Source organism: Folsomia candida, unplaced genomic scaffold (assembly GCF_002217175.1).
Source record: "Folsomia candida strain VU population unplaced genomic scaffold, ASM221717v1 Fcan01_Sc016, whole genome shotgun sequence".
NCBI lineage: Eukaryota > Metazoa > Arthropoda > Collembola > Entomobryomorpha > Isotomidae > Folsomia > Folsomia candida.
The window spans coordinates 1,182,458-1,254,546 of NW_019091208.1; the positions used below are offsets into that span (position 1 = coordinate 1,182,458).

Here is a 72,089-nt window from a genome sequence, read left to right on the forward strand (position 1 = left end):
AAAATATGTAATATGTAAATAATTTAGATACAAAGATTAATTGATTTATTACCAAATTCAATAATTTTGAATCCGACGAAAAGCAAGGCCCAGAAGTACGTAGAATAATTGGCGTTTTCCCTGGAATAAGGTAAAAATTAATGCCAAAGGTTAGTTTATCCTCTAAAATGAATGTTACTCCACCTTTTCTAAATTAAATTTACTCACAATTTACAAAATCATTTCAAAACTCCACTCGTTCCAATGGCATTTATAATTTCGGGCAGAACTCTAAAAAACGAAATTCCCGAGAATAGCGCAAGGCCAAAATTCCACCCGATCAGAGCCCCCTTCAACTTGAATGGGGCCCTATTTTCCATGAAACGCGCCCCCACCACGAGCACCACCATGTAGACGAAAGCCGTGTAAATTCCCAACTGCCAATTACACCAGCCCCAGATTCTCCACGAGTTCGGAAACTTTTCAAAATTGTATACTTCCATGTAAGAAGGATTTGAATTTAGCGTGACGTTTGACATTCGCGTCGTGTCACAAGTTATGGACATTTCAGAAATTTTTTGGAAAAATACAGTTTTTTATATTTAACAAAAATCACATTAACCGAAATTAAGGGTCAAATTAAGTATCCAAATATACAGTTTAGGTCCGTTAATTATATGCAAATTAACAAGACAAAACTTTAATGAACTAATATTTAAATCTGACCAAACGGTACTGTGAAACCTCACCCGATCCTAGTTATTTAAATACTTTTATAACATCAGGAAAATATATTCACGTCGAATGTATTTAACTCGTAAATACGTGACTTGGAGATAGATTCTTGTGTTTAAAGGGACCATTACAATTTCCTACAGTAATTTGATGCATACATACAAAAATATTTAGGTTCCACTTCCCGACTAAAATGTTGAAATGATTTCCTGCAGATAAGTATTTGGTCCAATTTTCTACAGAAAAATTGCATGCCAGAAAACTCGTCAAAAAGCGTTTTCGCGTCATCCCACTGACGGACAGACGGTGACAGTCTTTGGGTGACAGCCTCTCGGTGACATTGAGAATTTCGCATGTGTCATTTAGGGGCCGTAAACGAAGGTTATATGTATCAGAGGTCGATGCCGCCGACCATACGCCGCCGACGCCGGTACTATTTTACGCGCCGCCGCCGCCGAAAAATTTGATTTCCTATATCTTCAACATTGCGACGCCGCGCCGCCGACGGCGCCGAAAAATCACCAAAAACTGGCGCCGCCGCCGCCGAAAATTTGTCGGCGTCGACCTCTGATATGTATATTTTCCACTGGATGAGGTCCAAATTTAGGCAAACTAGATGCGTTTGTAATAACGATTTAGCGGATTTCACCCAACAACGAATTAAGATGTTTGGTTTGAACGTTTACAGAAATTAAGAATTCTTAGAAAATACGCCTCTGCCAGTCTCAGTTTCTCTCAAACTATGGTGTCGGGAGAAGCGGAGACTGGAAGTGGCCTAGTTTGTCAGAATTATCAATTATCAATCCAAAAATTCGAAAACATGTCTCTTCAGAATGACTTACCTGACTTATGAAAAATCAAATTGTCTCGAAATTTGATTTTCAAAATTGTTTGCCAGTTTTTGAAATTCATTAAAATTGTAAACTCTTTCAAATTTTTAATTTTTCAAAAAATAATGCATGTGGATTTTACATAAGTCAGGTAAGTCATTCTGAAGAGACATGTTTTCGAATTTTTGGATTCGGGATAAAATTCGAAAATTTACAGAATTTTTAAAAACCTAGGTTTTGTCTGAAAAATGTTTTAAAATACGCGCCCCGGGCTCAAATCAGCGCATTATTAAAAATGAGAAAATACGGGTATGCTTATTTTTTGTGGGGAACAAAATAAAATTGGTCCCAACCAGATCTGAGTTGTACACGTAAAAGACTTGGATTGTAGGTGCATATTTTAACCTTCAAGAAATTCTAGGCGCGAGAAACTAATTAAGTCTGACTTATGCAAGAAACTATTTAGTTTAGCAGTTTTTTTATTTAAATTTTGTAACTATTTGGGACACGGAGCAGTATTTAACTATTTATAAACCAGGGGAAATTATCACAAGAACTTATCACAATTATTATAAAATAGTTTTGATGGGAATTAAGCTCATGCAAATGTGGACGACCCCCATCACTAATCTCCATTAAAAATAAACCGTTGCAATCGAAATGTAGCGAAGGGGTGAAAACACACGGAATTGCCTTCTTGGCACCCCCACAAAGTCGTTCAGGACCTTCCTGTCCTTATGTTACCTCACCCCAGTTCTGCTTTTGCTCCCTTTTGACACCCTACCCGCGTACGTCGAAATTACACTTCCATATCTTTCAATAGATACCACACATGATAAAAGTCATTTATAGACATTCGACACCACCCACACGGTCATGGGGTCATCGCACGTCGAAATGAGGGCGATTTTTGAAATTCCCATCCAAAAATACGTTTAAAACGATCGAAACAAAAAAAAATCGACAATTTTCGACTTTGGCGTCGTCTACACGGTCGTGGGGTCATGGCACGTCAAAATGAGGGCGATTTCTGAAATCCCCGTCCAAAAATACGTCTAAAACGGTGGAAACAAAAAATTCGACACGTTTGACCGTTGGCGTCATCACCGTGGCGCCGTGACCTTACGACCTACAACGCCCATCTTCGAACTCATCCCGTCCCCAAAAATTAGAAACACGTTGGTGAAAACCGCATGCCGAAATACGAAACCATTCTAAAGTTATCGTGGATACAGACGGCCAGACGGACGGACCGGACGGACAGACGGACGGACGGGACGGACAGACGGACGGACGGACGGACGGACGGACAAGACATTTCCATAAAGTGGTTTTCACCCCTTAATAACGACCAAATATCGAAAATCCTAGAGTTTAAAAACTTCTGAAAACTGAAAACTTGCATGAAAACTTGCATCGCAAAATGGAAATGAGCTTAATGCTTCTGAGCCAATGCTCGACTTTTCGAACACTCCAAACAACTGACGCAAGTAAATTTTGACATTCAGGACAACTTTTGTTGATGTGCAAACGAGAGAAGGATGTGAAAAATAAAATTGGGGAACCTCAAACTGAGCTACATTTCACCGTACTTTTTGTAAATCTACCCTTTCTAATATTCAATACAGCAAAAAAACAACAAATTATAACACTGTAGTAAATTACTGATTGGATTTGAATTATCTGGACTAAAATAACATAAAATAGATGTTTTCATATATTGCAAAAAGGTTAACTCCACCAAGGATTGAACTCGAAATCCACCAAATGTAAGAAGCGGCCCCACCAGCTACTCCATAAACCCGATTGGATTTGGCCTCCCGAAATCTTTCACTTGTCTTCATCACTGCACTGGTGAAATTTTTAAACTTTCTCCTTTACTTTCCTCATGGGTGTGGCCACGGAGTATTTAATTACGTTCGTATTTACTCACGGCGATAGACAAATGCTATTCCATTAGTTTTATGATAGTAAATACAAAAAACAGGAAAAAAATTTAGTTCGGCAGATGATGAGCAAAAAAACATTCACATGATTTTTCACAAATTCACCAGGTTCTTGTAAATACGAGGCTGAAATAAATGAACTTCAATATCTGAATTTACTAAGTAGCTTTAATCATTTAATGCCAATATTTTGTCCGTCCATCTGCCAGCATGATGACGTGAGATCGGATAAGTATTTTTAAAATCTGTTTTCGGAAACGGGCATCGAAGTTTTTGGGAGGGTAGACGAGTTCGATGATGGACCACCCATCTACTTCGCGTTGACGGGGGGTTTGGTCAAGTTTTTTTTTGTAAATTAACACAAGGTCGGGGAAAAACGAGATTTTATCCATGAAATTGAGTGTATGGAAGAATTAAAGTAAAATTAATTAATTAACTGCTTCCGTGTCATTATGAGCGTGGTGGGGGTATAATGAGACGAAGGCTACTTCAGTATGTGCGCTTGTTAATGACATCATTTAGCTTAATGTAATAAAATTAGTAAATGTATCATGATTTTCAATCGGTTTTGAGGACTAGAGTTGGAAATAAATAAATAATTAGTAAATCTACTATATTTTAATGTGCATCTTTTTACAAATCGAGAAATTATGCCTGGAAGAAAACGAGACACGTGATGAGACATCGGTCTCATTTCTTTCAGCCGTCTCATCCTCGTGGAGAGCAGACGACTTTTTTCCAATGCAGATCAACAGGTGACGGAGGTTGCGTCATACTTTTTACCACTTCCCCGGCAACGAGTGTAAAATTCGGTTCAGTTTTCCGCCGCCATTTGAACCCAGTTTTTTGTACTTTTCCACCTCACACATCACTTCCAAATTTGTTTTTTTGAGTGATAACGTCTGGACTGGTTAACAGCTTATCTTTAGGGAGAGGTGTACGTCTACAAACAAGTGCTCAAGGCATCTCGGTAAGCAGGTAAAAGACTTTGGTAAGCTTGTGTCTCCAAATTAATTATCACTGGATTGTGAAACACTGAAATTCTTTTTTGTATTGCTAATTTTCATTCGGTTATAAATTTCCTGGCTATTTCCAAAATTTTACATTATTTTTGACAGACTTTTTGGGTGCACATTACAAAATAAGTGAAATGACTGATGGGAAGATTTTTTATTGAGTTATGTTTATTGGCCGATTTTGTGTAGTTAATTACTGTACTGATTTAATTATTGGTTAATTAAATGAACAAAATTGAATGAGAAGATAATAATTATTCGTTAAAAATCTATCTTTCGTCTGTCAATGAAAATTAGCTTTTTGAAAATTTGTATTTCGAGAAATTACTTTTGCACTCAAATTTATGACAAGATTTGTTGTTATTTTTGCAGTGTTATCGCTGAAATATCATCAATCGGTGTTCTGCTCCTACGGCTTAGAGGTTGACAACATGTTCGACGGTAACTGTTTAGTTGTAGTAATTTGGTATTGATTTCTTAGCCCAATATTCCATTTGCGTGACTTAATTACTACTTGTGCCAAGGTGTGACATAAATTCCCAACTCTGAGATAACAAAGTGGACCAAAATTTTTTAACACTAAATAAATTTATTTTATTCATGGGTACATACCCTACGCTTAAATTAGAACGCAAAACGTAAGATTATTGATCTGAAATACAATTAAATGTGATTATGCATAACTTTATTTACGTCATACAAATGTTCAAAATTTATTCGAAATTTACACATATTTTACTCAAGTTAAGAATAAAACTCTTAAGAGCAATTGGAGACTCATTGGTATCCACTACGCTTGAACCATTGATATGGACACACCCCGTAGAGTTATGATGGAACGTTTTTCGTGGTCGCACCCTTTAGAATCGTGACGTGACGAAGTGTATTATTACACATAGTCCCATTCAACGTGACAATTAAGTCCACGCTCCTTTGCTCTGTGTAAATGTAAATAATGTAACAATTATTCAGCAGACATGTGTGTCACTAAACTAAATAAAATCGTTTTGCTTTGAGCGGGCTTAAGAGACTAGTACATCTGAGATGAAGTAAAAAAAACGTTTCACTCTGATGCCAACTGGCAGTGTACGCGAAGGATTTAGTAATTTAGTTTAGTACATTAGTGCATCTATTTATTCCGTCCTCAAAAAAGGTGAGTATAACGTACCCCAATTTGAATCAATGCCAAAACTTTATCTCAAATATGGTTATACTTTATTTTCAATTTCGGTAACACTTTAGCAGAATGTTTTACGGCACCGGTAGCCATACCGACCGTAGCCATAATCCCCATAGTATCCTCCGTATTGCGGTGGATATCCGTAATGACGACGGGTTCTGGGATGTGCCGGCAAGAGGAGGTCTTCGCCATCAACCGCAGCCCCTAAAAAAATTATTCAAATTACGTTATCAACTTGACCAATTTTGGATGGGGCACGCTAATTAAATACTGAATCAATTTGAAATAATTATTAATGTTCTATTTGTCACATGCAAGCTGGAAATGCCAACGGAAGTGAAAGCAAAGAAAGTCAAGTTTATAATGGTGCTAATTTTCAAATTAAATTTTTTTAGTCAGATTTTACAGTGGTTATCTACTCCCAGATAAACACAATAAAATAAGAGATAAATGTTCAAAATATTTAGAATATTCAGAATCTGTTAAATATTAAAACATATTTTTCCATACTTTTACTTCCGTCGCGGAATATTTTCCCTTGTTAACAGAAATTTCCAGCCTATAATTTACCCCTGGAGGGTGACGGGCTTATACGCTAGTATTAAATATATACTCACCATACTGCATCACGTCCAGAGCTGAACCATCAAGCTCGACCAGTGGTGAGAAAACTGCGAGGATTTGCAGCGTCAAGATGAGCATCGCGGTCACAGCCTTGTTCATTTTTAAGTGACCTGCATAAAAAAATGAAAAAAAATTACTCGTGGTTTTGGCAGAAATTTGGACATTTTAATAAAATGTTATCTACGTTTCTAGTCCGTTTTGAAAAGATCCGACCTGTTGAACGGATAGGGGAGAAGTGTGAAATTGACGGCTGGCCGATCCAGCTTTTAAGCTCGTCTCTCAAAGTCAAGTACACTCAAAATAAGGTAGTAATGAATCATTACCACGCGGAATGAGTATGTGGCTCTACCACGTCGGTTACGATTTGTAGTAGAAATGGTAATAATAATTCCAGGGAAATTCAAATTCATTACCAAATATTAAGGAAGTGAATACCATTATGTATTAAATTTAAATTTCCCTGAACTTATTATTACCATTTCTACTACAAATCGTAACCGACGTGGTAGAGCCACATAGTCATTCCGCGTGGTAATGATTCATTACTACCTTATTTGGAGTGTAAAGTTTGACCATATTATCGGGCTATTCATACTCATTGAAATTTTTTCACGTAGCAAAAATTTTATTACTTTATCCACACTGATTTGCTAGTCCCTCCCTCACAACAATGCATAATCAATTGTTTTCGGGGTCGATTTTCCCTCTGACGTGAAAATGAATTGTTTAGAATTGCATTGGCAGAGTCAATATGCACGTAATTTTCCACATAACAGGCATAAGTTACATATAAATATGTAGCAATAATTTGTCCACGATAAGTTTATGGACTTTGTTCATACATATGACATAACTTTAATTGAATATCCTTCGTCTGATTACAATTTGTATGCTTTGTTAAATTAACAATGTTAATTAACAATCATTCATTGTTCATTACACGATTTGTCGTATTTAAAATATTAACTTTGATTAAGTACAAAATCTTGAAATATAATTTTGTAATCGTTCGTCTTACCCAAATTAATTAGGTATATTTCATAGATATGCAGTTATCTACTGATGAATGAGTACTTAAATATTTGATGAAGTCCAGCTGAGAAAGAGGAAATTCTCGCTTATCGAAGAGGGTCAAATATATACGTATTACATAATTGGATTATTTGGCACCTTGTTATAGCCTCCTTGTCTGAATGTAGATATGTGTCATCTAAGTAAAATTATTTGATGGATGAAACATGTTTTTATTTGATAACGTTCAACTTTATTAAACTTTCTAGACGAATATTTTTTTTAATTTTTCTCTTCAATAATGTCTTGTGCATCATTTCTTGAGAGACAATAGGCTAATTAGTATAATATCCTTTTTTCGTGTGACCAACTTCACAATCTGTGAGTCATCGTTGTTTGTCTGGAATTTATCTGCGATATTAATGTGTTGAGGCCTCCCAACGCATGCTCATAGATTTGGACCAAACTAGCGTCAATCGATCACAAATATGATTCGTATGGAATTTGCAAATGGAACTAAATATCTCCCAATGTGCAGGTGTGGGGGAGATATTTGCATAAAAAGAGGAGAAAATGCAACCCCAAGGCTGTCTAATTTTTTATTTTCCAAATTTGCTACGCATTTTTCCAGCTTTGGCTGCAAATATCTCCGCCAAACCTGCGTATTGGGAGATAGTTCCATTTGCAAATTTCATACCAATTATATTGGTGATCGATTGACGCTAGTTTGGTCCAAATCTGTGAGCATACGTTGGGAGACCTCCATTGTAAGTTAACCTATGTACATGAGGCCGTGGAATAACTTCATAGCGATTTAACGAAATTATTATGTAAGATACGAAATTTAAACAACTTAAACCGTAAGATACCGTATCTTAGATACGATACTGCACGCTCGTGGAAGCATGGTTGGATTCTTGTAATAAATAATAAAAATTGCAACACATACATACTGAATAAAAGTACGGCCAGTACACAATAAAGATTTGAGTATCCAACATCAGTACGATATCATAATTATACATGCAGGTAGAAAACACAGATAATATGCACAGGACTTGTTTGATTGTTTGAGTATTATCTTCACTTATATAAATAATTACTGCTATATACATAAATGCAGGTACATACATATGTACTTATGCAATATGTATAAATGTAGATAACATTCCGATCACCCACTCAACAAAAATACTTATGGCTTTTCACAAAAATCTGCCCATAACCAAACTGTTTGTAATGTAGAGTGGAGGAATCAATTTTAACCGTTAATTCTTTCCACCTTCTGTTATCTAAATATTCAAATAATTTACCTGTAGTTCTACATCAGAATATATAATTCGTCAAGAATGGGCGAACCTGTCCTAATAGCGGCTACCCATGATGGCTCCCTTGCTCCAAAAATTGAGGCTATAAAATTCGTTAAAGAGAAAATAGCGTCATCTCTGACTTTTCAGGATGATTCTATTTCGTCCAAGCTTTCTGTGATTGGTGTTATCGAAAGTTCAAATTGTAATGGGAAATTTCCCCTGGCAAACTTTTTTCTGCGCTATTTGGAAAACCCAGACGATCCTGGTTGGATTGATCAAAGCAGCGAGGAGCTAAGTGGTTTTCCCTGCGATAATAATGACGGAATTATGATGTGGAACAGGGCGTTCTTCATAGATTCCGAAAATGAAGGAGAAAAAAACCCTGTTATGTTATTGGCCGCCCGCATACGTCAGGACGTTGGCTACGATCTAAGCCTACAGTTTGCTAAATTCGTGTTTGGCATTTCTTCCACAGTATTGTATATTATGGATGAAGATGATGACGTAAGTTGCCAACTTTAATAAATATCATGATGGTTAGGGCTTGTGCTGTAAACCAAATTGTACCAGAGTTGCTAGTTTCGGTTACCTGTAAACGAACAATGTAGGGTTCGGTTCGGTACTGATTGAACCTCAAAAATTTCGGCGAACCAGAACTCTGAACTTTACAAGGTAGAGAGAACACACTCTTAGAAATGGGGTTAGGATTATAAGCAAAAAGTAAACGTAAATATGGGACTCTACCGCCGTGGTTGTAAATTTGTCACCGACTAATTATGAAGTTTCACCTATTTGGTATTAAATTGTCACCACAGGTAATAGATTTATAACCAGTTGGTGACAAATTTATAACCACGGTGGTAGAGTCATGTACGTTTACTTTTTGGTTATAATCGTAACGATATTTCTAAGAGTGTATAGAATGGGTGGGAAACGGGGGATTCATTCGTATAAGATCACTTTTCCCCTATCTTACAAGGGAAGGTCCCCGACTGCTTACCGTGTCCAGGGTACCCACTATGCTTTTTTGAATCTACTAGGGCCCCAGATGAAGGATTCATTCATATTTCCGTGTAAAACTCATATTTGGCGCCATGGCGTGGCGCCAAATTTGCCAAATTTCAATGTTTTTATTTTTGAAACCGCCATAACTTTTGAAATCCTAGACGGATTTTAAAAATGTTTGGCAAAAATCATGACAAGGAGTTGAACTTTCGTATTCCATGAAATTTTTTCCAAAATTATCGCTTTTAACTTTTCGCAAAATTTCGTAATTTTGTTAGAAATGGGGGTTCGTCGGAAAAATGCTAAAAATATCTCAAAAATTAGGAATTTCGTATTTTTATTTTTTCTCAAAAATTTCGACTTTTGTGATCATTTTAAGCATAAAATTTTGAAAATCCGACATAAACTGCAAAAGTTATGAGGGTTTGAAATTGGTCGAAAATGCAAATTTTTAAGTTTGGGGCTATACCATGACGCCAAATAGGAGTTTTACACGGAAATATGAATGAATCCTTCATCTGGTGTCCTAGTAGATTCTAACTGGACACGACAAGCAGTCGGGGACCTTCCCTTGTTAGTTCTATAACGGCGGCATTCCTTAAACTGATACTTCCCCCCGTCTAGGATTACGAATAGACAGCTACATCCAAAAGTCACATTTTTTTACTCAGAGAGTTATGAAAATTTGAGCAATATAGAATTTTTGGTGGTGGTTTTCGTGCAGCTGTTTTCGCGATTTCCTAGCCATTAACTGGGTGTAAATTAGCTCACGGATTTCATCACTTTTCCATTTATTTGTCACTTTATGCTATAAGGTTAATGGTGTCCGAGCTGAAAATACTGGATTAAAGACACTCATATCTATGACTTTAGCATGCAATACTAATTTGTCCGTTACACTTATCCACATTAATAATTCTAATCCAAATTAATGATTTCAATCTTTCAGCTCCAACGAACAGATGATTTCATCCATCAAATGGTACAAAGTTGCGACAGCGGTACGTTAAACGAAGTCCGGCAAGTTTACCTCTTGGTAAATTCCAAGCGTTCACCATACGGAAAACCTGGAGGCAAGAAATATATCGTAAAGTTTGAGAAGTCTACAAGCACATCGATAATATCGTGCTGTTGGGCGTTTCCTAAAGTCACAGACTGTAGCTTGGAACAAATGCGCAACGACAAAAACTTTATCCGCGCGTTGAACAACCTTATGAATGACGTCTTCGAGCCTGGCGCACTTCTGACCTATGATTTAGAGGAGTTTTGGAAATGTATCGAACAAGCGTGCAACAACGCTTCAGTAGACTCTGCAACAGGTGGCGTTTTAAATTTTGTTGAATTATCGAAAAGGGGAATGCTAATTATTCCTTCCTTTGAAATTACAGAAATCACAGAAAACTTTGAATACGTAGTTACATCGAGCCAAACCGAATCCCAAATTCGTAGGATGTTAGAAATTAAAACAGAATGCTACGAAATATACGTAGAACTTTTTAAAACTAATCTTCCTAAAGGGGAAACAATAGGAGACGACGATATCACGAAATGGCATGTAGTTGCCAGGGACGCTATGGTCAATAAATTTGTAGGAGAGTGTAAACGAGCAGGGTTGTCTGGACCCGATACTGAAATGCAGATGCACCTGTTAAGCATCGAAATTGAAAATTTTAAGCCCGGAGCTATCGGAACCTTAATGTGTGAAGAATCGCTTATCCATTCTCTCCTCGGTTCAAGAAAAACTCGACAAGGCGAAGGAAGAGGGAAGACTCTTCTTGTTTAATCGTCAGATTACAAGGCCCATAAAAGTGGATTCTGATCGGGACAAATTCTTACAATATGTTAAGAAGAAAGGTATGGATGCTCATAAAATAATGCCAATTTAAATTATATTAACACCTAGGTTTGATAGGTTACTCACAGGCGGTGCTTAATAAGCATCTTGCCTATGCAAGTGCTTTATATTCTCATGAGAGAAGCATGTCAATGAATACAGGGTACATTTACCTACTTGGTGCCAGTGGGCAGGGAAAATCGTCCACTATAAATTTTCTATTTGACAAGGAAATCCTTAAGACAGGTATGTTACATATTTAGCATAAGTGGTTGGATTTGGTATCTTTAATTTAAAATAACTATTAATTCGTGTATATCGTCGTACTAATTCGAAAAAGAGCTAAAGGGCAGTCAATGCTTAATTTTAAAAAGACGTAAGTGCACTCGATGCCTAATTTTAAATATACGCAAGTGCAATCGATTTTTAATTTTGAAAACTAGCAACTACTCCAAAAAAATTCTAAAAAGACGCACTGTTAACTGAAATACTAATATTTTGGTCCGATTAGGAAAGTACTGATAGAGCGTTCGAATTTAAAACCACGCCCGGCGTGGCACTAGCTCTCGGCGGATATTTTCATCTACATAAATTAAACATGGCATGAAATATAGCGGTTTTATCAGGGAAATGACCCAAGTCCAATATAATACTCGCAATTTGTAAACCTAATTTTCAAGGGGTGTGGCACAAGGCATGTCCTTTAATTGCATGGATCTTTCAGATGCCTTTAATCTGTTGGGATTGGCCAAGTACATAGCCTAACAAAAAAAATATAGATGTAGCATTGAATTGGACTTAGGTCTTTGCAGATTTTTTTTTGACTAGTTTCGTCTTTTTAAAATTAATCGAGTGCACTTAGTCTTTTTAGAATTACACTCCGACCGGTAAAACAAGGACACCTAACAATTTGTCTAATTTCTCAAAGGCCCTTCAAGATATTTCGCTGATTTTTTCACCATGATGTACTACAGTGTGTAGTAGTCTTGTCGGAAATTTTCGTTAAAATTAGTGGAGGGGCGGAGAAATTATCAAATAATATGTTAAAATCAGGTGGCCAGTAAAACAAGGACACCTTTGGAATTATTGCTTTTTGAACCGTTTATTTTGAAGTTTGTCAATTGTCTTTCACATAAATGCTCAGAATAGCTATCCCCTTCATTGATGGCAGCCAAAATTTAATTTTTCATCGACCCAGCGTGCTTATTAGTGACATTGATTGGCACTGAATCACATGCATCAATGATTCCTTGTTTTAGTTCTAAAACTGTTGAACATCGTCGCCTATTAGCATAAACTTCACGCGATAGGTATCCCTGAATATTTTTAATCTGATTTCGACCCGAACCCTTCAATGGCCCAGGCAGAAAGTCGATACCGTTATCTTAGAACCATTTATTTGATTACCGAAATGCATAATATGGTGTATTTTCTGGTTGAAATAGCCATTTTTTTCTTGCGAAGTTGTGTTTCGGATGAAACCAATTACTCTTGAGATGTTTTTATGACCGTGTAAGTTAAAATTTGTACGAACAAATACGATTTCGGACCTCATTCCGCGACCAACGAAAACCTAAATCATGACACAATTTCCACCGTTCTATTTATGGCAAAAATTAAGGTTTTCCTTTCGAAGGTCATGAAAATAATAGTTGTAGCTATCAGGTCCGCCGCAGGTGACTCGTTTCTCGTCGTTAAATACCGTGTAATTCCCCTTAGAAGTCCACGTCATTCGTTGTTTCGCCCGTTGGAATCCGCCATCTTTTTGCTTGTGGGGATGTACCTGGTTTCATTTTAATTTTCCTCTTGCCGAGGTTGGAGCAAACAGACATGACTTGAATAGTTTCAGATGTTGAACTAGGAAGCTAAAACTACGCTCAAAGCTGGCTAATTGTTACACAGTTGTTGCTAGAGCGACGGCGAGTGGTGAATTTTTATATTTGTGTCGTTTAAGGCTTGCGTCCTCTCTTACCTGCTCTACCGGAAGTGCTTCTCTCGACCTTAAACCTTGTTACGGAGGATCGGCGGACACTTAGGTGATTGTGCGTTTTGGAAATACTCCGCCGTACAGCACATTAAGCTTCTGCTCTGCCCCTCTGCAACAACTTCGGGAATTTACCCCTCACTATGTGAAATCTACAGAAGAAAAGAGTAAATTTAAGTCGTAAATTGGCCAAAATATCCCAAATGTACTGAAATTTTAATTTCCTAACACAATTCGTCATTTTTTAATTACCTTCGCCGAAAACAATCAATTTAATTTGGGGTGTCCTTGTTTCACTGGCCACCTGATTTTGACATGTTCTTAAATAATTTCAACGCCTCTGCACCACTTTTAACGAAATTTTGCGACAAGACTACTAGGAACTGTAGTACTTAATGGCGAAAGAAACAGCTATGCATTCCGAAGGGCTTTTGAGAACTTGGAAAAAATGTTAGGTGTCCTTGTTTTACCGGTCGCAGTGTAGTACAACGACATGAAAATTGTTACACGAGTGAATAAAGTTAATCCACTCCTTCCTTGTTTAGCCAATATATACAGACCGAGTGATCAAAATAATTCCAAAATTGTACACATTTATCAAAGAGAAATTGTCATAATTTATAAATGCTACTTTCAATTTTGGAGTCCATTTTAACACAATTTCTGTAAGAAAAGCCGTTACTATGGCTTGGTAGCATTTCTACGTTTTGCTACCACTTTGCTTAGAGTGTGGTTTCTGGGCAGATTTTTCAGTTGATGTAATGAAAAACTGTTATTTCAAAAAGTTGATGAAAAGATTGATGTCGGATATGTTAGAACAACTATTTGGGATGAACAACATGCCAATTTTTTTTAATCCACACTTTTTGTAACGCTTTGTATCTTTGCATACACAATAAATTATTTCTTATTGAAATCATTAAAATTTGCACTGTTATCAGATCGGGTTATTGATATATATCTATCCAATCTGACGGATCTCGTCGAATCAGAGCTGATAAACTGCTCCGATGGTCCGGCCTAGGTCTCAGAAGGACCACCCTTCACCGACAGAATCACAGATTTTGATGCCCTTTGGATACGTTGTGGTACTAAGTGAGTCTAGCAAAAGTGAAGTAGGGTTTCATTCCATGACCCTATTTGCGCCCGCCACACACACCCAGAAGTGCAAAAATAAGTTATTTTGGTTCATTAAAAAAATCACCAAAAACCCAATTTAATTTATATAATTTAAGGGTTTTTGTGATCTTAGATAGTTGCTTCATCATATCCAATAGCACACTCAACTTTTTTGAAATTATGATTTTTTCGAAGGCATACCCCATGGTAAGGAAATTTTCGAAAATGCTCAAAAAATTTTAAAAAAAAATTGATATCAGACTCGATGAAACAACTATCTTAGATCACAAAAATGCTTAAATTCTGAAAATTTAATTGGGTTTTTGGTGATTTTTTTAATGAACGAAAACGGTATTTTTCGTGTTTTTCGCACCCTTGAGTGGGTGTGGCGGGCGCAAATGGGGCCATGGAATGAAATCCTTCTTCACTTTTGCTAGACTTACCCAGTACTTCAACATATCCAAAAGCTTCCACTCGGTGATTCTGCCAGGTGAAGGGTTGTCTTCTTCAGTCCTTCTCTCGATTTCCATAGGTAGAGGGACGTCAGTTACGATGGACACCTTGGAACATGTCGCACCGGTTCATGGTAGCCGGCTGTTCATCAAAAATATGTAAATCAGTATCATCGATGGACCTGGAGTTGAGGACACCAAGAACAGGGACGCACTGCATTTAGCCTGTCATAGAAAATTTCTGGACACTCATCCAGAATTTAGTGGCAATCACGTGTTTCCTAATATCATCATGATCGTCCATTCGATAACCGATTACCGACTTGGGGGTAAAGATGACGAAAACACCCCATTTATAAAGACACTCAAAAGAATTAGGTCAACATTAAGTTTCAAGTTGATTGATCCGAAATGTCTAGCGGTAATATTTGTGCTCACCAGTTTGGAAAGTATTCCTGATACAGAAGTCCGCGAGGTTCTGGAGGACCAAACTCGCTGCGTGAAAGAATTGTCAGAGAAGCACCTTCAAATTTCTGATCCTCCGGTGGTCGCTGTTGAAAATTGTCCAACGAAGTGTCGTCTGGTAAAGGACCGGTATGGTTGGTTCGTACTCAAGAATGGAGATAAGCATCCACTCACCCTGTTCAGCAAATTGACTGACCTATGTGAGAAGAATGGAGATGTAATAGGTAAGCATACAGAGGTTATAGTAAAAGATATTTAAATTATGCAGTGAAGATATAGTCGAATAAATGGGTTACGGTTAAACCGTCGTTGGGTAACCTGTGGGAGCACTTGTAGACTGGTTGGACCAGTCGCAGTAGGGTAACACGTGGGAGCGAAAAATCTCGTACGAGGGCATTTTCGTCGAATCCAGTTTTTTAGCCTAGCTTACGCTACGATGGTTTAGTAAGGCTGGAAATCCAAATTTACAGTCCCTACAGTGATTCACTGTTTAAAAGTGTGAAAATTAGTTATGTGAAAGTTCTCGTATTTCCATTTATCGACTAATTAGGCATTTGCAAAGTGAGCAACACTCAACTGTGGTAATGCTGGCTTCCAGAATTTGAGACAAGGCTCCCGCGGCCAAATGGTACAGACAAGTTCAACTAAATCGGCAAGTTTTGAACCTTGTTGATAATTAAGCGACGCTTGAATGGGAAGACTTTGTGAAGGGTGTTGCATTTAACATGCTAAGTGGGTTAGATAGAGCTAGGCGTGGCGATAAAAGCAATGCTATTGATAATTCAAGTCTTGTGGGTGAATGGGTTTTCTCTTTGAGCGGAAACTTTTTTCCCATTCACCCACAAGTCACCATGTGAAGCAATCCTCCTCGTCGTCCTGAAGAAAACCTGTTGAGGTTAAAACGTTAGACAAAATGGCCTAATCTGGACCCTTCGACGTACTACAAAAGTGAGCCCCTCTCCTCCTAATTTATCCAAGGGTGTAGTAAAAGATTTAGTTATGGATGTGATATCATGATATTGTATCACATTGTAATTGGCTCATTGATATGTCCTAAATATTCGATTTATGAGATATTTAAAATCTGCGATAAGTTTGACAAATTCAAATTGTGATAAATATCCAATTTGTTTGACATTTACATCGGTATTGGCGAAAATGGATATTTTTGACAATTTGAATTTGTCACATCGACATTTACCATGGTATCGGACATTTATCGAAAAAATGCTAAAATTACAATTCGTTGTTGCGTTACAAAAATATGGGTAAAACTAAGGAGGGGAGGTTGTGTACTATCAACTCACAGATCTAAATTCCCAATGGAAATTTTGTATTTTGTAGTTTTGCATTATTTTTGTGTCCCACGAGCTATCTAGGAAGAACCCTGAAGTGGTTTGATGACAGGGCCACATTTGCGCCCGCCACACCCACTCAAAAGTGCCAATTTAGTGCGGGATCATGGTCAGGCCACCGTCTTTCCCTCTTAGTTAAGGAAAATGAAACCGGATGACGCACTCTTTTGATTTAAAGCACGCGCATTTTTGCGAACAGTTGCTGAACTGACATTGATTGTGTTATAGCTCATAAACTCAACTATAAAATCTAGGATTTAAATAGTCTCGATTCTCAAGTTTCCAACTATCTGTCCGTGACAAAATTATTTTTGCAGGAAAGGAAGTCATATCTCGTTACTTTTCTCAGCGTGCTAATGCAAATGAGATTAAGAAAGGACACTCAATTAAGGGTGCCATGGTTCAAGTTAACCATCCCCCTATCACGGATATTGAGGGACTCCAGGTCCCCTCCAACGACACTTACAACTTACTAGACGTTAAGGTAAGACCACGTAAGCACCATTCGGACATAGCTCCCGAGTTTTGGGATTGATGGCCAAAGGGCATCGAGATCTGTCATTATGATGAACGGAAGTTCCTGAGTTGAGACTGAGGACAAGAGATACTACCTCAGTTTGCCTCCAATACCCGGACTAGCCCGAAAACCCCGACTAAACTCACAATCTATCCCTTGGCTTTCAGTAGCAAAAACAACGAGTTTCTTCTTAACCGTGCCTGGGACAGTGAATTTCTAAAAAATGATGTTTAGGGCCCGTTTTTGGAACGAATGGAAAACGGACCGTTTTCTATTCTGTCCAAAAATGAGCCATAAAAATCATTCTTAAGAAATTATGTTTGTGCCCGTGTCCCTGGCAGCCTTAATGAGCTCCATTATTCGAAAAAGGGTACATTTATTTACTTCTCCAAATAGGTTGGGCGTGGCTATGACGTTTTCAGAGACACCTGCAAAGCCCCAATAGTACAACTAGGGCGCCCTACAAGCAAGGGACCCAAAAATGTACACGTTCCTGAGCGTGTAGTCGTCAGCGAGCAAAATAAGACGTTTTCTCGCTGCCTGGAATTTTCGTCAGTGAAGGATTACGTCAAGAAGCGCTGGGCGGATTTGAAGGTTAATGTCGACATACCCCTGAACCAAATAAATCTTGGCAAGATTTCTGTTCGCGCGGGATATTCTATAAAGAATGAGTGCACCAATTCAAATAAATCCTCAGAGAGGACAATTCTAATTGAAAGATACGTGTATAAACTGCATGTCGACCAAATCGAAGCTACGGACGACTTCAAGAGGGATGTTGAACAACTGCCTTCATGCTTTGATCAAAGCGATGACGTAAATTTAGCCAAGTGGGACGCATTTCTGGACAGATACGGGACTCACTTAATCCTCGAAGCATTGGCTGGTGGATCCTGCACTGCAACGGTATCCTGCAAATCATCTGAGGATTCCAAAGAAAAAATGCATCAGATTTTGGGAGAAATTCAGGTTTGTGTAAAAAAAAACAAATTTTGGAAATAGTGGTGGTAGAGAATTGTTGGAAATCATATCAGGCAAGATATACATACATACATACATATATATAATAGGATATTCTATACAGTCCACAATTATCAGGATAGTGTTCATATGTTTAGATCATGTTGACTAGGTCAAAAGCTTTTTGACCAGACAGTTATATAACTAAAGCAAATTCTAAAGTAGGGCAGCCGCCTTACCGGTGAAAGATATTCAATATAAAAACTGAGTGGCAGTTCCATGGAACATTTAATTAAACTAAATGCAAGGAAACGATGACTTTCGGACACTTAAGCACCTTTAATTATTTATTTCTCACTTAATTAACTTCAGATAGAGAAAAAATCACACCTTGCAATAATGTGTGTGTGTGCTTAAGAGGAAAACTAAAAGAGAACTCTAAGCAGACTAAAAGACTACAGGTCATACACGTTTCCTCGAGCACGTACGCAAAAAAAACATAATTTACAAAAAATGAACTAAATGACTGCTCCAACACATTAATTTTCGATCAAAACGGGGCAGCAAAATATTCTCATCAATTCTAAGACAAATTATTTTCTCCGTGTTTTCATTTTATCAAGTTGACCAATCTCATCCTCATCAGTTTAATAGTTGGAAAACTGATTTTTTATGCTCACTGGAGCTTTTTGAAAAATGAAGTTGTGTACAGTTGATAAATTTGTTCCACGATCATAGGGATGTAACTTTTCACGACTGCACTTTTCAAGAATTTCATATGACAGTAAAATTCATTTAATTCATTTTTCGAACATTAAAATTTTGTAAATTTTGATCAACAGTGCCGATTAAGCAATATAAGTAGCGAAGCAGGTGCCGAGGGTGGGTGGCAGTCAAGTTCAGAAAACAAGACCAGTTACAATACAGCCACAACTGAAATGGACGGTGGAGACGTAAAATTTCATTGCACAAATATACAACAAATGGACCCAACAAGGACGAAGAAATGGCTCGAATCCATCCACGAACATCCAACCGTGCTAACAAGTCAGTTAGGCTTGCAAGGCATTGGTTATACAGGGTGGTTAAAATGTCACGCCACAATGGAAAATTTTTCAATGGGAAAAGTCCCTAAATCTCCATTAGTTACAAGATTTGGGATTGAGATTTTTATAAATTATTATCAAAACTGATGACAAAATTCTTAAAATGTTGCATTTTAGAGACAAAATTTCGGTAACTAATGGAAATTTATGGATTTTTCCCATCGAAAAATTTTCCATTGTGGCGTGACATTTTAACCACCCTGTATAATAAACACAATCAACCCTGAACTTGTCGAACCATTCAACAAGGCTTGCAAATATATTTATGGTGGAAGCTTAACAACAGATTTGATATCGCCGTCTGAAATTTACGCGAGCTATAGAAATGTACTTGAATCAACGTCAAGGGCTGATGCGACGGCTAGAACGGCTCCTAGACGGAGTATTCTGAAACTATTGAAAGAAAAATGTGTTATTGTTTGAGACATTGAATTTATTAATTTGCATCTCCCTCTTAGGTATGCCATGCGTATCTTATTTTAAACGTATGTAAGAGAGTTTGACCAATGTCTACATTAAATTGGGTATTTATAACATAATTTGTTTACAGCTTGTAAGTAAAAGGATTAAGTAACAAGCTTATCGATGGGATAAAATGAAGTATATTTATTTGGTTCATTCCGACAATCAAATTATATCTTTGTAAAACTTGGGGTTAAAAATTCTGGATAATAAAAAATCGGTGTGTAAATACATCAGTGTTTTACTTTGCAACCAAAATCATCTTGGACTTGATGGTGGTTAAAAACGTCCATAGTGGTCGAAGGTGCTCAAAAGTAATCTAATGGCTAATAATTTCCACTTAGATTACGAGTCGGTAAAAGGTGGAAAACAGATTCTCGGGCGTTATTGTTATTGTTTCCCCAAACAGTAATTTAGTTCGGAAAAAATAATTGCAATATCTAGCCTTTAATAATTACCAAAACCAATAAATGCACTTGATATAAAAATTAATAAAAAGTTGAGCATGGTTGTCACTGAAGAATTTTGAACAAATAAATTTCTAAATTAAATTTCTAATTAGTTAAATTTCTCTGGGCTGCTGTAGATACCTACAGTATTCCACTTAATTGTTGATGCAGTGCATGCATGCATTATACAAATCAGAAATACTCCAAGACGGGTTAATATTTCAAACTGATTCTTACACCAATTATCAACAATATTTCGTACTACAATCGTGCAAAATTTCAAATGAATTCGTCTAAAAATTATAAAGTTATAGATATTTAAATGTCAAAAAATTGCAAATTGCACGCCACAAAATTGTAGATGCAGGCGAGCTTAATTGTGATAACGGCCCAGTCTGTCACTCTAAAGGCAAACTTCATTCGGGATTGCTTATTATGGGTAAGAACAGTTATTTGAGTTGTCAATAAAAAATATTTTGTGAAAATTGTATATCAAATAGTAAATAAGAACGAGGTCAATCTAGAAATTCTGGCAGAAAATGTTAAAGTTAAAATGTGCAAAGTTATGGAAAAATTGGCCAAAAACTTTAAATTTCAAGACAACCTGTACCATATATTGTGCAAAAAATGGGATTAGATTGCAACTCATTTTTGCCATTACGACCAGCGTCCAAAAAGCCGTACATCTCCGCGTCATGACACGAGACATATGAGAATTGTTAGGATGGTCCTCGTCTGTTCACACCAAACCTTGCGAGGTATCCAAAGGGACCCTTTTACAGATGTTCACTTATAAAAGATTAGAAACAGGCCGCTATTCGCTGAATTATCGAGAGATTTGGCAAAATAAACACCTAAGATCTCAGTGGGATACCACAAGAAATTATTAGCGTTAAGAAGGCAAAATACAGAAGTTCCGCTTGTGACAGGAAATTTTTTTTCTTCTTGGATGAGATCAAAATTAAACTTCCTGGTTCAGACAGAGTTACCAGAATGTGGCAGAGGCCAAACAAAAGTGCGAACAATTGATTTCTGAGGCAATTGTTAAAAATACACGTGTCAAGGAAAATCTTTGCTGCCTGTACATTTAGTATGTGGTGTGAAACTTTCGAATTCTTGCCGGAATGTAATGGTTTGAGGCAGTTTCCGATAGGACGGGGTAGGAACATTGAAATGAGTCGCTGACATCATGACAAACGAGGCTTTTCTTGATTTGCTAAAAATAAATCCTTGTCGATTTGCAGCGAAAGAGGACTTTTGTCAGAGATTTATCTTCCAATATTGCGAGAATTTTATAAATATTACAAAAATTATCTGAAAATGTCTCAAGGAAAATAAAATGAAGATTTTGGACTGGAATTCCTAATTTCCTGACCTCATCCCGATCGAGCATTCATAGGTACGGTGAACATGTTTGGCGGCATGATGGAAACCTATAAATCCAGCTAATCTGAAAACCATAAGCACAGAAGAGTGGGGGAATATCGACCTGAGTGTCACTAAAAGATTGGTCGAGTCGATGTTCAGACGAATTCAAGCCGGTATTGCCGCTAAACGTTTTCATCAATTTCATCAACGTGAGTTTTCATCAATCTACTGCTATGTTAGCTCTCAATCTGCTCCAGTGTTAACAGCTGTATACCTGGAAAAATAAAACTCATTACTACTACGTTGTCTCTAAATTATTAGGGGGTGGTCCCAGACCCCACAAAGTATATATATTCTGAATCCTCTCACCGAGACCTTTCCAACGATACCCCACTTATGGGGTTATGTGAGACTTGATCTCCCGACAACTTCCCCCACCCCCTGAACATAGGTCAAACAGGTCGATTTCGACCTTTTTTGCAATCAACAATTGTTCGACTACTAAATATGTAGAAGATGTCAAAAATTGGGGTAGGTGGGACTGATACTAATGGAAAGAATTAGCATTATTGGTATTTCGGTGGAACATGTATGAAAATCGATCTCCCTACAAAGTACCCTTAATAGTTTCGCTATCAGGTTCGGGTAAACGGTATTCGAAGCAGAATATAGGGTTTCTGTAGAGATATGAAGCTAGAAGGATACCATTCCATAAACTAGGAAAATATGTCGAAAAAACGAAAAAAATTGTCAAAATTGTCAGGTAATTGGCATTATAAATTTCAACCTAGGGGGCCAATTCTCTCAGGCACTGTGGGCGATCCCAAATAAGGAAAGCTTGCCAAGTTTGGCAGAAATCAGCATACTAGAAGCGTCACAATGATTTTTTCCAGTATTTGGGGTGATATAAAATAATTGGGGCACATTGAGAAAAAACGCGCGAACATGTATACCTTAATTTGTAATTATATTGGACACGTGTAAGAGCGTTTTGAGTTTTGCGACAACTCGTCCAACACCATGTACCGGTTTTTCTGAAGCTAGTCATCAGGTTTATTTACATTCCAAATTAAAAGAAAAACTTTTCGTGGTATGTCATGTGACTGCTGACCATTACCCCCCCCCCCCCCCCATGGTGATAGAACGTGACAAATTTCAGATCCCTCCCCCCCCCTATGATCGATCACGTGATTTATGGACGCTCCCCTGTGATAACTGATGTCCCAAGTTTTTATTAGTGCTCCGCACATAACGAAACAATCTTTTCCTTAATGACAACGCACGTTTTTCGCGACAAAATTTTTTGACCGCTGAGGAGGGGAGCTTGCGAGGTTGATAATAACAGATCTTGATGCCCTTTGGATATGTGGTAGGGACCTATGAGTGTACTAAAACCCTGAAGTGGTTTGACTCCATGGCCACATTTACGCCCGCCACACCCACTCAAAAATGCCCAAAAAACGCTTTCACTCCAGTTTTCACTCACTCAAATCCACGCCAAAAATCCAATTTTACTCGGATTTTGAAATTTCTTTCACCAATATACTCCCCGATAGTTGCTTTCTTCAATCCAATATCAAACTCAATTTTGCTGATTATTATTTCGCAGGCATAATTTGCCTTGTTGATTGCTACAACAATGCTCATTCAGAAATTTAAATTTTAAAAATACTAAAAATTTCGAAAAAATTGAGTTTAATATTGGATTGAAGAAAGAAACTATCTGGGAGTATATTGGTGAAAGAAATTTCAAAATCCGAGTAAAATTGGATTTTTGGCGTGGATTTGAGTGAGTGAAAACTGGAGTGAAAGCGTTTTTTGGGCATTTTTGAGTGGGTGTGGCGGGCGTAAATGTGGCCATGGAGTCAAACCAATTCAGGGTTTTAATACACTCATGGGTCCCTACCACATATCCAAAGGGCATCAAGATCTGTTATTATCAACCTCGCAAGCTCCCCTCCTGAGAGATAACTCCTTTAAACTTACTAAGCGAATAATTTTTATTCTTTCTTTTGAATAATTTGTGACGTATATATGTATGTACTGTCATTTTTCTAGAACAATTGACTATTTGGTACCATACACATGCTTACTATGACAAGCCTCATACCCGTCTATTATTAATGATCTTCATTTATCGTTGTCAATCTGGAATTTTTATGTTATATTTCGTACTTGTTAATATGAACTTGTCAAGTTTTACAGTACACAAACTCTTAACAACGATGCTTGATAGTTTTTAATCTAAATGCTACAATCGTAACATTCGACTATACTTGTTAAAATACTGCATTAGAGTAAGAATTAAATGATTCGACAAGCAGATCCGCCGACTATTTCAAAAGTACAAATACTTAATTGGATTATGTTCCCCACATGAAACGAATTAAAACTTAGCATTTTTTCGGGCGCCAAAATTTCCTTTGGGGGGGTTATGAGAATAATGGGAGATAAATGTGGTGCACATAGGGCACAGCATATCTATGAAATGGGTTGATGAAATTTCAAAAACAAAATTTTGTTACACTCTCTGGATCAGTACCCCGATAGGTTTTTCGAACTGAGGTGGAATTCCGACTTTGAGGGGTTTTTCACAGCGACGCAAAATTGACTCAGAAATTAATTTTTCGCTATAACGAAAAAGTATGACGAAATGTTCATACATTAGCTTTTCACCAACTTTTACTACATTGCAAATTATTAGTAGTAGAATAAAGGTTAAATTACCCAGAAAGTCGAAATCGACCTGCGTGACCTTTTTCGGGGATCGAAAGGTCACAATGTCAAAGGTCACATAGCCACATAAATGGGGTATCGTTGGAAAGGTATTGGCGAGAGGATTCAGAATATGTATACTTTGTGGGGTCTGAAACCACTCCCTGCAAACATAGAGCCAAAAGAATATTTTTGAGTTTTTCCCATGCATGCTTCCGTGTTAGCTCCCAATCCACTGCTGTGTTAAATTCTGGACAACTGCCGATTTTCGTTCTTTGGCCTCTAGACTTGCAGGGAGTGGTTTCAGGCCCCACAAAGTATACATATTCTGAATCCTCTCGCCAATACCTTTCCAACGATACCCCATTTATGTGGCTATGTGACCTTTGACATTGTGACCTTTCGATCCCCGAAAAAGGTCACGCAGGTCGATTTCGACTTTCTGGGTAATTTAACCTTTATTCTACTACTAATAATTTGCAATGTAGTAAAAGTTGGTGAAAAGCTAATGTATGAACATTTCGTCATACTTTTTCGTTATAGCGAAAAATTAATTTCTGAGCCAATTTTGCGTCGCTGTGAAAAGCCCCTCAAAGTCGGAATTCCACCTCAGTTCGAAAAACCTATGGGGGTACTGATCCATAGAGTGTAAAAAAATTTTTTTTTTGAAATTTCATCAACCCATTTCATAGATATGCTGTGCCCTATGTGCACCACATTTATCTCCCATTATTCTCATAACCCCCCAAAGGAAATTTTGGCGCCCGAAAAAATTGCTAAGTTTTAATTCGTTTCATGTGGGGAACATAATCCAATAGAGTATTTGTACTTTTGAAATAGTCGGCGGATCTGCTTGTCGAATCATTTAATTCTTACTCATTAGTAATCACACCTGGCTGGCTGAATAAATCAGCTAAGAACTATTATCATTATTTGTGTCCTATTTGAGTCTATAAAATCACTCTTTTGCAAAGGAAGCTCAATCTTTGGAACGAAAACAAATTAAAGGAATAAATTCTTATTCATACATAAGCACCGTAATTTTCATGGAAATTTTTGCTATAATTTAATTAATATTTCCCAGAGAACCAGAACGTTTCATAGCACCAGGACCATCTTCGAAAACGTTTTCTTCATCGTCTTCCGGAATTGAGGAGGCAGTATCGAACTTGAATTGCGATACGGAGCTTTTTCCGACAGGTGGCGCACTTCGTGGGGGTCGACCAGCTTCTTTCTTCGGAGTTTTTTTGTTTAAGTCCGTCGTAGATGATTGACCTCCTTCGGAACATCTTCGTTGTAGCAGCATTGAGCAGTGTGCTCCTAAATGCAGCGATTTATTAGCAGGAATATTTTTGAACAAGACAATGAAGAAATTTTAAAAAAATAAATTTTTAAAAAACCAAAAAGTCAATCAAATTCAATGAATCAATTACCGTCATCTTCGACATCCACTGTTTTCCATTGTCGCATTTTAGCCAGTTCGCCCTTCTTTCGCGCTGGCGCTGATTTCAAATTGAGCCTTAAATCCAGCATGGCTTGGGCATCCGTGTCTTGAAGGGAGTGCCGGCTGTAGCTGCAACGGCGATACGCATTTTTCTCTTGTAATCCTTTCTCGAGCAGTTCGTCCATTTTGACGACACTGTTTCGAATTCATAAAATGAAATCACTTTAGTACAATTTGCTCAGACCACAAATGTATGTCTGCATCCATCAACTGGTAATGGAGATCATACAAATTATACCGTTTAATTGTGACCAAATTTGGGTCAATTTGCTTTTACAAATTTAGGTAGCAAGCTACACAACCTGACAACGCTCGAGATATTTGCATACGAAAAGGAAAAAATGCGCCCTAAAGGTGGCAAATTTTACACATTCTTAATTTACTTAGCGGTTTCTACTCCTCGGGTACAAATATTTTTTTTTGTCAAAGCTAAACATTTCCAGATTCTAAGTTTTGTAATTTTAATTAAATTTGTGACGGATTGAACTTTGGTTAAAACTTGAGAGAGTAGATCGAGGACCTTCGTAAACTTCGTAACACAAAGAAAGAGTGGTTGGGTGGTCAGCGGTCAATGTTAAAAACGGCACATGTTAAAAAGGGGGCGTAGGTGTCCAAAAAGATATATTTTTGGCCGTTATGAAGTTTACGAACGTCTCCACCATAGGAGACGCGCATTAAAAAAATTCATTCGTGACAATTTCACAAATATTATTTTAGAATTTGCGTGTTTTATCAATGCGCTCAAATATTTTTTGTCATTTTTGTTATTAAATTTGCAAAAAAAGATTGGAATCATACTCCGGTGCTTGGTCTTCATTCGTATCACTAGTACCAATCCCGTCATCAATGTGAAGTCTCTTTTTTGCCCGCATTACTGAGTCCTGATGTCTCAACTGCTTCCCTCCAGGTCCCATTATGGTCACAGTTTTCATATCCTCCATCATCAATTTGGAATACGTCTCCAGTATTTTCGTGTCCTTCGCGTCCACTCCGTTCTCACACCTTTGGAGGTATGGTTTTATGTAGGAGTCATTTATGGCTCGAAGCTTCGCACGTAAATTGTATTTCCCCATGTGACCCGCAATGCTTTCCATGCCAGTCATTAAGTGTTCCATGGTCTAAAAAAAATTTGATTGAAATGCTATCAAAAATCTCTCTTATTTAGAGACCATGTAGCTTGGTAATCTTAGCCTTTTAACGTGTATGATTAGCAACAAGAAAATGCATTAAATCGGAGACGCTATAGGTATGTTGTGGTCCTGGCGCGGGAGGAGAAATTCAGGAGTTTTAATAAAACTCGAAAAACTGAAAAAGCAAAAATTTAACATTGCGTTGTATAGGGAAATATCCAAATTTTTGGGAAGAAAATCTTCAAGTTTAGCATTGTGTTGGTATAGGAGAAATCCCTCAAAATTGCAAATTTTAGGTCGCGGAGAGAAAATGGTGAAAATCAATGACCTCCTAGAAACGACAATTGTCTTCCTTCCGCGCCATGACCACGATTTTTTAGGACGACTTTTGTCTTACTCCCGAATTAAACCATTCTCAAAAAACGACTATTGTCTTTGTTATAGTTTAAAGGGTTAATAAAACGAAATAAAAAAGTATGTAAACTTTCCTGTGGAAAGTTAAATCGATAAATAAATTATTCATGTATGAGAAATTCCACAAATTTTCGTCATTCTATCGAATTATTGATCTAGGTTAAGATCTTACCCAAATATTTAAACACTTACTACATTCCGAGAGTTAGCAAACATTTCAACTACACTCTTAAAATTAATTTTACCCTTTTGATCATTAAATAGCGCACTCTGAATTATATATTACCCTAACTTTGCTAAATCCAGGGCACCGTGAGCCTGATAAAGAGTAAGGTTTACTACGAAGCTAGAATACATAGTTTACCTAATATATGTAGAATTTAGGGTGAATCTATTTTTCTAAAAGTACCATTATTTTTAAGGGTGATTTTACTTTTATGTACCTTTTCATGCACCCTTTCATTCATCGTGGGTTTCCTTTTCTCCGATTTTGTTACATGTAACCACTCAACAATCGGTTTTATCGTCATTCCCTAAATTCAAAATATTTTTCAACTTTGAAATTTGGCTTCCTTCCAGAACCTTGACACAATTATGTAAATACCTGCACAAACACCGTGAAGTAAATTACCGCAATCGTCGTCGTGACCATCATGCTTCTCAACTTTTCGTCAAACAGGGTCGCATTTTTGTCAATTAATAGCACCAATGCGACCGCAACCGCGCCGCGCAGTCCGCCATACGCGACCACAAACTGATCCACGCCACCGATTGGCTCGAGACGGAAATGGTTGGCAATCCAGGAGAGGGCGAAAGTCCCCACGGCGCGGTACAGCGTGCAAAAGGAAATCGTAGCCACGACAAAAGTCGTGTTCCAGACGTGATCCCCGTTCACGGTGGAGACTCCGAGGAAGATAAAAATTATCGTTTCCGCCCCGGAACTCAGCATTTTCATGGAATATTTCAAAGTGGTTAAGGATTTTTGAGAAATGTTGGCTCGCACATAGTTCTTCATGGTTAACCCGCAAAAGGTGGCCCTGGACAATATATACAAAGATACATAAGCCGTATGAAAATTTCCACTCTGTCATGCAAGAAATTGACATTTTTTGCATAAAAACTGCATGCAGATGGATACGTACATACATAGGTACGTGCACAAATTATGAAGAATTGTGACTAATTATTAGAAAGCTGCTCTGCAGAATAGATCAGACAGAAATTTTCTTCAAAATCATTTACATATTTCAGGAAAATTTTAACTTTAATGCAGAAAACCAGAAAAACTTTTGTGCAAAAATGTGGCTCATTTTTCTGCAGAGAAACTGTGCAGCGAGGAAAAACTTTGCATTTAAATACATAATACATAATCATCTACATTATAAGCTGAAAATGTTTGTCTGCAACGGAAGTGAAAGCAATTTTCCGTGACGGAAGTGATAGTGAAGAAAGCTTCATTTCCCTTGCCAACAGACATTTCCAGCTAATAATATAGATACAATAAAATAATTCGATGGAATTTTGAACAATCCTACTAATTTTCACGAAAATCAAATAAGCCCGTCGCCCGGCGGGAGACGGGCTTTTGCGCTAGTTTATATCCAAAAGGTACTGCAGAGTAATGCAAATTTTGCATTCAGATATGATTTTAAGGACTTTCTTCTGCATAATTCTTTACAGAACTTTGCACTAGTTGCATGCGTGATTTCTGCAAGAATTAGGAGCTATATAAAACTATAAACGCGTGCAGGAAATAAGTAACTACTAATTAAATATCTCATTACGCCATAATTCCCGACAAGTGAAACATTTCCGCCGATAAGTAAGCCAGATAAGCCATCACGAATATGACTAGAGGTTCCATGACCCTCGTATTGGTGGTTAACCGGGTCACAAAACCGATCGCTAGTCCCGCCACAATCCCAATAAACGTCCCACCCAACGCGACGACGGGGAACTTTCCGAATCCTTTGAGGATTTCGAAAGCTGAGACATTATCAGGTCCCATGATGGCGTATTCCTCAAAGACTTCGTACAGAGCCTGAAAAATGTATAATCTATGAATACTTATATATCTTAAAATATGTACGACTTCAATATTAACTGTTTAAAATTTGCAAATCTGGAATTTGCAAAAAATTTGCATAGTCACCAAACCCCGCAAATCTTTGGAAAATTAACATTAACCAAGTCATTGGCAACCCCAATAACCGAAAGTCTTATGAAATAATTTTACAAAGTTTAACGTAACATTAAGTAGGGTCTTTTATGTACTTAAGTTTACAAAAACTTACCACAAGTTAATTTTCCTTAGAAACAATTTTTGTAATTTTGTAAAACAAGCTTTCACAATTTACAATGCTATGAAGGACTGCGTGAATTTACATTTCCAAATTTACAAAATTGTACTAGGGTTTAAATACATTTCACAATTTATGGAAGTTTGATTCTTGCGTAAATACGAAAATCTCGCACTTTAAGCCCAAAAATAAGTTTCAAATCATTTTCAAGACACAATTTATGCATGCAACTCTGTCCAACCGCACGCTTATATAATTACGAAATAAATTCTCTTACCACCGTGACGGCATCGTTGAGCAGGGACTCTCCAAAAACCACAATATAGAGCAACTCGTTCACATGGATTTCTTCAAACACGGCCAACACAGCGACCGGGTCCACCGCCGAGATTAGCGCGCTGAACAAAAGGCACTGCAATATGGGGAGTTCCTTCCCCCCAAACCCGCCCATCCAGGATGACAACCCCCACAGGGACCCCGCAACGGCAAACGTGGACCATAACGTCCCCACCACGGCGAAGAGTAAAATGGTACCGAGGTTATCGAAAAAGAGACGATTTGGCATAAAATAACCCGCATCCAGGATAATTGGGGGAAGCATAAAGTTGAAGAAAGTGTGGGGGGTGAGGCTCATCGGATTTTCGCCGACAAACGCGAGCACCCCACCCACAATGAGACCCACGAAGATGAGCAGGCATGACTCGGGAAATATCGTGTTGAGCGAGGGGGCAAGGTGGAAGCCTGAAATTTGCATAAAAATAAATACTTCTGTAATTAAACGGATATACATAGAAGTAGCGCAAAAGTGACTGAAATTTCCTTCACGGGGACACCACGATGTATGTATGTTTTTCATCTGTGACCCATTGGCCGCGGAAGCGTTAGGACAGAGGGACAATATGTCCCCACAGTTCCCAATGTCTTCACCATCTGCCCATATTACAAAGCCCTCCCACCTATCCTACAATGTTAATGTCCTCCGATGTCCCCACGGCTTCCGCTGTCACTGTTGTGACCTGGTCCACACGGTTGTATTGTATGGATTTGTCGGTTGTCAAAAATAAATATTGACGGAATCCAATTTGTGGTAAAAATGTGCTTTAAAGTGACCCCGAATATGAAAATTAAGCTCTAATTTGGCCTTTAGATCTCATGCCAGGATCATCATCTTTTTATGACCACACGAACCCCTATTTCGGACTCGACAAGGGGTCAATAATTAAAAGCACATTGACAAATACGATATTTCATGACATAATGTTAATGTGTTTTGTCCGTGTGAAGATTATGGAAGAATAACATAAATCACGTGACGTTAGCTAATAATAAATGCCGAACTAAAATTATCCCACACATAAATTTAACACTACGAATTCCTAACACACAAGCATTCATGCGCAAACGCAAAGCTACATACATATCCATTACATGCTAATGTCAATAATTACTTTGTTTTCTACATATGTATGTAAGCATGGTTACCATAGCAACCAAGCCTCTTAACTACAGTTTTTAGCAGCAATGTATAAATGGAATATTTAACACGGTAAGAAATATGTAGGTATGTCTGTACTTATGTACATATTGACAAATGTACATGCACACTTATAAATCCTGTTACCATCTCGAAATTTATGTAAAGGCATGCTAAATTTCATAATAATTCAACTATAATAAATAAATGAGTATGTTAACTTGACAACGTCTGAAGTTTATTCTTGCAGTATACTCAAAACAAAAATGTATCAAATCAACACCACCTTGGTTAAAATGTTGATTCCGAGTTATGATGATTTTGATACCGGTAGTTATAATGTTATGACCGGACGGAAAAATTTCACTACCACTCGGAATCACAATTGTTACCAAGGCGGTTAAGTCATACATTGTCACCGGTGGTGTTGATTTGACAATTTTTTTAGTGTAGTATAGATTACTTAAAGTACATACATTTACTCTTCAAAAATGCAACATTATTTTTAAGAGTGCAATTTATTAATGTAATTTCAGTGCTAACGAGCAACAAGAAAATCTTTTAAATTAAATCCTTTCGCATTGCCGGCCGGTTTAATGTGTACATATTAAATTCAGACTTTGATATTTTCCCCGTAACAAATAATTTCGTAAATTTACTAATTTTAGAAATTTATTACATAATTCTCACCAATTTTCGCCACACTAGCCGCAAGTATCCAAAGTGCGATGAGATATGGAGTTTGGACCAGTTCGAAATCAAATTTCGCAATGTGCAAGCCATGGTCCTTGGTATGATTTAATTTTGAACTTGACGTCTCATCCTCCTCGCTGGCGTAGCAGTGGGTCAGGAAAATGCAAAATATCAAACACAATCGCTCCATATTGGCAAAAATTAATTAATTATTGCAAATTTTTTATCAAACTGATACTGCACTTTTGACTAAAACTTTTGCCATAATATCATAGCTTTCTCTCTGTCGGACTCTCCAATTCATGAAGAAATCTTTGTACACACATTTTTGCAAAAATTTCGCAATTATCTACATTTTTGATGTATATTTATGTGCAACTTTCCGGTTCCGGGTAACTCTCCTCACAGCTGAAAATCACTGTCTCCCCGATCGTGGATAGTGTGTGGACAGACAGACTTTATCATCTCCCAAGGTTTCCATCCATCCACTGCATACGAGTTAAATTCGACTCGGTTCGTGGCCTGGCTTTGTCTTTGTTCACGCAATCGATTTCATGCAATGTGGAGAAATACGAGTGTATGTATGTTTAATGTTGGGCATCCATCCATGCGTTTATTATGCATACATAGCTGCATGCGATTAGATTCGATTATTTAATAGAGAATTAATACGTTATTTAATACACTCAAAACAAAAATTTGTCAAATCAACACCGCCGGTGTCAATATATGACTTAACCGCCTTATTTACAATTGTGATTCCGAGTTGTAATAAAATTTTTTCCGTCCGGTCATAATATAACAACCACCGGTATCAAAATCATCATAACTCGGAATCACTATTGTAACCAAGGCGGTTAAGGCATATATTGACACCGGCGGTGTTGATTTGACAAATTTTTGTTTTGAGTGTAAATAAATAAATAAAATCATGAATATGTAATGCAGGAATAACTTTTATTCTTCTATATAAAGAAGTATTTATTTATTTCATATCCACGAAGAATTAATGCATCATTTTTGTCACTATTAATTTCTTACCGTATGCTTAACACATTGGAGAATAGGGGAACTTGGTATAAAATGAATCAAAAAATCAGTAATGCACAATAAAAAAAAATGTATTTTTCAATTTTGAATAAATGATTAAGGACTGAATAATTTTTTCATTTTTAAATCGAAATAATTTTATGTAAAGAAATATTTTTTCGACATGTTTGCATGACAAATTTTTGAATAATCTTAATATCTGTAACTTAGAGTTGAATGGTAGAGGAATACATGCATATGCAATTCAGGGCAATTCAGAGATACATATCTAGTAAAGTAAATTATTTCACTGAGGAAATTTTCCTGAATCTATGCACGATTCAGCAAATGCAACAGGACGCAATAACTATATTTTTACCCTTGACCAAAATCGTCATGCTTCAACCGACTTGTTTTTACAGATTCCGAACCGAGGGATTAATCTGATTCGGAAGTAAATAATTCCATACACATTCAAATAAATTATTTCTTAATGTGTGCATTTAGGTTACCTTTTACATATATGATACCCGATAATACTTACACATTAAGTTAAAAATCGTTATTTTAAATTCCTAAATAAATTACAAGGGTAATTACTAATTATTCCTCGACGATGGGGCCATCGGGGACACACCGGAGAAGGTTTTGACGGCCCTGGCAACCATTGCTAGGATGAGTGGTGAGATGGGCCTGCATCTCAACCACGACAAGTGTGAAGTGGGCATCCTGGGGGCGGAGCGGGAGGCCGCCATCGACATTCGCCTCCAATTCCAACAAGTTGCCCCCGGAATCCAGCTGATGTCCCCTGAATCCGCGATGCTGCTGGGCGCCCCCCTAACCAACGAAGCTTTTGGAGTGGTCTTGGCCACGAAGACCCAACAATTGGCCACCTTCTCCCATCGACTCCTCAACCTCTCGGCGCATTCGGCCGTGGCAGTGATCCCGAAGGATACTGCCCGCCTACGTTCCCTCCGCGACAAATACGCCGGGGTATGGCTTAACGCCCTCCCCTCTCCACAACTGGGGACCCTCCTCCCCAACGAGACCTTCCGTGTCGCCATCGCCCTCCGCCTCGGCTGCGATATCTGCGAGCCCCACAAGTGCCCGTGCGGGGCGCAGGTCACCTCCCGAGGCTACCACGGCCTCTCCTGCCGCCGAAGTAAGGGTCGTTGGTCCCGCCATGAGCCCGCCAACGACGTCATCGCAAGAGCCCTCCGGTCTGCCGAAGTACCCTGCATTAGGGAGCCCGCGGGGTGCTCCACTACGGACGGCAAGCGTCCCGACGGGTTGACCCTTGTCCCTTGGTCGCGGGGGAGGTCCCTTGTCTGGGACTTCACCTGCGCGGACACATTCGCCCCCAGCTACCTCTCAGACACCGTGCGCCATCAGGACGCTGCCGCCAGCAAGGCAGAGGACCGCAAGAAGAAGAGGTACGCGTTCCTTATGGACCGATACATTTTTGTCCCCGTTGCCATGGAGACCACGGGAGTATGGGGCCAAGAGGGACTGGCCTTCATCCTCCAAGTTGGCCAGAGGATCGCCGCCACAACTGGACAAACGAACGCCGTGAATTTTCTACGCCAGCGGGTTTCGCTCGCCGCGCAACGTGGGAACGTTGCCTCGATTCTAGGTACACTTCCTCCAGGAATGGAACTGGAGGAAATGCATTACTTGTAGTCCGTTTCTCTCTCCCATTCTTACGGACCTTTTCTGCGATTTTTCTGCGATTTTTCTGCGTTTTTAAGTTAGGGACCTTTTTGTGCGACTCTTGCGTAGTCAGTCTTTTGCGATAATTCTTGTGATACATATTTTTTTCACATACTCTGCGATACAACTTATGCTAAGATTTAATAAAATAAACAACAATTATTCCTCGTGTTCACATGTTCGCTTAGTATCAGGCAAAAAATAACACTTTTTTTACCACAACTAGATTCAAAATTATTACTAATCTCTGAAACGAGAGCAAATTTCTGTGAAAATCTGCCCCAAACCGTTTCTTAACCTGCTCGGATGCACTGCAACTTAAAAGCCTTACTCCAGAGGTTGACGCCGCCAAATTTGAGGCAGCCGCGCTAATTTGGGATTCTTTGGCAGCGCAATGCTGGAGAAATCAAGTTTAAAAGTTTAAAATTCTAACAACATCCGGCCTGCTTTACATCGTCCTCACATTAATGAATTGAGGTCTCTCGATTAGTATTTTCTGCTTCACTGAAAAAATCTTGCAAATCTTGTCCACCACAAAGACCAAAAGAAACGTAGCCAACATTGAACAATAAAGTATGAAAAATTTGGAAAGGTTATTAAAAGTAATAAAATCCTGTGCCTTTGGCCCAGTATTATTTAACCCGACAAGCAACCTGTACTGGTGCGTCTGTTCGAACCACTTAATCCAACCATTGTAAATCCCAAACTCTCCCAAATTATTTAACGGCCTCACAATCTTTTCAGCTAAAACGGTCTGAATTACAAAATAAAACCATCTAATTTCTCCAACGTCTTTGGCAATATAACACTTGTACAAATTGTTATACGTCGTTTCCATGGCAACTCGAAGGTTCTCTTGATAATTAGAGTTACGGTAGAATCCAATTTTCTTCCTATGCCCCTCTGGCGAAATATATTTCGAGATATCATCCAGTGTCAGCATTTGTTCAACTATTTTAAAAGACTTAAACTGTTCCCGTGGTATGCCCTGGATTTTAAAATCCTCCAGGATAAAAAAATTCCAAGGACGTAAATCAGAATCGCGTTTGGCAGGAATGTCATAAAGTAAGATAAATTTGTTTTCGAAAAATTCTTTTAGCGTCAACAATTCCTTAAAATGCGGAGGAACAATTAGTCTCGAAGTAAAAAAGTATTCGTAGTGCACAGCTAAAAGTTGTAGAAGCACGATTAGCATGACGTTCAATGTAAGAGGACTTTTCACCGGTTCTTTAAATAGAAGAACAAAACGTCCCATTAACTTGCAAACATTGCTATTCTTTCTTTCTCTAAATGCAGCAAACAAAAAGTAGGACAATATCACAGAGAAAATTAACCAAAGCCAAATAAATCCTTGGAATGGTTGAAACCACGTTGCAAGATCCGTATTCTCCCCAATCTTATCAAAATTACAGTAAAAGATGGAGTGGCCTCTGGCGAAAGCGAACTTTAACTGATTTACTACTCTATACGGTCCCACATCTATCGGCCCCAGGGAGATGTAACCATACCGATTGGCGTACGCCGTGGCCAAATTTCTATCAAACATAAAAGTTAAATTTGTTGCTTCAATAAGATATTGTACAGTTTTAAAGTCCTCTTCACAATAGTATAGTTTCCTCAGCCAGTCCTGTTTTTTGCAATTTTCGTATTCAGCTACACTCATGGAGGGCAGGGAGGCAGAGATCCAGAATTTTATGAAGAGCCACGGAAAACAAGATGGATTAACTAAGGCCGGGTTAAAGCTTTTGGGCAACCGCAGAATCCCAATACCTGGACAGTATACACAGTAAAAGTAAAACTCTAATTCCAACCGGACTTCAGGGTTCTCCTTGAAACCCTTGACAACCACTAGAAACGGTTTCCCTGGAAACTTATAGTCGTAATTCGTAGAAAGGGAAGTTTTCAGGGATTTATTTATTACTAAAAAATTCTGGAATTGCTCCGTTCTGTGAGTATCTTTGCTGGAAATGTATCGAATTTTATTCCAGTCTTGCCACACCATTACGTTGAAGGCGATAGTTATGGAGCACTTTTCTAGAAAGTGGTGATCCAAGGCAAATTTAAAGTCTCGGATGTCAGCGTCATATTCTAGATTTGTAAACCCTTCAGTTACCATGTAAACTAAGGGAGGAACCCTGCCTCCTCTTGAATCCTGATTTATGTCAATTAAGGCTTCGTTCAGCGCTCTAAAATATTTAAGGTGATGAATCTGTTCTGTAAAATTTTAGGGTGCAAAAACCCCAACCAATAAAATTTCCAGAATGAGCAGGATATCCATAAGCGAAAATTAGCAAATGAAAAAGGCAACACCAGATCCACAACTTGGAATCATGCCTCCTCAATGAAACGGAAACACCTTTTGAGTAAAATAGGAATACAGACTGCGTATCATTAAAAATTATTGCGTCAGGAATTGTCCCTTCATAAAACCAGAATGTATGTCCAATTATTATATATCGACACACCGTCGGATGGAACAGGGGCACTGAAATATCACCTCTTTCCCATTTAAGATCAGAACTAAATTTATACCCTTATCCCATATTTAATATGGTGACGACCATACTTTTCTACCTACTATAAATTTATTAATCTATAAGTGGAGATTGATGAATTAGGAGTAATATGTAAGACAATTTCAGAAGGATGACCTCGACAAGTTCCAGGCTACGTTTCAATGAACCCATTCTTGAGCACCGTTGGTGCAATAGATTTGAACTTATCACATACTACTTCTAACATTGGTACGGTTTAAGCATTTTGTCAATCTTCAGTCAACCACAAGTACCTCAGCTACATATGTACGGACATTAATACATAATTAACAGCTTCATTATATACGTAACTCTCTACTTTTAAGAGATACATAATAAGTTTTCCGCTTCGTGGATGTGTAATAAAATAAGCTACATATATATATAGAACTCTAACTTTTCCTTGGCATTCTACATATTCTTTGATAAATACATACATATATTTAGTTCAGCACGCCAGCGAACTAATAAGTTTTGGAGAAACTGTAATTATTAAAAGAAATATAATCAACGTCTACTCAAACAGCTACTTATCATTTCCAGGAATTACTGATATTTTATTCATGCCAACGACAAGAAGTGGTTTAAAAGATTAGACAGGGTTTCTGGTGGCATTAATTCCACGAAAGGTGGAGAAATATTTACGTATTAATGTTTATACACATTTACGTACTCTGGGCATTCTTGCATTTCTCCTTATGGGCTGTACATGCATTATGTAACGTGAGAGGGTGAGTGAGCAGGGATTATGCAGAACTCCGATGATACATGTTCATAAAATATTTATTCATTAACAGATCATTCATTCAAAGTTTTTAAAAAATCATTCCTTATTCATAACTTGTAAAAAAATATTCATTAATTATTCACCACTCAGTCATTATTCATGGTATTTAAAATTCACAGTATTAGATGAATTTCTCAACTTTCCCTAAGCATTAAGTTAAAAATGAATGATGAAAAAAATATTCATTCATTATTCATTCACACAAATTGAATGGGTATTTACTCAAAATTCATTTATTCAAAAATCAGAATAAAATATTCATTCAAAATTTATAATATTGAATGAATATATACTCGAACCATAAGTTACCGTAAATGCGTTTCTATGTGATAAATCACGAAGTACTAGAGCTATTTGTTAGAAATTTTCATGGATGAACAAGGTATTAATATTGCTTAGAAATCATAACTTGGTTTTCAAAATTTCCTACGGGCTTGTACACAATACATAGGTACATAATTTCGAAAAGTCCGTCCCGTGAAATTATCCGTGACCTTACTGCAATCTGATTGTTTGCCGGCTTCCTGGCTCCACCAATCACAGCACGGTTATGCTTATGGTCACAATTTCGGCTACAATTTGAGTTCCAACCTTGGGTACAACTTGGGGTACAACATCTAACAAAATGTGAATATTGACAAATAATATACAGCGGCTTCCGTTAGGGACAAATAAGCTTAGTCATATCTATGTAAATATTTTAAATTAAGAGTAGATAAACAACCTTCATAATATGTATGTAATATTTGAGGCATTAGGTACAACAACTTTTAGCAGATTTTATAAAGGTTTCACAATTTCACAACGTCACATTTCGAAATTCTCAGTTTTTCCAAAGTTTCAAACCTTTAACCTGTATTTTTTACCTGTTCTGTACAAAACTTTTGAATTGTACTCCAGATCAATTGATTATGCGAATACAAATTTTGTATTTATTCTCAGTACCTTACTACCTAGTTGTACAGGCTCAAGTGTCACCAGCTAATTTCTCGAAAACTACCTGTCAGAATTAAAAGCGGATACATGCATTGAAAAGCCAATGCGATTTACATTATGATTCACTATGGACTTTGTAATTTTTGAACATCTGGACAAATATATAGGAAATTGAAGAGAAGCAGGCGGCGATAGTTTTTCACAACAAAAAAAATCCAAGAAAAATAGTGAATTTGACATGTGTTGAAAAAGTCAAAGGTGTACTTTAATTTAGCCCAACGGACTATAAAAACGTTCATGGGGACCGAATCGACAAAGAACAGTCGAAGAAGAATTTTTTGAAAACCTCCAAGGACCACACCCATCGTGAAGCCTCTCAAGCATGGAATCCGAAGAAATTCAAGAAATTCCAACGGAAACCGGGCCCGCTGCTGACAGTGTCGACGCAAATTATCCAATGATAGCTCAAATTGAAGCTTGGGCTTAAGGCTTTAAAATGTGGTACTTGCCACAGCCTGATCGTACCCCAAAGGAAAGCCAGATTAAAGAAATGCAACAGTCACCTCAAGCTGTACGCTCCAAAAAAGTGAGCAGGATTATTTTTACAAATGAGGAGATTTTCACATCGAAAAAATCTTTTAACAAGCGAGTTGTCCTAATCTACGCAAAATCTGTCAAAGACATCCCCCGATATAGACAAAAAGTCAGAAAGTCACATAATCCAGGTTTTTTGATGATTTTTGCTGGGGGGAGATAATTGGGGTAATTTCTCTACGTTTTGCTGAAAATTGAGGGGAGGTGGGGGAATCAAATTTTTTAAAATATGTTTTTGAGTCCGTGGCACATCCCCTAAGTGAGATCCAATTCAATGGAATCGATGGGACCTCTCAGGAGGACTCAGCACGAACTTATAGTGCAAAAAATGACCCAAGCGTAGCTAAAAAAACAAATTCCGGTCTTTATCTCCAATCAGAAATGGTCATCATCCTTGCCGGATTTGAATCAACGGAATATGAAAAATGGTCAAAGTTAGGGGCAAAGGTGTGTTCTAAGCCCCGTAGAAGTACGGAGGCTCGGAAAAAATTTCTGAGCCCGGAATGTCACAAAATGTCCCTAGAATCTGTGCGTAATTCCATCGAGGAGTGCCCGTCTCGTCTTCAGCGTGGCATTGCCGTAGGAGGAGGAAATTTTTAAGACTAAAAATTGTTTCCAACTTGAAATTTAACTGCCCTTTAAATGCAATCAATCAGAAATTTGTATTGCTAAAATTGTAGCCCTCTAAACTACTGACACTTGAGCCTTTGCAACTAGGTACATACATACTAGGTAACTATATACCTATGAGGTTTCTGGTTAGAGAAGCCTATAATAATACTGATATGCTATTACGCTAAGATTTAATATTCAAACTGTACTCAACAAGCATTGAAATACATAATAATATCTATAGATATATTAAAACAGATTTGTGAAACTTCTTTGATATATACGGCACCACATTTTCCCACAATTTCTGAATAATGAATGGGTCTAAAAATTGGCATGCTTTTAATGCTTCCACCATAGTCTTATACCCACATGAATATGTATATTCAAACCATAAAATAAGAAATCTTTACATCGAACGAGATTCCAGACCATGCAAAAGAAATTCATGCGCAGCTTAATTACAATTTCTAACATAAAAACAATCCCACACATAAACCAAACTAATACACCACCTTGAATAAATGGCACTAATGCATCCATATTAATATATTCATGCCGAATCGACTTAAGAAATCGTTTCCTTTTCACCTCGTAAATAAAATTTCCCCAGTTCCTCCAAGCAATATGTACACCCGAAATATCAATAAATGTTACAATTGACCTCATTTCTTCGATCAACCTTACGATTGCTAAATCATAATGAATTTTAGCCAGTGCTATATTTTCAATCTTGAAACACTTGTAGCGCCCTTTCAACTCGTGATTCTGTACTCTATCAAGGCTTGTATCAATCGAAAACGTTTTAAGAAGAATACATCTTGCTGGATATTTGGGCAATAATAGCTTTAGAAGTCCACCCTGGTCGTAAAAATCCGTAACAAACAAGGACGAATTTAACTTATTAGTAAGCCCTATTATTTCAAAATCGTGCCGTAAGTAGTTCCTAAACATGGTGAGACCATCCATTATTTTACTGGGATATGGATTTGTGCCATAAATTTCAAAATTGTTTTCCAATATTTCTCTAAGAGAATTCAATTGCGAACAATAATTTTGGATGCCAGCTCATTCTCGTAGACGGCCAATAATGGTAAGCACAACAGTGAAGTTAAACAAATAGGTACGTAATTTTTTCCAGAACCTAATTGCCGTATGAACACAGTTACGGCATCGAACCACACAGTGACGCCACTATGTTGAAGTAGAACAAATAAGGTTACAACAGTAAGAAGAATTAGCCACCAAACTTGTACCGTGTATATTGACGTGAAGGGTGAGAAATCAAGTCTGACACCAATAAACTGATTGACGTTGATTTTTCCGTAATTGCAATAGATTAAGTGATGTCCAAACTTGACTGATTGCAGGGCCCAACGAGATATCTCATCTATGGAGGGAGATCCCGCCATAAAGTAGATATAACCGTACGAATTTCCTTCAAGTTTCGTCATATTTTGACTATAGTTGAATGTCAAGTTTAATTTGGAGCTGAGAATTTGACCGATACGATACGGATATCTGTAAATTTTACATACTTTTTTAATTAGCATAATTTTATCGATGCAATGTATATTGCAAGCTGACCTGCACACAGGTAATCCAACTTGACCCGGCCTTACAGCACATTTCGATGGATGCTGCATATTTAGTAGTATTAGTAATGGTTTCCATAAATATTTGAAGTCCAGATCGACTGTATTCAATTGAATTGAAGGTACCCTGATTAATAATTGACTACACAGAAAGCAAGCATAGCTAATTGAACGCTTATAATACAAGGTGCCATTATATTTGTAGGACAGTATTTCGATTACAAAAACTCTCGCATTGGATTTTTGCCAGCCTAACCATTTGAATTTAAAGTTGTTGTTTGCAATTAGGGAATTTGCGACAATAATCAGTACCGCATTGAATTTTTGAAGTAATAGAGTGTCCTCTATTTTCTTTTCATTGACTGATTGTAACTGACTTTCTGATAGAGCGATTAATAATATATGGCAATATTGCAAAAACCTGTTCGAGACTGAGCTTGCGGTACAATATTGTTCTTCTGGACAATTCTGACCTTTGAAAATGATATATATGAAATTAGGAAAAAGTATGTCGTGAGTAAAATTAATAGTCGGCATTGATAAATTACTTCCACTTGTCACTTGTAGATTTAGGGTACAAGTCTCTCCGTGTTGGTGGTGCAAAATTGACCTACAATATAATTCTTTTGAACAAAGGAGCAAAGTATACAAGATTCCTTGAGATTTGAAGAGATTCAGCATTGTTTAAATGAGCTGATAACTGAAGGTATTTTAATACGTTGGAGAGGTGCAGGCAAAAATCTACATTTGTATAACGTACGCGTAAACATATCTCAACAATTAGATTCCTAAGAGAGGATTTATGTAGGGCATAAAATCGAGAACATATTTTTGTCCATGGAATTGTGAAATCGTTGTATAAGTTTTTTGAAATAATTGTAGGCCAATGTATGTGAAACAATCATTTCAAAGTTTACATTAAAGTTTGAAGGTTTAAGGTTTTATTACACTACTATTTATAACAATGTTTTATGTATGTCAGACGTATGTATGTATTCAATAAATTGCAACACGAAATTGGCGACAAGTTTTTACATAAGTAATGCAAATACCAACTTTGTTTTTTTATGATTGTGAAACTCACAATGAGTATCATATAATGAACCTATGATTATCGGTCTGACTGATATGTATTGTAGGGCAAAATATCAATAGGGACATGATACGTGCTGTGTCAACTGATTTCCAAAAAGCGTTCGATTCAATCCCAAGAGCCTTATTACTTGAAAAATTGTGTAAACTTAATCGGGAGTTCCCTTGTAAGAATTTGTTCCCTTCCTATGTGATGAAGGATAGGGACCCTGAAGAAGCGCGGTAAAATGTGAGGCAACATTTACGACAGGGCACTATCCTATGGTGTGAACATTAAAAGAAGAGTACAATTTTTGAGTGCTTGTCAACCATCAAACTTCGGACGGCGATATAAGTTTCGAGATTAATTGAGCCTTTCAGATTAGGTGATAAATTGGTCGTAATTTCCGATCACCTGAATCCGAACCACGTCACTGAGGAGGGAAGAAGGTTGACAAAAACTTAAAAATTGTACTCTTCTTTTAATGTTCGCACGATACAGTGGCGTCCCCTTAATATTTGCCAAGGGTTCTTGTTGATGAATACATATAATTTTAGTCATGTGAAAGCGCATGTCCCCACATTCCACGAATCTACCCTTATGTCAATCTCTCTCGTTCTGCCTGTTTTTATACTTTGTGGTATTCTCTCAGTATGACTTACATAAAGGTAGAAAATAACAACCGAGCCGAAAAGTAAACTAAAGTAAACTTAAGTTACAGATTTGCAGAATTTTGCATTGCCTGCAAATTTTACAGACAACTCTACAAAATTCGCAATTCATGTTCGCATGCACCGTTCAGATGTCCTACTTTTCCTGATTTGACATTAATTTGCGAAGTAAGGAGTAACCCAAGTAGCCAAGTCATGCAAGTATTGTACCTTATTGGTACAACAAAATATGTGCAGGTTTCATGCAAGTTTGACCATTTTTATTTGCATTACATGTACAAACAACTAGTGCAGATTTTGTACGAGTGATATGCACTAAAAATGCACTGCATAGTGGCGTGTACTAAACCTGCAGTATAAGTTAGTGCAAATCTAGTACACAAAATTATGCACAAAATATGTACAATTAATCAATGCTAGTTATGTATCACATGCTTGTAGATTTATGCATATAATAAATGAATTTGCATATTTTTAACAATTATTTAATTTATTAGCTCAAAAATGATAATCCTTTGATCTTTAAAGTAAAAAAAATAATATCCCATCAGCTAATTACACAATGGTATACAAAAATATTTCTTGCCACTAATAGGCAACAAGACACATTTTTTGTAAATGCTACCTTTAGCAATTTCGCATTCATATACATCTAAATTATAAACTACATAAATACCTAGTTTACCACTAGCACAAGGGTAAAGGTTAACATCTTCTTTGGACTTGAAGTATTTTACACTAACATTATCAGAATCAGAAGTTTTGCAATTTAAAATGCAGAATCTCCCATCTTTTGTAACGTAACAGTTATCGGCTGGCGAGCCACCTAATTTTAAAGCTTTTACCTTATCTAAAGTTGAGCTAGAGCATTAGTCAATCTCTCCAATGCGCTTTACAATTTGGCTTAAATGAGCTGACTTAGAGCGGAGCAATTTTTTCAAAGGAGACATGTAATTTTCAAACTCGAAAGCACTATAATTATCTAAAGGACCATGAATAATAACATCTTGCCCTACATGAAGAAGACTATGCATGTTATAAATTAATAATTCCTTGTAATAAAGTTTAGGAATCTCGTGCACAAATTTGTTTAGTAAACTTTGTGCAAAATCTATCCATTTACGTTCTAAAGGACTACAAACTAAAATATACATCGCAGAGTGAAATAATAGAAAATGTTCATACTTTTTTGCGTCAAGAATATTCCTTAACGTAGCGGGACCAACATATAGTAAGAAAAGTCTAAACTCGGTGGCTTTCCAATGTTTTAAGTCATTAATACCTCGACATTTTCGAGCAAATTCTTTAGGTACTTGAACTCTAAAATTAATTAATCTATCTGATATTATTTTTTGTTGAACACTGGATAATTTATGTGGCCGCTTTCCGTCCAAACAAGCAATAATTTTTTCATTGTTCCTAATAAGCAAAGGTGCATGTAATCTAAAGGAATCTGTGAAATCATACCAAGAGACAATGATTCTAAAGGAGATGGCAAAACGTCTTTGTGATGACATTCGTACCAACGCTCTCTAAAAGACTGGTCCGTATATTCTTCACAAGGAGCTTTAATTGAATAGAGAATACGGGAATTTTTATAACTACCTCTGCGATAACACCTTTCACATCCAAAATAACCATTGTGGGCTTTTATTCGCTTAAGAAAGCTGCGAGCCGGCGCATCAGCTACAAGACAGCGAATCCTAACTGAATAATGACAGCCTTTAGCGTGCACACCATTTTGCTCCAATTTTAGCATTTCTTTGACAAATGGACCCAAGAAGGTTTCTAAACTTTGTGGCTTTTGAGATCCATAAAATAAACTAATTATAAAAACTCTCGATCTTGGATCTTGATCCAGCTTCCCTAAAATTGGCCAAAATTGCTTGTTTGAACTTCTGGAAATTGGCAACCCATCTATTCCAATTTTAAGTGTTAAAAGATTCCGTAATTCTAGAAAATTCACGGGCTAAATATAATAGTTTTGACAGAGCGATATGACTAATATTAAACTCGGTTGCCCATTTACCTAACTGAATTAATTTAGACTTATTATTAATTGGTGGGATAACAGAACAAGTTGGCATAAGATTTTCAGCTTCCTCAATTTGCAAATTACTTTCTACATGTTCTAAATTAGCGATGTGACGAGAATGCTGGTTGTTTGATTCGTCTTCATTACTCGTCTCTGCCAGAATCGTTGTCGTACGTTGAGTTCGTTGAGTTCGAATTCTCTTGAGTGCCGCGGTGACCACCCTCTCCGCTCGCCGTTGCAGTGTTCTGCGTGGGGTGACCAGTTTTGTTTTCATTTCTCGATTTATCACGTTGTGAGGACTGTCGAAACCAGGAAGCAATGAAGCGATTGATCTGGCGATCCGTTAATCCAGGATTTGATAGTCTGACGGACTCTGAAAGTGAAAAATAATTATTATTATTTAAAAAAATACTACAATTTGTATTCTAATGTGTATGACTTGGTTTGTTTACCACGAGTAAGTTTTACGAATAACTTATCCCCAACTGCTGTTTTTCCACTCTTACTGGTATAGCGAAGGGTCAGCGCCAGTTGATGACAAATCATCCAATCAAGGGTGTCGTAAACACACTTCGTGCCACCGGAATTACCACCAACTTTTGACAATATCAAAACCTGAAACACATAAGCAATATATATTCTTATTTCCTACAACAGTTATCAATATAAAGCAAGCAAAATAGAATTTGAAAAACATATATAGTACATACTTCTTCCTGGTAGTTGCGTGGGTCCAATAACCATAATTCGACTGCATCCACGTCAGCTGTTGTTTTAATTGGCCATTTCCATCCAGCCCAGCGGGAGTTGGCACCTCGATTTTGTAATGAGTTCAATAGAAGATTCTCCAAATTTTGCACTCGTTCCAGTAAAAATGCTTGGTTTCGTAATGATTCTTCTTGAAAATCTGCAAGTTCAGAAAAAGTATTTTTACAATGCAAAATATAACCAAGTAATATTATTTAATAAGTACTTCTAAATTCTGAAAATAGCTCTGAGAGTTGCTGATCCGCCTCAACTCGTATGTATGGAATTTGTAGGGTCTGCAGCTGTTGATCGTTTGGGATTTCAGCAGGACCGTTCACTTGCCGACTCGAGCCTAAACCACAATGGATATTTTTATACATTTTAAGATCAATATAAAATGTACTTTTTTTAAAGTTCTCACCACTATTTATTTGATGAAGCAACGACGGAGGTGGTTCTGATACGGCCAGGGTGACAAGGACTTCTTCATTTTTTCGAAATCGTTTTCCTCGTCCTAATTCTGCATCAGTCGAGTCAACCTGTTGATTCCTAATGTGCTTTTTTGCTTTTCCCTGTGCTCTTTTGTAGTTATCTAAAAATTAGATAAACAAAATATGTTAAGAATGAAAATTTACCAGTAATTTTAATTCAGTAGGTTCGACTAGAATAAATTTACCATGAACTCTGACACAAGTGACTTCATAAGTAATCCAATCCTGGCCAGGAACACTATTTAGGTTGGATTGAATTCTTTCAAAATCCTTCGGAATCGGATCAGGAAACGGACAAAACTTTTTTCCTACTTTTTCCGATATCCAAGAACTTGGAACAACACTTACTCCATTATCTAAGTGAAACTCGACCACCGTGAAAGTTTTATCACTTTGGTCTGCACTTTGAACCAATTTTTCCATATTAATTAATTATTTAATATTTTAAGAAAGAAGAAAACCACGTTTTGACGGCTGTAGGAAATGAGTAGAGAACTGTGTAGCATGAAGATGGCGCCTGATCACCCTTTTTTTCTTTGTGCATATTTGATGCTAGTTTGGTGCATGGAAATCTGCAGCAGAATTCATATATTATTTGGTGCATATTTGGTGCATATTTGATACAGATTTTATGGTACAATTTTAATGTAGATAAGTTTGCATAAAACTTATACATATATTTAATTACTAAGTAGATGCCCAGAAATACGTACAAAGTTGGTAAACATTTTGTACAAATAGACTTGTAAATATGTGTTAGTGCATAATGTTTACTTTTCATGCACAAATTTTATTGTACTAAAATATCTGCACAAAATCTGCATAAATTTTCATTGTGACTTGCACAAGATCTGCACAGAGGCTACTTGGGTGGATTTAGTTCGAAGAACTGAAGTGTAACGATGTCCGAGATATCAAACCTACGTGCTACAATCGGTCATAAACTGAATAAATGTATTTAATGGCCAAGTTTTCCAGGTGGCTGTAATGTTTTGCACCCCCTATTTTTCACATTTCATAAGAAAAAAATAGTGTGCGTCATATTTCGACTTCGTGGTTCATGGCATTTGTGTAGGGTAGCGTTCCACACACTACAGCTAAATTTCATAATTTTATGACAACACATCCGGAATTGGTGACGAAAATAAGGGTGGCTGTAAAGATTTGCACCTGACTGTACATATCTATAATCAATTTTTGCGAATTTACGGGTCACGTAGGTCAAAGCATATTTGCTCATACTATTTTCAGGTTTTGGGACATATACATTCATATTCTCGATCATTTTTCGAGTTTTTCGTCCATTTTATAACTTTTCACCAAAATTCTAAAATTTGTATATATATAAATTTTAGAATTTTGGTATACCAAATTCAATTTTCTCAGAATGATTCCTAGGGAGAAATTTACATAAATTTACATGCGCGCTCTTCGGGGGTACTTTAATTGTCAAGGAGTTTAATCACCTCAGAACTTGTTTTATTGATGAACTAGCGTATAGCCCGGCCAAGGCCGGGTTCTAGAGTGGGGGGTGTGCCCAAAGCGAAAAATCCGTCATACTATACTTTAAATAATTCGCAGTGAAGACTTTGTCATACTACATACATACATCAGAGTGAGGGTTTGCCCAAATCATACTGCATTTTAATTAACCTGGTCACAGTACAATTTAATTTCCCCCTGTGGGGGTAGTTGAATAGTTAATTACTTAAATTCCCGTCGCGTGGGAGTAACTGCATAGCTAACTATTTAAATTCCCACGCTTCACGCTCCCGTTAAGTTCCATAAACCCCGTTAACTTCTACAATTAACGCCAAGCTATTGACGGATTCGGATTCAGCATCAAAAATACATTCGAATTGATATGCGACATAACGAATAAGCCATATTTGGACACCACGGTCACGGCAAGGTCACGGGGGCCTCGGAGGTCAAAACCATTAATGGCGTTGGATTCAGCGTAAAAAATACATTCGAATTGATATGCCACTCGCTGTGGGTGGAGTTTCTCAAACTAAAATAATTAATTAATAGTGTTTATCAAGATCACTTATCATGATAACCACTATTGATGAGTGATGTATGTATGTATACTGCTCACTCACTCAATTTACTTGCACACTGCAAATATACAAAGACATTTAATTTGAGATTGATGGCAAGCGTACGTGAAAGTCACGCGCAGGCGAAGTGAGACTCATGCAGAAAATTCATGCATGCAACCGTTGCTCCGCGTCCTTCTTTGTCTCCTCTACGGGGCAATTTGCATTGAGAGCCACAGGGACCCAGGCAGAACTTAACACTAACGCTTTATGGCAGTAGATATAGTCTCACATAAACCAAAAATAACAAATTAAAGTAATTTTTATCGTCATATTTTAGCCTATAATATTGATATGATTGACGATAAAAATTTTGCATTCATATTTTGAAATTTGATCGATCATTCATATCGGACGTATGTATGCATGTAAATTTATGTTTATGTATGTACACACAAAATCCAGTTAAATGTTTATTTGCTACATAATTATGTATAATCTTAACTACAATTCTTAATTTTTTTCGCTTCATTCTATCTTCAGGCACTTAAACAACTTTTTATTAACTGAATTCGATATCTTTTACGTAGAAAACATTCAGATATATGTATTTCGATTGATTTGGACTAGCGAGAGAAAAACCACTGGAAAATTTCCCATTCGTATTTGATAACGAGGAAATTCACGGCAGCCTTCGTAACCACGTAAACTTATTAACTTATCACCATCTGGAAGGTAATTTTATAACAGCAAGCCATATTTTTGTTCATTCACATTTACATACGCAGATCTTTGAAAACGTTGTACGTGTTTATTTACGGGGTTGACGTGAAATCCGTCATTAGAAACCGAACAACTTGTATTTAATCAATATTTACATACTATTTAAGAAACTTCATATTACATTAAGTAGTTTATAAAGTTACAAGGGTATGTATATAGTAACGTTTGAATAAGTAAACGTAATAAAAATTTCGGTTTAGAATTATCCGGAAAATTATAACAATACTCACACCTGAAATATTTCGTACGGTATTTTTTATGTAAGGCATTCGGATATTTATATGTAAATTAAATATCTAAAGTATGACAAAATCTCCAGTAAGATTTCTTCAGAAACTTATCAAGGCGTGCATATTGTTACAAGGGTACGCGTTTCAATTACATATTTACATATTTATGTATGTGGTAAACGTCATAAGAATTTCGATTTCGAATTATCCCTAAAATTATGATAATAAATATGTATATATGTTATTTATTTATAGGATCGACCTCCAACTCAAACCACGTGTTCAGCACGTGGATAAATTTACAATATACACTAGCAATATTTATGACTAAATCTCCATGATTAACATTTCCAACAAGAATTTTCAAGAAACTTAACGATAAATAAACTTGTGCACAAATTTACAAGGGTATGCGTACATGTACGTTTCGATAAGTAAACGTTGTAAAAATTTCGGTTTCGAATTTTCCCTAAAATTACGATAATAAATGCCCCCACATAATAAATATCCCCCCTCACATCTGCCCCCTCTCCCTCAACAACCTCCTCTGCCTCTCCTCCCTCTCATACTGCAACGCCGCCCCTCTCACGAGCACCCTCCCTGCCACATAAAACCCCCCCGCCGTAATTCCATACAACCCAATCAAATACGTCGCCACGATGCTCGCCCCGCCCAAAAAGCTCAAAATGAAAAACGTCACCCCACCCAGCGACAAACTTTCGTAGGAAAACAACATCCCAAAAAGCGCGTACGTATAGTAAAAAAGCGCCCCAATCAGCCCCAAAGTGAAATTTATCAGCGCGAGACCCACCCATTTTACGAAAATTGAGAGAAAATACTCCTCCCTCGAGGTCAACATGAGGTGAAACATTTGCCAAAATGATTGCCTTTGTGCGAAAACTTTGCCGGATTCGAAACTCGACCAGAATTTCGCCTTCATTTCGGACATGCCATATTCCGACCAGAGCCCGACGTAGGCGTTGGCCTTGTTTTGGCGGGCGACGCGCTGCGCGGTGAGGCCGGCGACGATTTCTTGCTTGGCAGAGACGATGGCTTGGTTTTGGTCGACGATGACTTTGTGTTCGGGGCGCCAGCGCCAGAACCAGACTTGGGAGGAGTAGAGGACGTCTTCCGCGGCGGCGAGGTCAGCGAGCGCGTCGTCGTAGGTGAAGATTTCTTCGGTGGTGAGGACCGCGATGGATTCGTAGGTTGAGCGCATTTCTGGGGGGATAAAATAGAAATGAGGAAAGAAGTCACGTGGGACTTGGTAACTTTGTAAAATTCGTAAACTTGCAAAATTTTACAACTATGCCGAAGGGAAATTCATTCACGCAGTTCTTGGAAACCTTGTAAAATTGTGCACTACTTTGACAAGAATTTGGAAGAAAAAAAGTATGCTACGATTTGGTTACGCAATTCTTTGTAACGTTGTAAAATCCGTAATCTTTTTCTACGCACTTTTGCAAATATTGTGAAGAAAAATTAGCGTACGAATCGTTCACGAAGTTAGTAGTAACTTTGTGCAATCTGAATCTCTACAAATTTTAAAAAATACTTGCATCGTTGATCGGAGTAAAATTGGTGAGCTAATTTTCGTAATTTTCGTAGGAATAACTAAAACTTTTGAATTTTACAAAGTTACCCATAACTGCGTGAATTATTTAATGCGTAATTAATTATTACACGTGTATTTGCATACCTGGCGTAATTACAACCAGGGCAGGCATCAAGGTCATAAAAGCGAGGCCAACAATCCACAAACCGACCCCCGTCTTGACACGTGGCGACGACCACGCTCTCTTCGCCAGCGTCGAAATCACTTCACTTCCATTTGCTGGTCGTCCCCGCAACAATTGAACTCTTTCGTCTACAAGCAAAAGAACAAGTCAGTCATATTTACAGATAATTAATTATTAAATGTTGAATATAATTGTGATTTAACCAAATTAACATGATAGTTTATTGATTAATTAACGATTTCTTACCACCATCCCCATTTGCACCAGCGTCATCATCCGTCCGACCGCGGCGTTGATGCATATCTTACAAAATATCGGGCTTAACTACGCCTAAAAGAAGCGTGTTAAAATAAACCGGGCAATTAATTATTTATGTAAATTAGTAAAACGTTGAAAATTAGTAGTTTTTCAAAATTTTTTTACCGATCGTGTCGCCGACCGCCTTGATTTTGCTACTATTCTACAAGAACCTTCAAATATTTCTTAATTTGCCTGTGATAATTAAATAATTTGTAGATATGTAAATAAACAGCCAATTATTTCCTTAAATTTTAAATAAATTAGAGTAAAAAGTCATGAAGTTTTTTCCGTATTTTCTTACCGATCGTGTCCACGTGATTTGTTTCCTACTATGCAAGAAATTACACTTATTTATTAAGTTTTCTGTAATAATTAAACAATTTATGGATATGTATTGTTTTTTTACAAAATTTTCAAGTATTTTTCAAATTTAAGATGAATGAGATCAGCAAAATGTATGAATCGTGTAAGTAAATAAAATTTAAAGTTTTGCCGTCTTCCCTCCAGCGAATCTCATTCGTCCAAGTGTACTTTCACAGGAGGATTTTGCAAAGACTGCGTCACTCGACTTTTTCATGAACTTACAAAATTGTGAAGTTTAAAATTTATTCAAAATTTTGGAATACAGATTTTTGCCTTCTTAATTTAAAAATTGTAATTATTTATGTGCAAATATTGTTATTTATTTGTACCGGAAATAAATATGGTGTTCCAGCCATGAAATATTTTTTGCACCTCGTGTGTATTCAAGAAACTGGGGCAAGTTGTACTGACTTTCATGACATGCAAATGTATGAGACAAGCAATTTTATGAAATTCATCAAAAAAATTATGGGTGACAATAATGAAAACCGGAATCACTTCACACCCTTACAATTTTGATTTGGATAAGATTTTCAGCGTTTGTAGAGCTGATTTTTATGAGTACAGCGATCCAAGTCCAGTGTTTCTACTCCACCCCCTCCCGGAGTGGGAGGAGCTCAAATCTAGAAAAACAGGGGTTTTCTGCGATTTTTAGCTTAAAGGCGGGTCAATATTTTTGAAAATTGTTTTCACCAAAAGTTTTCTAATTTTTATATCTACAACCCTTTTCGAGCGTTTTTTGAAATTCTCAAAACGGACGTCACGGTTTTGGATTTTCAGGGTTCAAGTTTTTTCTCAGGATTTTCGACTTTTTTTAAATGACGCAAATTTGTTCAGAAACCATCATAATTTATGCAAAACATCCTAAAATGACGAAATGTCATGGTTCGGGGTCCAACAGGTCTGATATGTGCATGAAAACGAGAATCTGAAATGTTCCAAAATTTAACACAGCGGAAGATTGGGAGCTAACATGGCAATGGAATAGAGACAAACTCAAAATATTTTTGTCTCTAGAACAGCAGGGATTGGTCATACACCAGACAAAGTACATATATACTTAACCCTCGCGCTAAGAGCTTTCCAATGGTGTCTCATATGACCCCAATTGTGGGGTTATGTGAGACTTGACCTTTCCCTAATTTTACTCCCAAATCGTGACGTCCGTTTTGAGAATTTCAAAAAACGCTCGAAAAGGGTTGTAGAGATAGAAATTGGGAAACTTTTGGTGAAAACCGTTTTCAAAAATATTTGCCCGCCTTTAAGCTAAAAATCGCAGAAAATCTCGGTTTTTCCAACTTTGAGCTCCTCCCACTCGGCGAGGGGGTGGAGTAGAAACACCGGACTTGGACCGTTCAACTCATAAAAATCAGCCCTACCAACGCTAAGAATTTTATCAAAATCAAAATTTTAAAGGTGTGAAGTGATTCCGGTTTTCATTATTGTCACTCTTATCGATCATGAAATTTCTGCAATTTAAATTTATGAATTACATTAAAAATATTGAATTCTTGCTGATTGTAGACAGCAAGTTTTTTATGATTCAAAAATCATTCGGAAACTTGCAAGTGGCAACATTTGCATATGCACCTTTTTAAATCAGTCTTTCCTATTACGTAAAATTTTTGCAATATGTTAAATATTTAAGTAACCAATTCCTGTAGTCCTTGGTAACATTGTAAAATCCGTAAAGTCTGTACAATTGCAAATTTTTACTCGTACATACATATTTCTAAGCAAAATTTGGCTTGCAAATTGTTGCAAACACTCTCACATCAAATGCGTCTTCTTATGCGATAGAAGTATAGAAGTTTCTATGTGCATACATCAAATGATTTACAAGTTACGAACTTTGCAAAATCGCTAAACACTTGTCTCAATGATTTTCTGCAAGCTCTCTTCTCGAAAGTTTTGCACCATATTTAGTCAATTTAAAAAAAAAATATTTAATGGCATGTCAACTTTTTGTGCTAAATATTTATATACCTTTGTGCACGCCATATCCATGGCATATTCATGGACAAAGATCCCAGACATGCACAAGCCTTGCCTGGGTAATGGCACCATGCATGGCAATTTTTTGTTTCGCACAAACAGCCCATGCAAAATAATCATGCAAAATTAAAATCTATGTATTTGCTAGTAAGCTAAATAAAATTCCACCATTTTCCAGCAAACAATATATTTTACGATCTGTAAAATGTAACAAGCTTAAAAAATAGAGTTATTTGTGTAAAATCTGTAACTTTGACGTGAGCATGCCCATAGTAAATGTTGGCCCAAATCAGACTACACTCTTAATAATCCGGTAAAGTCACGCAGGTAATAATTCCTCGGAAACAAATTTGGTAATAATGTTTTACCAGGTAGTAAAAATTCGTTACCATGATGGTAAAACTTTATTACCAAGCCATTACAACTTATCACACGGTACAACTTATCATTACCACTTTGGTAGAGTCATATACATGTGCTTTTTAGTAATGTTTATTACCAGATTATTTGCAGTGTACTCAACAAGAGGATGTATTTATGCACATATTTACAAATGGACATGGAAAAGTGGGAGATCCATTAAAACGAATGAGTCCGTATTGCATTATTTATCTCTCCCAAAATCGTTTTATTTCACTCTTTCACACCCCGAGTCGAGGAATGTTCAATGTCAACAAGATAAACTTATGCAACGAGTACAACCACGATTTTTATTTGTAGGCGAGCAAGCAACCGACTCTTCATTCACTTTGCAATTTTTTGCCCACTTTACACACATTCTCATTCCTATTTATCTTTTTGGACATGACAAGCCATGCAGCACCCGCAGAAATAAAAGCGATGGCGGAATTATGGTCCAATAGTAAATATTTACGTGAATTGTCCCCTCCGTCCCCACTACTTCTGCAGCCCCTGCATTGATGAAGACCAGTTTTAAACAAGTACATACATACATACACCGATACTTTTCTATTCCAGTCTGCATTCTGCATCGCTGCTCCCGACTGGATTTTCATTCATCTCCAAAATATTTTTACATACGAAATGTTGGACGAGGATTCTGTAAAGGAAGGAAAAGTTTGCGAACCCAAGGTTTGGGATGGATTCGACTGGGACTGGGTAAAATTCACAAATAATCAAATTAATTGTCTTGTTTTCAACTTTTCTGGAATTTTACCAGATTAATAGAAAATCCGTTTCACAAATATTCAAATTATGCATTATGAAATTCCTCCCCAGTTCCGCTCCGTCCCCACGTGGCACCTTCCATTCTGGAGTAAACTGGACTTGTACCGGACAGCCGCGGCTTTAAAGGAGCGCCCCATCAGCGCCATCAAGGAGTCGGAGGTTCTCAACGCGAATGTAATTTGGGATGCGAAAACTTCCAAACTTTCCGGCTTTGGACTTCCCGAAATTGACAATCCGCTTGACTTCGATGAGGAAAAAAGACTCATTTTTGGCGAAGGTAAGTGCATGCTAAATTAAGACAAAAATTTACTTGGGCGTGCTCACGTCAAGCTCTTATTTATTTTCCAATCGTCAAGTCTATTTTTCTCTACTGATAGTAAACAAAAATTGAAGAATTAATTGACTAGAAATCACTACCTCAAATATTGCAGGAATCTGCAAATATTTTACAATATTTGCACCGATATTTTGCATATTTTTCTTTACATAATCCTGCATAAAATTTACCTTAGTTTTAATCTTCATACATAATTCTGCAATATTTTCTGCACAAATTTCTACCACATAAAGCTTTTCTGCGAAATTTCTGCAGAAAGGATGTCAATATTTTTACTTCGCAGAAAATTTAAAACGTAAGAGTTACGCCATATTTTCAATTCCCTATAATCCTGGTGAATTTGCAAAAAAAAGTCTACCCTGTTCAACCTATTTATTGAGAAATATCACAAATTTCTCCCACTTTTTCTGCGATGAATTGGGCGAAATTTCTGCACATTTTAAATTTTTACTAAGCATGACAATTTAAAAAATAAGAATTGAGACATCTAAGAATTGTTTTTCCATGTCCTTATTATCCTGGTGAATTATGCAACAAACCTTCCACCTTGTTATATCAATTTCTTGCGAAATTTCGCAAATTTACGACAAATGCTAAGTACTGTGAATACGCCCAAACTAAATATTTTCGTATCCTTAATTTAACAGTTTTTTTAATTCTTCAGACCGCCACTCCTACATGTTTTCGGACAATAAAAGCTACATTTTCGGCGTGACTGCTTGGACGGATGGCCAGCAATCGTGGGGATTATGGACCACAGGCCCACTTACCCCCGAAATCCGAGAGAAAGCTTTGGGACACGCAAAACAATTAGGTTTCAACCAAAATTTCGCTATTGAATCATCAAATGCAAACTTTGTGAAGCTTTTAATTGATACAATTTTTCGTTTCCAATTTGTTTCATACTTTTCACCAATTTCATGTTTTCAAAACAATAAAATAAAATAAAATACACCCAAAATTTGACACAATTTAACTTCTGACGCATAAAATAAGGTTGATCAGCTAAGCCGGGCACGTACCTTATTTATCGCTGACCTAATTTGCGATGACCAATTTTGGTCTACACTTTTAAGAAAATCGGCAAACGGGATACTTTAATACTTTACCAGCTTGGTAATTATTTTGGTAAGTAATATGTAAATTAATTCATACATACATACATAGTGATATACCCACATATATACATATTAATATTAATATAAATATCATACATGTATGATATAAACTTTAATGTTAACTATTGAAAAAAAAATTATGTACTGCAAAGGATTATTTCAATATTATTACTGTTCTTTCCATGAAATCATTTTACATACATTTATTTCGAAAAAGCTAAACGACCAGCGCCGCACATATGTAAATAAGTGTGCCTATCAATATAGGACCTTAGGATGTATGCATGTATGCCAGGTTTCGAGTCACATTTCAACAATACCGGTTATTTTTTAATACTCAGTTTTTAAGAGTGTAACGGACGCCAGGTAATTAATTAATTAATTCAAACAGATTAATTCCCAGCAGTAGATAATTCTATCTACATATGTACATATTTGTTCAAATCTTTACAGTTTTCTTGTAACACAAAGCTTTCATGGCTGATGTGAATCATATTTTGGCAAGATTGATTGATGTGGTGAGTTGAATTTTGCGCATCTGCGCAAGTGCCGAACCAAATGTTGTTTCTAAAGACTTTCTCTACCAAACTAACATGGTCAAAAAATAATCTGGGCTGAACATGGTTTGCGCTTCCATTGTTAGATACGCCGTGTTAGTATTACTTTGGTAATTTACTACCGGATGGCTAGTAAATTGTTCCTGAGTGGTAAATTGTTCATTACCACAACATTATTGAACGGTAATTTCCGTTAATTCGAGTGCCGGTAGAGTCACATGCTTATGTACTACGGTAGGAAATGATTTAATACCAGTTTTCTAAGAGTGAATGTAGTTAACACATTAAAATTTCTAATTCAGAAAGGTGTCTCATTTAATGGTCCAGACTTTTAATTGAAATCACATATGTAACTAACAATGCAAGTCTTTTACGTGTACAACTCGGATCATATTCGTGGCGCGAATTTTAAAACATTTTTCAGATAAAACCTCGGTTTTTAAAAATTCTATAAATTTTCGAATTTTAGCGCGAATCCAAAAATTCAAAAACATGTCTCTTCAGAATGACTTACTTGACTTACGAAAGGTCCAATTGTCTCGAAATTTGAGTTTCAAAATTTTTTGCCAGTTTTTGAAATTCATTAAAATTATAAACTGTTTCAAATTTTTAGTTTCTCAAAAAATAATGCATGTAGACTTTTCATAAGTCAAGTAAGTCTAGTCAAGTATGTATGTTTTTGAATTTTTGGATTCGCGCTAAAATTGGAAAATTTATAGAATTTTTAAAAACCGAGGTTTTGGCTGAAAAATGTTTTAAAATTCGCGCCACGCGCTCAAATTAGGGCATTATGAAAAATGAAAAAATACGGGTATGCTTATTTTTTATGGTGAACAAAATAAAATTGGTCCCAACCAGATCTAAGTTGTACACGTAAAAGACTTGCATTGTAAGTATATTGAAATTCCATAACTTGAATTTACAGTAATTTATATGCCTTAAAACAACCCCTATGACTGAACCCATCAGACAAGGATTTTCATAACTTGTGCATTTGTTTATTTGCAAAAACCTATTAAGACCCATTAACCCGTCTCAAGACTGAGATGAAGGAGGGTAACCATTGTTTGAAGATGATCAATCACGACTAAAATGTGCTTGGTTAATGTATGTTACATATAATTTGTTAACCAAACATTTTTATGATTACCCTCGAGTTAAATTCAAGTGTTGGCTAGTCAATACAGTAAATCTGTAGCTAAACAGAGACGTGTCATGTGAACATTAATTTTTGGGTTGAATTTTTGATTTAACACACTGGACAAAGACAAGTAATGTGCATGTTTTCGAGTTTTTTAATCATATATTATCTGCAGACTTATTTTGATAAATTTAAGTCCATATATATTCACCCGATGTAAATCACTAAGCACGGTTGTCACTTTGCCAAGAGAACATTATGGGGACAATATCGATCATCAAGTTATCAAATTAGAATAGATAAAACCCTTTCCGCAAGCAATTGAGATAGATTGCATAATAATTTATATCGTAACTTTCTGGACTTGAGTGCTTCTGATGTGGAGGAGGCTACAAAGGATACCATCCAAAAATTGTAGAAAGAACTGCAAAATCTTGTTCAAACCTATCCAAATAATTTTTGCATTGACAAGGCACACTTCCTGAGGGGATTTTCGGTTTTCACCAAAAAAACCTACAATAGAACCCCCCACCATACCCAAGTAAAGGATGAATAGATTCTGTAAGTTTGACCCGAATAAAGGCATCTTCATCGGTTTCGTTACCCCTAGTATATCCTCCTTGGTCCGTCTTACCACCGGTTTTGAATCTTCTCCAGCATTAACATTTTGGTTTTGTTTAGGTAAAAACTTGTAGAAGAGTATCTCCTGTCTGAGATTTGTAATCATGGTTTGAATTCCGGAAATTTGAATATACTCCATCAACTCATAGGCTTTTTTGGAATGATGGAACTTTGTCATCCAATAATATTTGAAGGCTTTTATTTTGTCCTCGGAGATTAGACTGCATTGCACAGTTTCCATACGGTAATTTGTTCCACCATCACGAAGAAATGGTTGAAAAGCCCTTGTCTTCTCGACGAGCAACATAATTCCACGGTGTTTAGCCAAAGTGTGAAATACTTTGAGTGGATTTGTGTACTGTGATCGGGTGTTGAACTTGGGAACAACCCGAAAATGATGTTCCTTATTCCCAGTATAGTTTCGGTAGCTTGCTAGTTTTGTCTCAAAATACCTTATTTCATGTGGGATAGCCTCCTTTACGGGTACGATGTATCTAGGATAAAGAAAGATGAAACTAATTCATTACTAAAACCTAGATTAAATAATGAATGATGCTATCATTGATTTCTAAAACACGTTTTTGCACGTTCTTAACAAATTGTTCACACAAAAACATATTTGTACATAGATGTCTATACCTGAAATCTGATTCCTCGACAGCATCCTGAAATGTACGGAATTGCTTTTCCAGTGGGGGTTTTATCAGGTGAGTTGTAACAACGGCCAGATACGCGTTCATAAGGACCATGAAACAAAGGAGGGATAGGAATGGCCACCTTTTATCTTGAGGAAATTGGCCAACCAGAGCAGCCAAAATGTTGTAGCCTTGTCGTAAACTTTGATAGTAAATCGCAAATGAGGTTGCAGTGAATAGAATCCAACTCCATATCCAGGCATCGAACGGCAACACAAAAGTCCTCCAGCTCGGTGGCATGAAGTGACTTTTATAATGGCAGTATATGAACCCAATACTTGTTTGTGTATTGATACAGACATGGATTGGTATCATTCTCTGATTACTGTACTCCGACGGGTTGAATAGAGTAGATAAGTGTAGACTTGGTGCACTTGCGGTATTTGATTCCAACGCTATGGTTAAGTTTAATTTCCTGAGGAGGATGCCAATGGTAAATTGAAATGGGTGGCAGCCAACCTCCTCGAGGTAGAACACATCTTTCAAGCAAGTGGAAGGAACTGAAAAGTGAAAAAAAAACTTATTTGACAATGGGTAATGGTTATGTATAAAAACAGTTCCAATTGTCAAATATATGTCGCAATGTACGTATATATGTACAGGGTGTCCTAAATGTTTCTCCCGATTACTTTTCGGTTAGGTTTCATATCTGTAAGTTTTGTTAGTAATTTGTTTGCAACACCATATGTAGCAAACGTAAAATTAAAAACATAGTTTAACGACTATGGTGACCCTAGCAGAACGCGACGATAAACCCAGGTTCGCCTATAAAGGATGTAAGGACATTTACAACACAGTTCACAAAATTTGACATAAAGGACGAAATAATTAATGGATGTCTCAATAACTACATCCTCGAACTTTCGGTCCCACATTGGTTTCGTGCAGGCGCCACATTTTGCTCCACTGTTCTGAGGTATGAATGGAAGGGGATTATAAAAAAATCCGGTTTATGCACACCATAATACGGAACTTTCAAAAAATATAGCCATACGAACAAGTCGTTGTCCCTGTAGTTATAAGGTAATAAAACTTATTAGAGGTTAAGAGAGAGAACCTTTAGGATTATAAATATTTGTATTGAAATTAGGTTAGATGAGGAAAAATAACCAGTATTTAAAAATATTCAAATTGTACCCGGTATATCTAATTGTACAGGCTCGCTGTTTCCGAGGGAATTAATGCGGGTTGAAGTATCAAATGCAAGGCGTAGTCCGAATGAAATACTTTCCTTCCAAATGATGTTTGATCCCACATTACAAAAGTAGCAGACAACTCCCCACTTTCTTCCCGAATTATCGTTTCCTTCTGATGAATCAAGTAAGACGATGTTTGCAGTGTAGATTGGCAGTCCGTCCATTCTAGCATCGTCGTAATTTTCGTACAAAATTGTGAAAAACTCTCCTCTCATTGTATCCAGTAAAGACAAATTTAATGATAATAAAAACAGGGCTGTATGAGAATATTCATGTGATGATTTCTCTATCAAGTCGTTAATAACCTGGTTTCCTTCTTGTATTGCTGGAAATAAATCTGGAACCCGAATCCAAATGATAGGACACGGAATTAATACACTGTATTTTATATCGTCCATTGTTTTTGATTCATTTCTTTTCAAAATGTCCTCTGGTAAGAGAACTGATGGGAGACGCGAATGAAACGTCTCTTTTCTGTCAATGTCTGAATTACAGTTTAGCATAAAGGGTGGGCAAGGTTGTAAAATTTGTAAAATAAAACAGCCAAGGGTTGACCGAAAAATGAGAGTAATGGAGAAAATTAATATTATTTTAAGGGCCGTTGACATTTTCGCTTGGATATTTTGCAAGTCAACCTGGAAACTGCGCAGTTTTACTTGGCAAACAAACAAGTCACGGAATTAAAACTCATTCTACTAACAAGGGAACATACCGAGGTGTCCAACGAGTTAAGGGTCGACACCTATACCAAAATGACCACAATACATGACTTATTAAACAAACTGAAAGAATTTCCGTGTAAAAATCACTTTTCGTCAAGTTGTGACGATATTTGTGACGAGCGCATGACCATCGGGTTGCCAGCGGGAGAGGTCGGCCGCTGAACGATCAGGTCGAACACAGAGAAGCATCGTCGTCTTCAGAGATTTCAAATTCTTTCAAATTTTGAAAACCACTTGAAATTTTGAAAAAAATTGAAATTTCTTCAAAATTTTCTCAAAATTTCAAAATTTTCTCAAAATTTCAAAATTTTCTCAAAATTTCAAAATTTTCTCAAAATTTCAAAATTTTCTCAAAATTTCAAAATCTTCGCAAATTTTTTTTCAAAATTTCAAGTTGTTTTCAAAATTTGGAAGAATTTGAAATCTCTGAAGACGACGATGCTTCTCTGTGTTCGACCTGATCGTTCAGCGGCCGACCTCTCCCTCTCTGGCAACCCGATGGTCATGCACTCGTCACAAATATCGTCACAACTTGACGAAAAGTGAATTTATGAAACGCATTCCCATTCATCCCAAAGTAGGGTTGTTTTTCTAATTTTTTCCACAAATGAAGGTAAACCTTTGGGGGACATTGTTAGAAAAAAACAGTTCTGATAAGTCAACGACAACAAAGTTTTAGCAACTTCTGTGTGCGGGTGAGAAGATTTTTTGACATGATCAGAAATTAAATCAACACTATGTAGATTAGATGAAAAAAATCACGCGTATTTAAAATATGTAAATATCAAACCGTACCCTCTATATCTAATTGTGCAGGTTCGCCATTCCCATAAGAATTAATTCGGGTTGAAGTATAAAATGCAAGTCGTAATTCGAATGGAACATTTTCTCTCCAAACGATTTTTGACACCACTTTGCAAAAGTAGCAGAAAACACCCCACTTTCTTCCAGGCGTATCTTCGCCTTTTGAAATATCAAGTATGACGATGGTTGCAGTATACGTCGGTATCCCTTCAATTCTATCATTATTGTAATTCTCGTACGAGATTGTGAGAAACCCTCCTTTCATGCTATCCAGTGCAGAGAAGTTTAATGATACTAAAAACAGGGCTGTCTGAGAGTATCCTAGGGTAGATTTCTTAATCAAGTCGTTCATTACGCGGATTCCTTTACGTATTCCTGGAATGAAATTGGGACACAGGATCCAAATTATTGGACAAGGAATTAAGACATTGTGCTTTATATCGTCCCTTGTTTCTGACTGCTTTCTTTTCAAGATGCCCTCCGACAAAATAACTGATGGGAGGTGAGAAAGAAAACCCTCCTTACTGTCAGTGCCTGAATTACAGTGTGGCATGAGGGGTGGACAAGATTGTAACAGTTTCAAAACATAACATCCCAGCGATGATTGTAAGATGAAAAAAATGGAAAAAGTAAACGAAATTTTGAATACCGTTGTCATTTTCGCTACGATATGTACAAGTCACTGTGAAAACTGCGCAGTTTTACTTTGTAGGTAACTCATTCTACGGAAGTACAGAATAATAACTCATTCTACTCATCGCATCCTATACGAGCTCATGTATTATAGACTTGCTCATACATATCCACAACAGTAGTTATACATATATATATGGATATAGGTAGCTTGTGTTCGTGTTACTTGCTGATGTGGTCACGTGACAATCAACGAATGGTGCTGAACAATCCTGTTTCTTCGAATACATGCAGATATGCGTGTCTTAATCTTGATTAGTGGCTGGGTTAGGAAAACCCCGGGGTTTTAATCAAACAAATAAAAACCAGGAGATTTTAATGGATTTCTGTGCACAGGATTTTGGGGCTGCAAGTGTTTTAGCAATAAATATTCCGAATTTTAAATTATTACAATATTAAAGAAATAAATGGCTTGCTGCATTAAAATAACTTAACGTGTGTACATATGCTAGACTTGTAGAATGCAGTTCTAACGTAAAATCCACTTAAAACACACTAAAATGTCAGTTAACATGATTAAAATGTGAATGAAGTATTGCAATAATTTGCATAATCTACTTTAAGGCACTGGATGTGATTTACAACGCTGCTCACGTTACTCATCCTAATTGATGTCTGCCACTTGTTGGGTCACACTGAATTGATTGAACGAATGAGTATTAAATGAACATTTATTCATTTCACATTTATGCGAATCGAAGGAATAATTCTATTAAGTATAATTTTTTCACGTTTTACTTGAAATATGGGTTGCATTTAAAATCCATCCAGCTGTAAACTTTATTTGCCTTGTCAATTTTAGGAGTGCAAAATTTGGAAATATTTATCTCCGTATTTTTTTTCATTGCTCAAAAATAAAAAAAATACGACACAATTTTGTTCTTACGGGGAGGCCTCCATTGTATACGATAATCTTTACAAGTTTGCTAAATGGGCTGCGATGCGAAATAAAACGTTGTCATGAGTACGATCAGAGCTTCATTTCCTTGATAGTGAACTTCCTCAGGTGGACAAAGCAATAGTTCGTTTTCGTTGTAGCCATGGAGAAGTAGAATAGACTTCAACAATAAGCACGAATTAAAAATCGGTAAGGGTTGCTCATTGTGTGTATAGCTCGGTGGTGAGAGTACCTGTCATGAATACGGAGGGTCGTGGGTTCGTAACCCACTGCGGTAATCACTTTTTATCGTATTCCCGATATCGTGTTTCATTCATGAAACCAAGTTCATTCACACTAATTTTTTTACCACTGCTCCAATTACCGTAGCTTTTTATTTATTTATCATGCCCATTTTCGAACTCAACTCTTCACCAACAATTAGAAGCTCATTCAATTGGGTAAGATCACATATGTCTAAAATTTATTAATCTTCTTTCAGATGGACGGGCAAGTTATTTCCATGGAAGGGTTTGACTTTCACCCATTCGGAAATAAAATTACGGTGTAACACTTGTACTTACTTCTTGACGACGTTACAAGTTTGCATAAAATGCCACGTTGTTCTCAGGCATGCTTATTTCGTAAAAATTCAATAAAACCAAAACCACCGTAGTAAAACCCAGTTTTTAACCAACTGCTGATGGTTATTTTCATTTCCATAAGAAAAATTGTGTTATGTTGGGTTCATAACTTTTTAGGCATATTACCAATACAGGTTTTTCCATAAAGGGCAAACCAATTCATGTTGGACATAGCACTTATGTATCTAGATTGATAAATGCGCACTAATAGATTCGCCGAACAGTATGTATATATATATGTTCATTCCGACAAACGGACTGCCCATTAGACAGACAGACGGTCATATTATAAAGGTGTTTCACCCCTATGAGATCCACTAGATTAAGCACTTCCTTAAGCCTCACGACGTTAGAAAACTAATTTTTCTAATGCAAATATATGTATTTGGTTATGAAGCCAAAGTCACGGAACCTGGTCATGAAAGTTCGGAACTATTTACTAATGAATCAATACCTTTATGTTTGGGATTATTTAAAATGAACGAATCAATAAGTAATCAACTATATTTTATCTGACATACAAAACTTCATTACAGAGCTATAAAATCTTAGTAGAATCAAGATAACTAGGATCAAGATAACATAAATTTACATATACATTGATACTGATTTATATCAGGGTACCAGAAATCTCATGTCACCTTCATAAATCTCATCTCACTATAATGAGAAAAAGTGAGACAAGAGAAATATGAGATAAAGTGAGATTTGTGAGCCATGTAATAGCTCGACCTTGCGGACGGGGTCATGGATTACTAGTTTTGCTCATGATAAGAACGTTACTGAGAAATCCTGGTACTTGGGGCAAGCCAAGGAAACTATTAAATGTAATGATATGCATCTCTGTATTTTTGTCATGATTTTGAAATCTTAGAAATGATTCCATTCCTTATTTTCATTTACACATGCGGCTTAACCACCCGCATAATACAAATAATTCATATCGCAATGAAGCTAGCATGTGCTTAAGAAGCTGCAAAATTATCCAACGACATTCACCTCCAAAGCTTATCACAGGTAAAATAATAATAGTTCCACACCCTAGGAAAAGAGTAGAAATTGAACTATCAAGTTTCACATAATTTGATATCCGTCGATCCACCTTCTCCCCTGATTTATTCCGTTGACTTAATTCTCTTGCCAACATCTCCTCTTCCAGTCTCCACCAAATGCCGGACTCAATTGTTGCCCTAAGGTTTCTTGGAATACTGGACTTGTCCAACCCATCAAAAAGAAGCGCGTCGATAGCGTCTCCAAATGAATCCTTGCTAACGTAAAACTCTTTCCAGTAATACTTTCTGGACAAGTACAAATATTCTTGCATAATCTGAACTGTGTCAGTCAGAAATACGACTTTCTGACAACTGGAAACATCCCTCTCAACGAGGATTTCCAGTTCTTCGTGTGTTTTACTTCCGTTCCTCTCCCTCAAACCACTCAGCTCAAAGCTATGCTTTGGACTCAGAAACAAATGTTGAAATCGCAACTGAATTCGAGTCTCATTCGACAAGACCAGTGACCTCCAGGTTCGCAGAAGATATTGAAAAAACTCATTCCTTGGCAGCTGATGAAAAGATAGAAACAAAGAAGGATGTGACAACAGACGAAAACAAGTCCCCGACTCTAACGGATTCTCAAGAGTGGCATTGTTCAAGGCACCGCGATAAAACATGTTATAGGGGATAATAATTTCAAAAATTATAATTTTTGGGGACCCCAAAAATTGTTAATTCCTGTTTTATTCATCCAAGCTAGCCTACCCACGAAGGATCCGACTTTTTCCTCCCCGCAAGCAATGTCTCTAAGCCGATCTACTTTTAATGCGGGGAATGGAGCGATCAAGTAGTTCGTCATGATACCGCTGTAGCAATTTGTGAGAATGACAGCCATGACTGCCAAAACGCCAAATGTTAAACGTTAAAACTTTTTCTTTTCTAGCACCGAGGGAACAGAGCTTGTCTCTTCACACAGTGCCGCAATAACGAGAAGCCAGGGCGAGAGCAAGGAATCATCGATATCGGCATACTTAATGTACAAATTCCAGCAAACCACAATCAAGGATAAAGTGATGGAAAGACTAATCCATACATCTAGTTGAAATGGGGTGACGTAAAACCCAAAATTTATAAATCTTGAAGAGTAACATGACAAGAATTTTACACCGTGTATAGTGAGAGGAAAAATGTCATCTCTCCCCCAGTCAGTGTATTGCAATCGTTCCTCATAACGTTGGGGTAGCCTATATAACCGTGATGTGACTTTATGAAGTCTCTTGTAACGTTCCCTCCCAAAGCTACATCCTGCATCAAGTAGCTTTTGACTATCAGCGGGTTTGTCTCCGTCCAATCAAATGGATTAGTTGGACCGATAGGGTATCTAATCATCCCGTACCAGCATTCCGCATTGGCATAGAGGCGGCCTAACTGCGCCGTCGGGCTTTCCACTACTCTGATACAGCTCATATCACTAGCGTATAACCGACGCCACCGCTTCAAAGTACAAATCTCAAACTCCTTTTGGTCAGCGAAAAATGCCAATTGATAGATGGATGATGAGTATTCAAAAATATCGGTACGTGTGAAATGTTTTTTGAACACGTCGTCCGACTCTTGCAGAAACGTGGCGTTTCCTAGGACAAATATGTCCACGTTTTTGTAGAGAATAAGGTTCTGACGAGAACGTAGGGATCGATGGGTTGGGAAACTAAATAACCCGATGTTGTATAGTTCTCTAGATTTTAAGGGAAATCGAACGTTGAGAAAGTCAGAGATCTATGGCTTACCAGTACAATCTTGCATGATCCTGTGCGAACATTCATTGAATCTAGGGACATGTTCGGAGCGTGGATTCTCCTATGATCATAGCTGAACCCACGTAGTATCCAATTATTGTTCATTTCGTCGAAACTTGATTGTGTCACGGGACAAAAAACTATTGTTGTCGGCCAGTCGTGTGATGGAGAGAAAACAATGTGATCTTCGCCATCACGTAGTATTTGAATGTCGCAGTTCGGATTTACCCCAGAAAGAAATTTGGGCATTGGAAAATACCCTGGATAAGAAAAAACGCAATGAAGGGTAGAAAATACAAGATACCTGCCTAACCAGGTCATTACGTAAATCATTACAACTTTCGCGATGTTGATTTGCAGAGCTGGTGACGTTTTCTGAATTGATCAGTTGAAGCTATGTGCATATATTCTTATACATTGGGGTTACCTTTTTAGGCACAGCGTCAACATTGCGCCGTACTTGTATAATCAGTCTTATCTAATGCTTGATTCCACTTATAAAATTAATTCTTTATCCGATAATGAATCGGTGACAGTGTTGAAAAATGATTTGATTAATTAAATTCTTCCAGATTTTTTTATTTCATCGAAAGCAAGATGTGTGCCTGTTCTTTTCGTCTCCGGGGGTAGAAAACATTTGGTTGTTGCATGGTAATAAAAAGGCAAACATTTTATTAATTTTAGTAATGGGGATTTTCTCGTTCACAATTCATAAAATCAATTGAATAAATCTACTAATGAATACTTTTAATACATTTTAAGCTTGCGAAAACATCTTACAGGGGTAAATGAATATATACTAGTTAAATACGTTGCTTGAGATGTACTAAAAGTATTCATAAGTAGATTAATTCAATGGATTTGTTGAATTGTACACGTGAAACGTCTATTACTAAAATTGATAAAATGTTTGACTTTTTATTACCAAGCAACCACCAAATGTTTACAGCAGGAGTGCGAGGACAAAATTAACAAACATACTAAACTAAACCATATTCTAATTAGCAAAACATTTCATACTGACTGAAGTTCGTGACATGTTGCACTATGTAATTCCCAGCAGTAGATTATGACTCCCGATTTGTTCAAATTTTTACACTTCTCCATAAGCACATTTGAGATCAAAACTTTTATGGCTGGGGGTTCATGTGAATCATATTTTAGCAAAATTAGTTTTTCAAAAATCTGGAAAAGCTTATTATGCACATATGTATATTTAGAGTTCATATTTTTTCCATCTTTGTCACGTTATTTCTAACGCTTATCTATTTATGTGCGATGCTTGTTGAAAGACATGTAGTCTTCAAGTACAGAGGGTGGTCCAAGAAACTGTTGTATAAATCTTTCGTAATTTTTTAACCCGCATGCGGATCTTTACAGATTCGAAACTTGCTCGATGTGATGGTCCTTGTCCTGATTTTTAAGGACATGCCCTTAGGGACTTTTCTAGGGTGCATTTCTTTCAATTATTATTTTAAGCGTTCCAAAGTACGTCAAAATCCGCAAATTCTCAGAAAATTGTCATTCCACGAAAAAAATTTGAAATAATCCAATCGGTTAATGTCTGATGACTACTCAGGGATGTTTTGATCTTTTATGCCTGCAGAACCAAAATTATCATCGTCCGTTTTTGCGCACTGGTGAGATTAAACCGCAGTAAGCGGAAAAAAGGTCGCTTTCTCTCAATGCTGTAGGTCATTTTGTTATAATATTTCCCAAATAAATTTAAATTGTTATCTGGATAGTTTATTTATTGTAATCTCCAGGTTGGACGGTGCTGTTTTGGGATAAGGGATCTTGGTGGTTAATTAAGGATAAGGATAAGATTTATTCGATCCCTTTCGAAACTTTCTCGATAGACTGGGCGTGATTCCGTCGGCAGGAAGAACGTGATTATTATGACCGTTCAGGTCGAACAGCAGGACAGGGCCTTTGGAGCGTCCCTCGCGGCCCCTGTTGGGGGAGTGGCTGGAAGGGCGTCCCCTGACCCGGCCACTTACCCGTCGTTGCAGCGTAGATGCAGGTCGCGAACAGCCAATTTTACGGGGCCGTACTCCGTGTTTGATGACACAGCTACGTGTTTGTCGTTTCACTTTTGCAGATTTTACACCCCAGTTAACTTTTTCACAATTACGAGTAGTTAAACGGTAAAAAATGCGATCAATGACGATGTCAATTTCCCTGTAATACAGTTTTAACGCATCACGCAACGCGTTGTCCAGTGCAATTTTGAGTTCCATAATTAGATACGTTATTGTTTGCAACTTAATCTTCAGTTGCTCTGAGTAACTTTCAGACGAGATGCAATGTAAGAAACTAAACTCTGTTTCATTTCTGGTGATATCAGCGGGAAAGTCATGTGCCCATTTACTTAACATGGGCACGTGACTTTCCCGCTGATATCACCAGAAATGAAACAGAGTTTACAAGTGAGAGCGAGCAGAGGGCCAGTCTGCTCTGCTCCGAGTCTCAAACGCGTCTTCTTGGTGGTTAATTAAGTCAGGTTAACCAAATTTTAAGCTTTTTCAGTCATTTAGCATTGGGTAGTTTCTCAGTGGTGACAGTGATGTTAAACGCAAAGAATGACCTTGAACATGTCTACGAGGCATCGTCCTATAAATTAATTGCCAATTCTTTCCACAATAAGATAATTTCAGCTTCTTTGATAACGTTTCCAGTGGAAAATGGACTGGAACAGCCTTTCACTAGTACCTCTCCTTCATCGTGGGGGCATTTTTCAAATTAGGTTTACAAAAAAAGTCACAAAACTAGTCTTTAAGGTGGTATAGTATGCGGGTTTTGAGTTTGAATTGTTGCGTCTCAACTTTCCCTTCTTCCATATATTCAAATGGCGATTTTGAAACGTGTTCATCTCCGCTAGTTTTTCACAATATGAAGATTTTAATGCACCAAAAAATCGATAATGTTTAGCTTTACAAAGTTAGGCTGGTGTGATTTTGATTTAATTCTTCCATGGGAAAATATTTAAGTTTTGCTGATTATTTTTTATTAATTAGTTTATTTTTATGAACTATTTTATATTAATTTCCTAATATAAATTCACATTTTAAAAAATTAATGAAGAATGAACAACCTTTCTTGAATTTTTGAATTTTTGAATTAGATAAATCTCGAATGAAGAAACATTTTTTGAATAGGGGAACAATCCATGGGTGAAGGAAAGATAAAAATTTCTCTAAATTGAATCAGAATCCAGGGAGTACAGAAAATCAAAGAAATCGATAGGGCCTTTATCTCCGCTGTTCCCGTAACCGTCATAACTCCCGCCAGAGTTGGAACCCCAATCGTCGTAGTACTGTCGCACCGTTTTGGAGTGGGCTTCGCTCAACAGAGTAAAAAGAACAAAGACCATCAAGACACAGGGTAGGAAAATTTTCTGAAAATATTAAATACACGCAATTAGAATTACCTTTATCATATGTACCTGTACCTAGTACTGCCATAAGTTTTGACCACTACTCAAATAAATCTAGCGGACTCAGTTTTTTGAATTTTGAAAAAATAGCGATATCACGAGAAAGCCCATTAAATTCCCTACAGAATACACCGAGCACTTTTCCAAATTTCCTCTTTTCGAAGCTACAAGAGCCCAAAGTTTAGGTACCCATATCTCACTCGCGGTACGCACTCATTTCAAGGAATATTTGTCTCATTTCTAAGCGATGGATTTTTTCTCGGAATCAAATCTTATGTGGCGTTTAGCACATGTATCTAGCTTCGGTTTAGACCACATGTCATATTCCAGAAGGTTGAGGTCCGGCGACAGTGAATTCTGTTCTTGGTCCGAAATGGAGTCAGAAATTTTGGAATTCTACCCTCTCTTTACGATTTTGGCCTTATCAGAAGGTCCTGAGCACTGCTCGAATATCTTGTAGCTATTTTTTGGTTGGGTGTGGTCTAGTGGATCTCCCATTGGCTCGATTATTTCAAAAAATATTTTTTGACAAAAAATTGCACCTCCAGAGAAAGAAAATTCACTTTTTTGACCAAATCCAGTTTACGCAGAATAAAAAAATCACAGAAGCTGGATGGTGTGTCCGATTAAGATTTGTAAAATTTTCGTGAATCATATGGACTGGTAGGGTGTGGACACAGTGCTTGTACTGATTTTATATGGCCTCAATTGTAAAAGTTTGCCTATCTTTCAAAAATATTTATTTTCATCTTGCAAGCGCGTACCGCATGACCTGCGCCCGGCCTATCAGGGTTCTATTTTTGCTTGGCATGAAGTTAGCAAGTATTTCTCTTCAAATCTTGAAGACATAAGTTTAAGGTCTAGTTTAGTGGCCTGGGATCTTGTTTTACTCAGCCCGTTCATTTGGAGGGAAATTTTTCTTTGGCTCCGGAATGGGTTCGGCCGAATTCAGGGTTTCCGCGCCTTCGTGATTTTTTGTGACCTTTTTGACCGTTCCCGTCAACTTTTATCTCACTCATTAACATTACCAGTACCAGTGGATCATTTTATGGTACGGTCGACCATCT

At 37.1% G+C, this 72,089-nt stretch overlaps 4 protein-coding genes and 1 long non-coding RNA gene across 11 annotated transcripts; 2 read left to right on the top strand and 3 right to left on the bottom strand.

Annotated features, from left to right (window-relative positions):
- The first annotated feature begins 19,510 nt into the window (after positions 1 to 19,510).
- On the top strand, positions 19,511 to 20,121 carry LOC118437840. The gene is made up of 2 exons (XR_004836405.1): positions 19,511 to 19,886; positions 19,979 to 20,121. It is a non-coding gene; the product is annotated as an uncharacterized LOC118437840 (long non-coding RNA).
- A 3,568-nt stretch (positions 20,122 to 23,689) lies between these two features.
- LOC110856505 (Na(+)/H(+) exchanger beta) lies at positions 23,690 to 32,391 on the bottom strand. Of its 5 annotated transcripts, none has more exons than XR_004836345.1 (9): positions 31,935 to 32,391; positions 30,048 to 30,511; positions 29,255 to 29,511; positions 28,075 to 28,507; positions 27,914 to 28,003; positions 26,725 to 27,044; positions 25,856 to 26,061; positions 25,315 to 25,742; positions 23,690 to 23,977 (listed from the first exon to the last, which is right to left on the bottom strand). XR_004836345.1 is itself a non-coding variant. In XM_035857134.1 (8 exons), exons 1-8 carry the CDS (start codon positions 32,125 to 32,127, stop codon positions 25,489 to 25,491), a joined length of 2,190 nt encoding a protein of 729 aa, XP_035713027.1. In that variant the 5' UTR covers positions 32,128 to 32,391; the 3' UTR covers positions 25,271 to 25,488. The 5 variants fall into 5 exon arrangements, 2 of the variants coding, with proteins under 2 accessions (XP_035713027.1, XP_021960677.1); XR_004836344.1 differs by having other exon boundaries at positions 25,299 to 25,742; XR_004836343.1 differs by having other exon boundaries at positions 23,690 to 23,994; positions 25,299 to 25,742.
- A 12,132-nt stretch (positions 32,392 to 44,523) lies between these two features.
- LOC118437846 lies at positions 44,524 to 47,615 on the bottom strand. The gene is made up of 6 exons (XM_035857234.1): positions 46,936 to 47,615; positions 46,681 to 46,851; positions 46,486 to 46,611; positions 46,223 to 46,419; positions 45,965 to 46,127; positions 44,524 to 45,885 (listed from the first exon to the last, which is right to left on the bottom strand). Exons 1-6 carry the CDS (start codon positions 47,171 to 47,173, stop codon positions 45,656 to 45,658), a joined length of 1,125 nt encoding a protein of 374 aa, XP_035713127.1. The 5' UTR covers positions 47,174 to 47,615; the 3' UTR covers positions 44,524 to 45,655.
- A 1,637-nt stretch (positions 47,616 to 49,252) lies between these two features.
- LOC110856469 lies at positions 49,253 to 52,325 on the bottom strand. 3 transcript variants are annotated; one of them, XM_035857151.1, is made up of 5 exons: positions 52,146 to 52,325; positions 51,968 to 52,004; positions 51,791 to 51,874; positions 51,505 to 51,672; positions 49,253 to 51,026 (listed from the first exon to the last, which is right to left on the bottom strand). In XM_035857151.1, exons 3-5 carry the CDS (start codon positions 51,843 to 51,845, stop codon positions 50,320 to 50,322), a joined length of 930 nt encoding a protein of 309 aa, XP_035713044.1. In that variant the 5' UTR covers positions 51,846 to 51,874; positions 51,968 to 52,004; positions 52,146 to 52,325; the 3' UTR covers positions 49,253 to 50,319. The 3 variants fall into 3 exon arrangements, with proteins under 3 accessions (XP_035713044.1, XP_035713043.1, XP_021960641.1); XM_035857150.1 differs by having other exon boundaries at positions 51,968 to 52,036; XM_022104949.2 differs by lacking the exon at positions 51,968 to 52,004.
- A 2,805-nt stretch (positions 52,326 to 55,130) lies between these two features.
- LOC110856590 lies at positions 55,131 to 56,681 on the top strand. Its single transcript, XM_022105076.2, has 3 exons — positions 55,131 to 55,321; positions 55,442 to 55,667; positions 56,392 to 56,681. Exons 1-3 carry the CDS (start codon positions 55,247 to 55,249, stop codon positions 56,673 to 56,675), a joined length of 585 nt encoding a protein of 194 aa, XP_021960768.1. The 5' UTR covers positions 55,131 to 55,246; the 3' UTR covers positions 56,676 to 56,681.
- The last annotated feature ends 15,408 nt before the right edge of the window (positions 56,682 to 72,089 follow it).

Bases quoted from the DNA above. Each gene is read 5' to 3' on its own strand.
- LOC118437846 (XM_035857234.1), bottom strand. From the start codon at position 47,173: ATGGAAAAATTGGTTCAAAGTGCAGACCAAAGTGATAAAACTTTCACG. The intron at 46,852-46,935 runs GTAAATTTATTC...TCTAATTTTTAG, and splicing joins CACTTGTGTCAGAGTTCATG to ATAACTACAAAAGAGCACAG. The intron at 46,612-46,680 runs GTGAGAACTTTA...ATTGTGGTTTAG, and splicing joins GCTTCATCAAATAAATAGTG to GCTCGAGTCGGCAAGTGAAC.
- LOC110856469 (XM_022104949.2), bottom strand. From the start codon at position 51,845: ATGCATCAACGCCGCGGTCGGACGGATGATGACGCTGGTGCAAATGGG. The intron at 51,673-51,790 runs GTAAGAAATCGT...TTTTGCTTGTAG, and splicing joins TGGTGCAAATGGGGATGGTG to ACGAAAGAGTTCAATTGTTG. The intron at 51,027-51,504 runs GTATGCAAATAC...TTATCCCCCCAG, and splicing joins CCTGGTTGTAATTACGCCAG to AAATGCGCTCAACCTACGAA.
- LOC110856505 (XM_022104985.2), bottom strand. From the start codon at position 32,127: ATGGAGCGATTGTGTTTGATATTTTGCATTTTCCTGACCCACTGCTAC. The intron at 29,512-30,047 runs GTAAGAGAATTT...TACATTTTTCAG, and splicing joins TCAACGATGCCGTCACGGTG to GCTCTGTACGAAGTCTTTGA. The intron at 25,743-25,855 runs GTAATTGATTCA...CGCTGCATTTAG, and splicing joins AGTGGATGTCGAAGATGACG to GAGCACACTGCTCAATGCTG.
- LOC110856590 (XM_022105076.2), top strand. From the start codon at position 55,247: ATGTTGGACGAGGATTCTGTAAAGGAAGGAAAAGTTTGCGAACCCAAG. The intron at 55,322-55,441 runs GTAAAATTCACA...ATTCCTCCCCAG, and splicing joins ATGGATTCGACTGGGACTGG to TTCCGCTCCGTCCCCACGTG. The intron at 55,668-56,391 runs GTAAGTGCATGC...TTAATTCTTCAG, and splicing joins AAGACTCATTTTTGGCGAAG to ACCGCCACTCCTACATGTTT.